Here is a 62,024-nt window from a genome sequence, read left to right as displayed (position 1 = left end):
GAGGAGGGTGAAGAATTGCAGTAGAAATGGGTTAGGTTGGGACACGGCACAGCTGATGTGGGTCTGGGAGCTGAGTTGACCAAGAGGCCAGAACTCATGGGGGAGTTGGGAGAACAAGTCAACAGGACGGGGTAGAGGCACTTCAGTGTATTTTCCCCATTAACCATTCTGCCATGTATTTAATTTAGAAACTTTTCATTCACATCTAAACACCTTGGAGCTAAGCTGGGTTGATGCATTTCCACTTACAGTGCTACAGTAATTAGGTGCTTAATCAGATGCTCATGCAGCACAAAGCAGTCAATAATGGGCGTGCTTTCATTCATTAACTTGACTGTGTGCTGTGCATCACTTTGAAAAAAAGATGCTGTGAGGGAGTGTCAAAATTTTAGGCATTAAGAAATGGTAAGTAGGTGTCAGTTCATTTCTCATGCATTCCTCTCCTAATTTTAATGTCAGTTTTGAATCAATATTAATACCATGTTGTTTTAACAGCAGTAGGATCCATTTGTATAATTGCTTGCAAGATTTCATTGAATATTGTGAACCAGCCGTCTTCACCTTTTATTTTCAGATACCTAAATACACCCCAACGCACCTCTCCTGACAGACTGCAGGCCCTGGCCGGTGACATGCTCCTTAGAGAGCAAACACCTGACGAGCCCTTTCACCCTCAAACGCACATTTGGCTCTTTGACGTTGCTTTATCCGCCCCACCAGAAAACACTGTAGGAAACCCGGTCATTACAGCCGACCGCACTAGGTACCATTCTACCAGCTCTGGGCCGACATTCAAACGGTTCTGTTTGTTTATCTTTCATTCAGCTTTGCAATTCTTAGATCCCATTTAAAAACTGGAAGCGAAATAACCGAAGCAAGTTACGAAGAGAGCGGCCTCGGGCATAGGCGGGGGTAAAACAATAAATGGAAAGAACTGACTATGCAAAAAGGAACATCGCAAACTATCAGAGCCCCAGACCTGTGTCCAACTGAACCCACCCCAGCCAGGCATATCAAGCTGGGTCCCTGAAAAATCGCCCAGCCCGTCTGGCAGTGAACTCTGCGTGTTCCAGGCAGAGCTACGGTATGTGCGTCTGCTCTGCTGACATGCTGCTTTGGTACGGAACGAGCCACGGCCACAGGGAGCAGAGACATGGACTCCTACAAAACACAATCCCACATACACCTCCAATGCCGCATCCTCCTGCCTCCCCACTGTCTGCCATCCCCTCCCCCATCTCCACATGGCCTTTCTCAGCCTACTGCTAACACTTCCTCTCAGCCTTCAGCACTATAAATAAATAAAACATGGTGTTACAAAAGGTAGATCGTGCCACAGAAACCTGATCTGGACGTCAGTAAGGCTTTTGATACAGTTCCACATGGGAAACTATTTGTTAAATTGGAGACAATGGGGATTAATATGAGAACCGAAAGGTCAAGAAAGAATTGGTTAAAGGGGAGTCTACAAGGGGGTCATATTGATCGGTGAGTTGTCAGGCTGGAGGGAGTTACTAGGGCAGTTCCTCGGATCAGTCTTGGGACCAGTCTTACTCAACACTTTTATTAGTGATCTTGGCACAAGAAGTGGGAGTGGGACACAGAGCCGGGAGGGATTGCCAATATGGAGGAGGACAGGAAAATCATACAAGAAAAGCTGCATGTCCTTGAAAGCTGGAGTAATTGAAATGGGATGAAAATCAATAGTGCACAAATTCGACTTGTTAGTCCCCAAGTGCAAAATTTTGCAATAAGGTGGGGATTTGTCAATTGGAAGTGACAGAGGAGGAGACTGGCTGATCACAGGATAATTATGAGCTGCCAATGTGATGCAGCCGTGAAATAGGTTAATGCAGTCCTAGGATACATCAGGTGAGGGATTTCCAGCAGACACATAGAATCATAGATTATTAGGGTTGGAAGGGACCTCAGTAGATCATCTAGTCCAACCCCCTGCTCAAAGCAGGACCAATCCCCTGACAGATTTTTGCCCCAGATCCCTAAATGGCCCCCTCAAAGATTGAACTCACAACCCTGGGTTTAGCAGGCCAGTGCTAAAACCACTGAGCTATACATGAAAGGGTCAGTACTGTTATACAAGGCACCGATGAGACCTCATCTGACATACACCTCTACCTTCTGCCCTTAAAGTCTGTGAGTCTATAAGCTGTGCTTTGTGTTGGAGCAGTGGGGAGGAGGCAGCAGCAGGGCCCCACTGATGGAGATCAGGGCCCCATTGTGCAGCACATGGTAGAGAACCTGACTGAGATCAGCAGCCCCATTGTGCTGGGCACTGCACAGACAGAGAGGGACAGTCCTTGCCCCAAAGAGATCACAATCCAAGTAAACAATGGGGAGGAGGAAAACAGAGAGGGGCTGTGACTTCCCCAAGGTCACCAAGCAGGTCAGGGACAGAGCCAGGAACAGATCCCGTTAACGCCAGAGCCACATCACCCGCAGCTTGGGAAGGTCCCCAGACCCCATTGTATTAGGCTGCAGAAAGAGGTGGTTTGCCCATGGATGCACAGGCTGTCTTGGCAGGCAGCTCAGCCGTGGTCCCTGCACACAGCTGGGTGTATGGGTCATGGGTCAGGAGAAGTCAGTGTCCAGCCCTGTGGGGCTGTGCTCCTGGCTCATACCTCCAGCACTCACTGCTGCCCCTCCCTTACCAGCTGCACTGTTCAGCCAGCCCCAGGCCTCTGCGAGGTCACTGCCCCCCTCCCCTATCCCCTGCAAGCCTTCAAATAGGGACATAGTGCACCAGAGCCAATCAGAGTGCACTAGTGTAAATTCTGTCTGTACTAAGGGTTTGCACCAGTGCCAAAAACACCAGGGTGGCAGAGATCTTCAGTGCCCAAAACAGCAGTACGGTGGCACTAGAACTGGGATCTAGTTCTAGCTCCATCACGGACAGCCTGGGTGACCTTGGACACGTCAATGTTTCTCCTCCCAACTTCAGTCTCTTTACCCAGCTGTCACTCACTGGGGTCTCCTCTCTCTCCAGAGCTGCTCACCACTACAGTCTGTGTGGGTGTCCCCAGGGCTGAGGCAGTTCAGCTCGGGAATAGTCTTACAAGGGGGCTGGGGAGTCTCTGTCCCTGGAAGATTTTAAGAACAGGTAGGACAAAGCTCTGTCAGAGACAATCTACATACACTTGTCCTGCCTCGGCAGAAGGAGCTGGACATGACAACATCTTGAGGTCCTGTCCAGCTCTACATTGCTATGATGTTATGCAATATAGATACGTATAAAACAACATGATGAAACCAAATGAAAACATGGTGTCAGGCAATTCAAAAAACAAAACAAAAAACTACACTGCACAGCATAAAATGACACAATACTAAGGAGAAGAAAGCAACACAATGCAAACTAACACACCTTAGAACAAAAGTACACAATGCAAAAGAGCTCAACTCAAACCAACATAACACAGACACCAAACCAACTGAGGCAAAATAACGCATATAAAACTATGCAACACAGCATGGTGCATCATAGTTCCAAAAGGCAACAGACAAAACAGCTCAGCGTAGAACAGGACACAGCACAAAAGAGAATTCTTTCAATTAGGCCTGGAAGGGATCTTGAGAGGGCGTCTACTCCAGCCCCCTGTGCTGAGGCAGGACCAAGTATCCCTAGACATTCCCAGACTGGTGCATCTCTAACCTGGTCTTAAAAACCTCCAGTGAAGGAAATTCCACAGTCTCCCTTGGAAGCCAATGCAAGGCAAACACAGACCAAAACAACGCTGCACACACACACGCTGGGCCTGGGGTTAAGGGGAGAGGCAAGAATTCAAACAATCTAGGTTCTGCCCCAAATTCTCCATGCAAACTTGAGCAAATTACTTCAGCTCTCTGAGCTTCAGTTTCCCCATCTGTAAAATGGAGAGTCGCCTCCCACCATTGGCCTATTTAGCCTTTCAGCTTTTTGTGGCAAGGCCTGTCCCTGTGGGCATGTCGACACTGCAGTCAGACACCGGCGGCTGGCCCGTGCCCGCTGACTTGGGCTCACACGGCTCAGGCTGTGGGGCTGTTTAATTGTGGTGTCCATGTTCCGGCTGGGGCTGCAGCTCAAGGTCTGGCACCCTCCCACCTCGCAGGATCCTACAGCCTGGCCCCAGCCCGAGGCCAGACATCTACATTGCAATTAAACAGCCCCTTCGCCTGAGCCCGTGAGCCTGAGTCACCTGGCATGGGCCAGCTGGGGGTTTTAATGGCAGGGTAAAGATATCCTTGGTGTCTGTTCAGCACCTGTCATAATGGGGACCCTGATCTCGGTGTCTGTGCAGAGCCCTGCATAACAGGGGCCTGACCTCAGTCGGGGACTCTGCAACTCCCAGCATTACAGGATCCCTAATTTTGTTTAGGGCCCCTGCAGCAACTGGTAAAATGTGGGGGCAGGATCTCTGTCAGGGTCTGTGCGGTGCTCAGTACAGTGGTGGGACGTGATCTGGGTTGGGGTCAGTGCAGTGCCAGACTCAACGGGGACACAGATCTCAGTCAAGGTCTCTAAAGTGCCCAGCACAATGGATGCAGCAGTTTAGGTCACAGTCGTGCACCGCCTGGCATAAAGGGGGCCGTGATCTCAGTCTAGGCCTCAGTTTTACCTGGCACAACAGTGGAGTCTGATCTCACCTGGGGTCTCTGCAGCGCCTGGCAGAACAGGGCCATGCTCAGTACGATAAGAGTCCTGATCTCAGTCACACACCTGGAGAAAAAAGTGGGAAGATTTTTGAGAATTTGATATCAGTATTTCAGAACTAAGGAGAAAATGGGGCACAAACAATATATTTGCTAATGTGAGACAGAAGCACCAACATCTGGAAGATTTTACATCAGCATTTAACAGTTCAAGAGAACGGAGGGGAAATTGGAGGGGATTACACAGGGATATTCAATCAACAACAGAATGAGATGGAATCTTCTTGCCTCACACTCACAGGGCCAGCAGGTGCTGGGGAGTAGCTGGACTGGGAAACCTGGGGCTGGGCCGTCTCCATGGGGGACACTGGCTCCTCCCTCCCCTTCCTGGCCCTTCCCAGGCCCCGTTGCCAGCAGAGAGTGGCCCCCCCAGCCCAGCCCAGAGGTGTCCCTGTCTCAGGCCCCCCCAGCCTCTGCCCATTCACCCTCTGCCCAGCTCAGGAATCACTCGGGGGAACCATTTCCCACCCGCACAAGGACAAATCCCTGCAGGTGGAAATGGGGGAAACCCCCCAAACCTGAGACCTGAACTGGCCACTGGCGAAGGGGAGAGAAAATGGGGCACAATCGGGGGGGGGGAGAACAGGGAACTTCTCAGGGGTTGGGGGAGGGGGGGTCACCCTGGGGGCTGCTCGTGGCTCTCTAGGGAGAAAGGGGGCAGGACGGGAGAGGAGGGGGGTCCCCACGGGAGGTCCCCACGGGAGGGGGCAGCGGTAAATCCGAGGGGAGCTCAGCCCCCCCCTTTCTCTCCCCGCTCCTCGGGGGTCACCTGCCCCCCCCCCCATGTCCGGGCTGCACCGACATTTCCCGCCCGCCCCTCCCTCCCCCCCCAGCCCGGTCTCACCCCCCAGCCCCGCCCGGCCCCATGCAGGGACCCCAGTGGGGCCAGGTCCCTCCCACCGGCACCCCCCGCGGGGCCCCAGGGAGCAGATCCTGGCGCTGCGAGATGCCGGATCCCCGGCCTGGACACTGGGGCAGAGTCACCGCCCGCCCCCGCCCCCGGGGCTCGCTCCGGGACCTGCAGGCTGCAGCTCCGCAGCGGGGTGGGCGGAGCCCGGGGCGGCCCCAGCGGGGCAGGGCCGGGGCCGGGCACGGGGGGGGTTAATGAAGGGCTCTCCCGCCGCGCTCTGCGCATGCCCAGAGCTCCAACGGCACCAACCCTTCTCCAGCCCGGGAGAGCGCGAGCCAGGCAGAGCCGCAGCGGCCCGCGCACTTTTGCAACTCGGCTTGGTCTCTCCCCCCAACGTCACTTCCGGTCCAGGGAGAGTCAGGAACTACATTTCCCAGCCTGCTCCGGGGCGCTTCCGCTCTCTCCAGCCCAGGTAAGGGAGGTCCCCGGGTCCAGCCAGACCCTCCCCCCACCGCTCATATTTTCCCCCAGGGAAAGGAGGGTTTCAGCAGGTAAAATCGCGCATGCTCCGTGGGAGCCCACGTGGGGGCGGGAGAACAAAGCTGCTGCTGCCGCCTCCGCGTGAGCCGGGCCTGGGCTGAGCCGCTGCTGCTCACCGGGGGGGCCCGGCCGGGGGGTTTCTCCAGCTGGGCCCCGCCCCCCGGGCAGCCCCGCCCGGAGCCCCCGGGGAGTGAGAGACCCCGGGGGGGGGGCGCTGGGGGGGCGGGCACGTGACTCTGCCCCGGGGAACCCGGGAGAAGCCTCGGAGCCGTCTCGGCCCCAGTGGAGCTGCAGCAGGATCCGCCCCCCGCTCGGTTGGGAGGGTGGGGAAGGGTCAGTGGGACACGGGAGGCGGGGGGACGTTAATTGGATCCTGTCCTCGTTTGTGCCACTTGCCTCTCACCCCCGATACAAATTCTCTCCAGTTCTGCCCCTTTTCTCGCTCAGTGTCTCACCCGGGCTGTAAAATCCGGGGAGATTCACCCCTTTCCGCTCCAATGAGCTGCTCTCCCGTCCCCCCCATTTCCCCCTGGTCTCTCCAGGATTCTGATTTTCCACCTTCAGTTGCATAGTTTGTGACACCTTTTTTCTGCAAATCTCAAAGGTTGATATAAAATACCCTAAACATTTGCTCCACTTCTCTCTAGTTGTCTATTTCTAATTGAATATGCCCTGAGATTTTCCCCTGTCTCTCTAATTATAAAATACCAAGAAAATCTCAGATTTACACCTTTTCTCAGCTTCTTGAACATAGATATAAAATGTTTGCAAATGTTGCCCATTTCCTCTCTATTCATTTAACAAATACTGATGTGAAACACTGACATTTTACTGCACATCAGATATAAACTGATATAAAATCCCTTTGATTTTCCACTTTCCTCTCTATTATTTGCAAAAATAGAGCCAAAATCTCTCAGATTTCCCCCCTTTCTTTCATTTCTATTTAATTATCAAATGTCAATTAAAAATCCTTTCATGTTTGGGGCTGTTCCCCCTGTCTCTCAATCCCAGCAACTTCTTTCTTGGGGGAAACCTGTTGCCCTGAATCACTGTCCATCCTGGAGGTTGCAGGGGGTTAAATTTCCCAGTGTTGATCTTTCCCCTCTCCTTTGAGAACCATTTCTTCCCCCCTTTATCTGTGTTAAAATGTTTGCTGAAGAAAGAGACCAGCCACATCTTTAATACACATCAAAGCTCGAGGCCTCCCCGTTTCGGGATCAGTGGTCCCCAGCTGGTAACGGGAGAGTTGGCTGGACCTTTTTATTTTCTCCAGCTGGCATGGGATGAGGAGGTCACTCTGAGTGCAGTGTGGGTCCAGAAGTATCCCAAACCCCATGGCAAATGGCCTCTGTGAGGGGTTGCTTCCCGCAGTGCTAAGATGCAGCCACCTCTGGGGTGGATCCATGGTGGCCATTATTTGCTAGTGACAGGCCATGGACTTTTCTTACCTTTCTTGCCCTCCAGATCTTCCATACTCCAGTTCAGGAGACATCCCCCAGGGCTCCCTCTGCCTGTGTGACTGGCCAGCAGGGGGCGGTGGTCACTTTCTATCCACTTCTCAGGCACTGTGAGGTAACAGTGTTGCTGGGTGGGGATGGGGCTGTGTGGGGAGATAGCAGCTGAAGGGGGATTGTGGTGGAGGGAGGCCTCTGGGTGGCTGGGCAGGGGGTACCCTAGTGAGGTTGGTGGGTTCTGGAGGTTTGGGGTTTCAGGGGGTGGTTGTGATGTGCCCAGTCCTGAGGCTGTGGGTCCTGGAGGTGGGTATCACTGGGGGCCTGATGGCTGCAGAACAGCGGGGGTGGGCGTCTCTTGGGGAGGTGGGGCAGGGGGTTAGAGGGAGCCTGGTGCTGTGCCAGGGGCTCCGTCTGGGCTTCCCCGGCTGGCTCCTGGGATCGCTGCCGTGCCCAGTGCGCAGAGCTGGGGGAGGGGATCCCTGGCACTAGGTCAGGGGATGCCAGGGAAGCAGAGTGAGGGGTCCCACTGAAAAGCATCAGGGGGTCCCGCTGGGTGGAGGAGGGGGTCCCAGACAAATGGCAGGGCAGATCCTGCTGGTGGTGGTGGTGTGCGGGGCGGGTCCTAGGCAGGCAGTGAGGAACTGAGTTCCCAGTAGGCGAGTCTCTGGCTGCTGGGGGCTCTTGGTGGGGGGAACCCTTTGGGATTCCCAACCTGACAGTCATGGTCTGGTGGGGCTTCCCTGGCCGGTGGGGCTTTGAGGGGTATCTGGGGTCCCTGGCTGGGGACTCTGGGGGCTGCGTCCCAGGGAATAGCTGCTGGGCCCCTGGCTCTGGGAACTTCTGCTAACCATGATCCTTCTCTCTGATCAACTCGTGTCAGAGTCCTGGCTCCAAGGACTGCCGGGCATTCCCCACTCACCGGCCCTGTCACTGTGATAACTTTCTGTCCACTTCTCAGTCACTGTTCATGTGAAATCACAGATTTTGCTTTTCTCCTCTTTTGACAACTGCAGGAACTTTTGGTTCAGTTTAGAAAATTTGTGCCCCCCAGTCCTGAGAGCAGCTAGGGGGCATCACGGTGAGAGAACAGAGAGAGACCCCTTGTCTCTCCCAGCAGATCCATCATATCAGCCTCTGGCTAGTAGGTGTGTAACCCCATGGTAGGGAACCCAACACCCTCCCCACTGCCAGCAGCTGGATGTGAGGGGCCGGGACATCTTCCCTACACCTCCCTGCTGGGTGCCCCCTTTCCATGTCACACCAGCCCCTGGGTTCAGCACTGGGAGTCTGGTCAGTTTTCCCAGCCCTGCCCAGGGGGTTGGTTTCTCTATTTCCTGTTTCACAAATTAGGGAATTTTCTCCCCCAACACCCAAGTGTTTGTTCCAAGGATCTAGGCCCATGTTAACAAGTCCCAGCAGGTTTGTCACACTCTCTCCCCCTCCCTATCCTCACCCAGGGTATTCCCTGCCCCCCTCCAGCCCTAACTCCCCAGAAGTTGCCACCTCTTCAGTATTTCCTGCCCCTCCCCCTCCAGCAGGAACCCACCAGCAACCCCCCAATTACCCCTACCTGAGCTGGCTCCACTGCAGCCGGAGAAACTGGTCTCTGCGGAGCTGCCCGGGGCTGATGGTCCCGGTTCTTTGTTCTCCCTCCCGGCTCCTGCCGCCTTCCTCCCGGCCCCTCCCCCGCTCCCAGCTGCCCCAGCCCCTCCCTGTGCCCCGCAACCCCCCCCCCGCTCCCCCAGCTCTTCCCTGCGCTCCGCAACCCCCACCCCCGCTCCCAGCTGCCCCAGCCCCCCCGTGCCCCGCAACCCCCCCCCCCGCTCCCCCAGCCCCTTCCCGCGCCCTGCAACCCCCCCCCGCTCCCCCAGCCCCTCCCTGCTCCCAGCTGCCCCAGCCCCTCCCCGTGCCCCACCCCCCCACCCGCTCCCAGCTGCCCCAGCCCCTCCCCGTGCCCCACCCCCCCACCCGCTCCCAGCTGCTCCAGCCCCTCCCCGTGACCCACAACCCCCCCCCCGCTCCCAGCTGCCCCAGCCCCTCCCCGTGCCCCGCAACCCCCCCCACTCCCAGCTGCCCCAGCCCCTCCCTGTGCCCCGCAACCCCCCCCCGCTCCCAGCTGCCCGAGCCCCTCCCCGTGCCCCGCAAACCCCCCCGCCGCTCCCAGCTGCCCCCTCCCCTCCCCGTGCCCCGCAACCCCCCCCGCTCCCAGCTGCCCCAGCCCCTCCCTGTGCCCGCAACCGCCCCCCCGCTCCCTGCTGCCCCCTCCCCTCCCTGCGCCCCGCAACCCCCCCCCCGCTCCCAGCTGCCCCAGCCCCTCCCTGCGCCCCACAACCCCCCCCCCGCTCCCAGCTGCCCGAGCCCCTCCCCGGGCCCCGCAACCCCCCCCCCCGCTCCCAGCTGCCCGAGCCCCTCCCTGCGCCCCGCAACCCCCCCCCCGCTCCCAGCTGCCCGAGCCCCTCCCTGCGCCCAGCAACCCCCCCCCCGCTCCCAGCTGCCCGAGCCCCTCCCTGCGCCCAGCAACCCCCCCCCCGCTCCCAGCTCCTAGCTCCTTCCCGTGCCCTGCAACCCCCCCCGGGCTGCAGCGGCTGGGACCCAGCTGACACCCTCTGCTGAGCCGGGCACTGCACGGGGTTGGGGGAGCTGCTGCTCCACCGGCTTCCCAGCGTGTCCCACCCCCCTGCGTGGGGCCCGGGGACCATCAGCCCCGGGCAGCTCCGCAGAGACCAGTTTCTCCGGCTGCAGTGGAGCCAGCTCAGGTAGGGGTAATTGGGGGGTTGCTGGTGGGTTCCATGGCCGGGGCCGGGAGCGCGGCGCGGGGGCTGCTCCAGCCCTGCAGCGCGTGGGGCGGACACGCTCCTGCCGGGGGCGGGGTCAGGGCTGGGGGTTGGGCTGCGGGGGCCGGTTATGACGTGGGGGTCACAAGCCCCCCCCCAGCTCTGCCGCTCCCCGAGGCAGGTGCGAGACACGGACACACTCAGCCCCCCCACGGGGGTTTCCCGCCCCCCACCGCTACGGAGGCCGCCCCGGGACCCCCCGCCCCGCCCCGCCCCGCCCCAGCTCCCGCCCCGCCCCAGCTCCCGCTCCCGGCCCAGGGCGGGGGGGGGGAGGGGTCTCGGGCCCAGGTGTCTGTTCCCCGCCCCCTGCTCGGCTCTTACCGGTTCTGCCGCGCGCCCGGAGCCTCCCCCCGCAGCGGCCTGAAGTGACGCACCCCGCGGAGGGGGCGGGGGGAGGAGTCACGTGACGGGTCCGGTGTAACGACAGAAACAGCTCCCGCTCCGGATTCGCTCCTTGGGCTGCACTGAGCATGCGCAGCCGAGTGGAGCATGCGCAGTAACCGCCGCTGTGGCCGCTGCCCGCTCTCTGCCCTCACCGCTCCCGGCGCTTCGCTGCCCCCTCCTCGGGGGGGTGAAAAGCCCCGGGAGGCAAATCGCAGCGGGGGGGGAGGGGCTGCCGGGGGCTGAGCGGGGCAGAAATTCACTGGGTCGAGCTGCTGCAGGGGGCGGCGGGGGAGGGGCGGGGGAGGGGAAATGGGGGGGGAGCCAGACCCTGTGCGGGGACAAAACCCCCGTTTGGGGGGGGGAACAGGGGCCCCTCGGGCCGAGCCCCCCGCTGCGCGCGCAGGCCTGGGGGGCCGGGCCGGGCGGGGGGGGCACCGGCTGTCTCGGTTCTGCCGCGTGTCAGCCCGGGGGGGGGGGGGGGCGGGTTCCCGGGGCTCCAGGCACCGCCCCCCCCCCCCCGCCTGTCCGAGCCCCGACCCCGCAGCGCCGCTCGGTCTGTGCCAGCGCTGCGGGGCGGCCCCTGCTCCGGCCGGGAGCCCGAGTGCGGGACACACCGGCCAGACCCCCCCGCCCCCCCCGGCTCTGCCTCCCGCCCTGGGACTGTGGGAAAGTGTCTGTGTGACACCCCCGCAGCCCCTTCCCCTGCTACAGCGCCGAGCTGCCAACTCCCCCCCCAGCCCGCGTGTCCGCCCCCCCCTGCACCCCATCCCCTGCCCCAGCTCAGAGCCTGCCCCCCTCCCTCAACCTCCCCATAGCCTGCACCCCTCCTGCCCCCCAACTCCCTCCCAGAGCCCGCGTGTCCACACCCCCCTCTGCACCCCCATCCCCTGCCCCAGCTCAGAGCCTGCCCCCCTCACTCACCCTCCCCATAGCCTGCAACCCCCCCGCCCCCCAACTCCCCCCCCGCGCCCGCGTGTCCGCACCCCCCCTGCACCCCATCCCCTGCCCCAGCTCAGAGCCTGCCCCCCTCACTCACCCTCCCCATAGCCTGCAACCCTCCTGCCCCCCAACTCCCTCCCAGAGCCCGCGTGTCCGCACCCCCCCTGCACCCCCATCCCCTGCCCCAGCTCAGAGCCTGCCCCCCTCACTCAACCTCCCCATAGCCTGCACCCCTCCCGCCCCCCAACTCCCCCCCCGAGCCCGCGTGTCCGCACCCCCCCTGCACCCCCATCCCCTGCCCCAGCTCAGAGCCTGCCCCCCTCACTCAACCTCCCCATAGCCTGCAACCCTCCTGCCCCCCAACTCCCCCCCCGAGCCCACGTGTCCGCACCCCCCTTGCACCCCCATCCCCTGCCCCAGCTCAGAGCCTGCCCCCCTCACTCAACCTCCCCATAGCCTGCAACCCTCCCGCCCCCCAACTCCCTCCCAGAGCCCGCGTGTCCGCATCCCCCCTGCACCCCCATCCCCTGCCCCAGCTCAGAGCCTGCCCCCCTCACTCAACCTCCCCATAGCCTGCAACCCTCCCGCCCCCCAACTCCCTCCCCGAGCCCGCGTGTCCACACCCCCCCTGCACCCCCATCCCCTGCCCCAGCTCAGAGCCTGCCCCCCTCACTCAACCTCCCCATAGCCTGCAACCCTCCCGCCCCCCACCTCCCCCCCCGAGCCCGCGTGTCCGCACCCCCCCTGCACCCCCATCCCCTGCCCCAGCTCAGAGCCTGCCCCCCTCACTCAACCTCCCCATAGCCTGCACCCCTCCCGCCCCCCAACTCCCCCCGAGCCCGCGTGTCCGCACCCCCCTGCACCCCCTTCCCCTGCCCCAGCTCAGAGCCTGCCCCCTCCCTCAACCTCCCCATAGCCTGCAACCCTCCCGCCCCCCAACTCCCCCCGAGCCCGCGTGTCCGCACCCCCCTGCACCCCCATCCCCTGCCCCAGCTCAGAGCCTACACCCCTCACTCTACCTCCCCATAGCCTGCACCCCTCCCGCCCCCCAACTCCCTCCCCGAGCCCATGTGTCCGCACCCCCCTGCACCCCCATCCCCTGCCCCAGCTCAGAGCCTACACCCCTCACTCAACCTCCCCATAGCCTGCACCCCTCCTGCCCCCCAACTCCCCCCCCGAGCCCGCGTGTCCGCACCCCCCCTGCACCCCCATCCCCTGCCCCAGCTCAGAGCCTGCCCCCCTCCCTCAACCTCCCCATAGCCTGCAACCCTCCCGCCCCCCAACTCCCCCCCCGAGCCCGCGTGTCCGCACCCCCCCTGCACCCCCATCCCCTGCCCCAGCTCAGAGCCTGCCCCCCTCACTCACCCTCCCCATAGCCTGCAACCCTCCCGCCCCCCAACTCCCCCCCCGAGCCCGCGTGTCCGCACCCCCCCTGCACCCCCATCCCCTGCCCCAGCTCAGAGCCTGCCCCCCTCTCTCAACCTCCCCATAGCCTGCAACCCTCCTGCCCCCCAACTCCCCCCCGAGCCCGCGTGTCCGCCCCCCCTGCACCCCATCCCCTGCCCCAGCTCAGAGCCTGCACCCCTCACTCACCCTCCCCATAGCCTGCAACCCTCCTGCCCCCCAACTCCCCCCCGAGCCCGCGTGTCCGCACCCCCCTGCACCCCATCCCCTGCCCCAGCTCAGAGCCTGCCCCCCTCACTCACCCTCCCCATAGCCTGCACCCCTCCTGCCCCCCAACTCCCTCCCAGAGCCCGTGTGCGCACCCCCCTGCACCCCCATCCCCTGCCCCAGCTCAGAGCCTGCCCCCCTCACTCAACCTCCCCATAGCCTGCACCCCTCCCGCCCCCCAACTCCCCCCCCGAGCCCGCGTGTCCGCACCCCCCCTGCACCCCCATCCCCTGCCCCAGCTCAGAGCCTGCCCCCCTCACTCAACCTCCCCATAGCCTGCACCCCTCCCGCCCCCCAACTCCCCCCCGAGCCCGCGTGTCCGCACCCCCCCTGCACCCCCATCCCCTGCCCCAGCTCAGAGCCTGCCCCCCTCACTCAACCTCCCCACAGCCTGCAACCCTCCCGCCCCCCAACTCCCCCCCGAGCCCGCGTGTCCGCACCCCCCTGCACCCCCATCCCCTGCCCCAGCTCAGAGCCTGCCCCCCTCACTCAACCTCCCCATAGCCTGCAACCCTCCCGCCCCCCAACTCCCTCCCCGAGCCCGCGTGTCCGCACCCCCCCTGCACCCCCATCCCCTGCCCCAGCTCAGAGCCTGCCCCCCTCACTCAACCTCCCCATAGTCTGCACCCCTCCCGCCCCCCAACTCCCCCCCGAGCCCGCGTGTCCGCACCCCCCCTGCACCCCCATCCCCTGCCCCAGCTCAGAGCCTGCCCCCCTCACTCAACCTCCCCATAGCCTGCACCCCTCCCGCCCCCCAACTCCCCCCCCGAGCCCGCGTGTCCGCACCCCCCCTGCACCCCCATCCCCTGCCCCAGCTCAGAGCCTGCCCCCCTCCCTCAACCTCCCCATAGCCTGCACCCCTCCCGCCCCCCAACTCCCCCCCCCGAGCCCGCGTGTCCGCCCCCCCTGCCCCCCATCCCCTGCCCCAGCTCAGAGCCTGCACCCCTCACTCAACCTCCCCATAGCCTGCAACCCTCCTGCCCCCCAACTCCCTCCCCGAGCCCGCGTGTCCTGCGCCCCCCCCACCCCCATCCCCTGCCCCAGCTCAGAGCCTGCCCCCCTCTCTCAACCTCCCCATAGCCTGCAACCCTCCTGCCCCCCAACTCCCCCCCGAGCCCGCGTGTCTGCACCCCCCTGCACCCCCATCCCCTGCCACAGCTTAGAGCCTGCCCCCCTCACTCACCCTCCCCATAGCCTGCACCCCTCCCGCCCCCCAACTCCCCCCGAGCCCGCGTGTCCGCACCCCCCTGCACCCCCTTCCCCTGCCCCAGCTCAGAACCTGCCCCCCTCCCTCAACCTCCCCATAGCCTGCAACCCTCCCGCCCCCCAACTCCCCCCGAGCCCGGATGTCCGCACCCCCCTGCTCCCCCATCCCCTGCCCCAGCTCAGAGCCTACACCCCTCACTCAACCTCCCCATAGCCTGCAACCCTCCTGCCCCCCAACTCCCTCCCCGAGCCCGCGTGTCCGCACCCCCCTGCACCCCCATCCCCTGCCCCAGCTCAGAGCCTGCCCCCCTCCCTCAACCTCCCCATAGCCTGCACCCCTCCCGCCCCCCAACTCCCCCCCCGAGCCCTGGTGTCCGCACCCCCCTGCACCCCCATCCCCTGCCCCAGCTCAGAGCCTGCCCCCCTCACTCAACCTCCCCATAGCCTGCAACCCTCCCGCCCCCCAACTCCCCCCCGAGCCCGGGTGTCCGCACCCCCCCTGCACCCCATCCCCTGCCCCAGCTCAGAGCCTGCCCCCCTCACTCAACCCCCCATAGCCTGCAACCCTCCCCCCCAACTCCCCCCCCGAGCCTGCGTGTCTGCACCCCAATCCCCTGCCCCAGCTCAGAGCCTGCCCCCCTCACTCAACCTCCCCATAGCCTGCAACCCACCCGCCCCCCAACTCCCCCCCCGAGCCCGCGTGTCCGCACCCCCCCTGCACCCCATCCCCTGCCCCAGCTCAGAGCCTGCCCCCCTCACTCAGCCTCCCCATAGCCTGCAACCCTCCCGCCCCACAACTCCCTCCCAGAGCCTGCACCCCAAACAGGGCCGGATTAACCTTTTGTGGGCCTGGTGCTAAACATATTTATGGGTCCCCATGGGGGAAATGGGGACATGGGGCAGGGGGGCAAGGTCCTCAGAGCGAGGGGCTGGCCGGGGGCAATGGGAGCTGGATCATGGCACGGCAGGGACAGCCCCACTCCCCCCAGCCCAGTATAAGGGCCCTGTTTACCAACCGGGAGCTGCCAGACCCGCACTGTCCAGCCCAGCCCTGCACTGCCATCGTGCTTCTTCCCCTTGGGGGCAGGCCCATGCTGCACCATGCTACCCCCTGCCCAGCACCCCTCTGGCTCCCTACGCCCAGTGCCGCACCACCCAGAGACCCCCACAAACCCCCTGCCCAGCACCCCTCCGACTCCCTACGCCCAGCACCGCACCCCCCAGAGACCCCCACAAACCCCTGCCCGGCACCCCTCCGACTCCCTACGCCCAGCGCCGCACCACCCAGAGACCCCCACAAACCCCCTGCCCAGCACCCCTCCGACTCCCTACACCCAGTGCTGCACCACCCAGAGACCCCCACAAACCCCATGCCCGGCACCCCTCTGACTCCCTACGCCCAGCACCGCACCCCCCAGAGACCCCCACAAACCCCTGCCCGGCACCCCTCCGACTCCCTACACCCAGTGCTGCACCCCCCAGAGACCCCCACAAACCCCTGCCCGGCACCCCTCCGACTCCCTACACCCAGTGCTGCACCACCCAGAGACCCCCACCAACCCCCTGCCCAGCACCCCTCCGACTCCCTACGCCCAGCGCCGCACCGCCCAGAGACCCCCACCAACCCCCTGCCCAGCACCCCTCCGACTCCCTACGCCCAGCGCCGCACCACCCAGAGACCCCCACCAACCCCCTGCCCAGCACCCCTCCGACTCCCTACGCCCAGCGCCGCACCACCCAGAGACCCCCACCAACCCCCTGCCCAGCACCCCACCATCCAGAGACCCCCACCAACCCCCTGCCCAGCACCCCTCCGACTCCCTACGCCCAGCGCCGCACCACCCAGAGACCCCCACCAACCCCCTGCCCGGCACCCCTCCGGCTCCCTACGCCCAGCGCCGCACCACCCAGAGACCCCCACCAACCCCCTGCCCGGCACCCCTCCGGCTCCCTACCCCCTGCGCCGCACCACCCACAGACCCCCGCAAACCCCCTGCCCAGCACCCCTCCGACTCCCTACGCCCAGCGCCGCACCACCCAGAGACCCCCCCCAACCCCCTGCCCAGCACCCCTCCCACTCCCTACGCCCAGTGCCGCACCACCCAGAGACCCCCACCGACTCCCTGCCCAGCACCCCTCCAGCTCCCTACGCCCAGCGCCGCACCACCCAGAGACCCCCACAGACCCCCCTGCCCTGCACCCCTCCCTCTCCCTACGCCCAGCGCCGCACCACCCAGAGACCCCCACCAACCCCCTGCCCTGCACCCCTCCGGCTCCCTACGCCCAGCGCCGCACCGCCCAGAGACCCCCACCAACCCCCTGCCCTGCACCCCTCCAGCTCCCTACGCCCAGCGCCGCACCGCCCAGAGACCCCCACCAAACCCCTGCCCGCCACCCCTCCGGCTCCCTACGCCCAGCGCCGCACTGCCCAGAGACCCCCCCCAACCCCCTGCCCGGCACCCCTCCGGCTCCCTACGCCCAGCGCCGCACCGCCCAGAGACCCCCGCAAACCCCCTGCCCGGCACCCCTCCGGCTCCCTACGCCCAGCGCCGCACCGCCCAGAGACCCCCGCCAACCCCCTGCCCGGCACCCCTCCGACTCCCTACGCCCAGCGCCGCACCGCCCAGAGACCCCCGCAAACCCCCTGCACGGCACCCCTCCAACTCCTTACGCCCAGCGCCGCACCACCCAGCGACCCCCACCAACCCCCTGCCTGGCACCCCTCTGGCTCCCTACGCCCGGCGCCGCACCACCCAGAGACCCCCCGCAAACCCCCTGCCCAGTGCCCTCCCAGACCACTCCCCCACCCACTCAGACCCCCCCCCCAGATCCTCTCACTGACCAGTGCCCCCCATCTGAAGACCCCCCACAGCCCTCCCACAACTGCACGGTGCCCCGCACAGACCCCCTACACTTCCCAGCACCCACATACACACAGATCTCCCCCACTGACAGCCCCCCAACACACAGAGATCTCCCCACCCCCCAGTGCCCAGCACCCCCCAGACCCACTAGAGACCTGCTCTCCCACATCCTAACCCCCAGCCACAGTAGCCGGCCCTGATGTGAGGTGACTGTGTCTGCCAGGCTGAGCTGGCAGCGCAGCCAGAGCTGGTTCTGGGGCAGGAGAACTCCAGCCCCTTGGGAGTGGTGGAAGCAGCCAGGCTGGAGCAGGAGCAGAGCCTACCCGGGCCAGGCTCCCTCAGGACCCAGATGAGCCTCCCCCCTCCCCCACTGTCCCCTGTGAGTGGCTGAGACTGGCCCAGCCTCTGCACCAGTCCCAGGTGGCTCTTCCCCGGGGAGGCAGGTGGGGCCCCACAGATCCCAGGCAGTGGAGACAGCTCAGAGCTGGAGCAGTGCTGGGGATTGGGGCAGATCCCTGAGACGTGACTCCAGAGATCCCACCCAGCCCACCCACACCCATTGGCCCCGTGGCCAGCAGCCCTGCAGAGCACACACCTCTCTCTCTCCCTGCTTTCCTATCACCAGTTATGTTACTACAGGAATGAAATCGAGACATCCCGTAAAACAGCTAGTTCCACATTGTTCTTCAAACCTCAGATCATTGAAATGCAGCTTTGCATTTGAGATACTATATGACTTTAGTACACTTTGCACTGCCTGCATCTACACTGACATCAGGAGAGGAGAAGAGGACAAGACTGTCCCTAGCATATGTGATTTTAAAGAAAGGTGAGACACACCCACCCACTATCAATACAACAAGAAGGGAGAACAGTAGCTGGTGCCAAGAGAGAAGATGCAATGAAACCCTTCTGTACCCACAACTGATGTCTGAAAAGCATCAGTCACTCTGCAGATCAAAGAAAGAAAGAGCAGCCAGTTTCAGACAGATAGGATCCTTATGACCTATATAGGAGAAGTGCACTTCCCTATAGCAGTTTCCCAACATAGTTTTCTTATGGATTTATTTATTAAGCAAAAATTAAGATTAGGAGTCTGATTTAAATTATGTACATTTTCAGTGTTAGTTAAGTATGAAACTATTGCAGCTACTTTTATTTTACTCCTGCCTTCATAAAAAGCTACCGAGTTATAACAGATGATTACAAAGACTAAAGTACATGCTTTAATATAATTAGGACCGGGCAACCCAAGATGAAAACTACACCGTGGAAGAGTCCTACAACCAGGTATTTGAGGCCAATCCCTTTATCAATGGAATCCTAACCAAAATATGAGGAAGGAGAAGAGTCACCCTCAAACTTTTGACAATAGCTCAAGGTCAGACACCAAGGAGATCAGCACCAGTTTTGGATAAAATACTTGATCTTGCCTACATCATAGAAACCTTCCTCTCTCCAAGTCTACACCCCACAACACCCTTCAGCAATAAAGTAACCATTAAACAAGTTCTGAATCAGTCGTCTTTCTTCCCAATTTAGTTTTAACAATAAAGCTGCAACGTAAGTAGCTATGGGAGATGACAGTGCAACTGCTAGGTATTGGTGGGGGAAAAGTGTGCTACTAATGTCCTGGATATACTGGCAGGGCCGGCTTTAGGCCAGCTCAACCAATTCCCCTGAATCGGGCCCTGCCCCTAAGAGGGTCCCGTGCCCAAGCCCCGGTTCGGTGTATGGGCAAGAGTCGGTGCACTGTACCGGGGTGGCCTGGCTTCTCCAGGGGACAATTTAAAGGGCCTGGGGGCCCTTTAAATTGCCACCACAGCCACACTGCTGGAGCCCTGGGGTAGGGCTGTGGGGATCTGTGGGCTACTTAAAAAGTCCGTGGCTCCCATTGCTTCTATCGCCCCAGTCCTTTAAATAGCCCCTGGAGCCCCGCCGCTCCCCCAGGGCTCCGGCAGCTATGTACATGGCCAGGTCTGTGGAAGCAGGGGAGCCCCAGGCGGCTGCTGCTACCCTGGTGGGGGAGGGAGGAGGAGAAGGGAGCACTTACCATACCGGGTGGTCTGTACCCCCTGTACCTGCACCCCCTGCCCTGTCTCCAGCCAACCACTCCCTGCCCTGTCTCCAGCCAACCCCTGCTGCACCCTCCTGCCTGAAGCCAGCCATTCCCGCACTCCTCTGTCTTCAGCACTGCCAATCTATGCCGCACCCCCCCCATGGCCCTGCTTGAAGCCAGCCAGCCCACCCCCCCCGTCTCCAGCCATTGCTGCACCCCTTGCCCTGCCTGCAGCCAGCCCCATGTCCACTGGTGCCCTGCAATTCCCTGGGCAGTAACCCTGCACACCTGCTTCAATGATGGGAGAAGAGAGCAGCTGGGACCCACACATGTGCACACCCTAGGGTGACCAGACATCAAGTGTGAAAAATCAGGATGGGGTGGAGGTTAATAGGATCCTATATAAGAAAAAGACCCCAAAATTGGGACTGTCTCTATAAAATCGGGACATGTGGTCACCCTAGCACACTCCCAGGGAGTGGCGGGCACCCACACATGTGAAGCGGAGTCATTTCTAGTTCAGGCCCATCTTTGTAAAAAAGAACTGTAGGTAGGGTTATCATACTGCCGTATTTTCCCAGACATGTCAGACTTTTTGGTTCTTAAATTGCTGTCCGGGAGGAATTTTTAAACATGGACACATGGTCACCCTATTGGTACCAGAAATGCATACTCTGGCACATCCCTTAAATCAGAACTTTTTATAGGGAACCGGTTGCTAAGAAAGGAAAGGGGCTTTTTTTTTTTTTTTTTAACTTTTTTTTCTTTTTTTTAAGTCATCCCTGCTGGGGCCCCGCCGAAAATGTTTTAATTGGGTGGGCCCCAAACTTCCTAAAGCCGGCCCTAACTCGTCTGTTCAGTGCTATAGCTTTTAATATGCTAATGCAAACACTGTAATAGAGCATTAATGTCCCAATGTACTGGTGCTTGTTTTAACTTACCGTAATACTAGAAGTGGTGCATATGAACATTGCCGTAACGAGGGCAAGGCGAGTGAGGCATTTGCCTCGGGCACGGAGAGTGAGGGGCTCAGAAAGTCTCTCCTTCAGCGACAATTCGGCAGCAAGTCCTTCCCTCTGAGAGGGACTGGGGTACTCATTGCCGAATTGCCGCTGGTCGTCAGCAATGGAGAGGGGCGGCACATATGGCTCTTTTGCAGAAATTCGTTGGTGGAGCCTTCCCTCCAATAGGGAAGAGCCGGACATGCTGCCTCTGTTCCTTGCCTTGTGTGCAAAAATCCCTAGTTACGGCTCTGCATGTGAAGCTCTCTTAAAAGCTGACACTACAGTAGTGATATTCCCAAGCCAGCATGCATAGGGCTGGGAGTGGGGAATGCTAACACACTTTCATACATAGCATGAGAAAAGCACAATTTAATTCAGTGAGTTAAACACAGTGTGAAACAGCAAATGTAGTGGTATGTTTGATGTGGAGGAGTAGTCTAATAGTAATACATGTAATGAATTTGGGAAATACAGTATAATGTATATTTCAAGGTTTGCTTCACTGGAAACTATAATTGAATTTCTAATTTTTTAAATAAACAGAGTGAATTACTTCAAAATGATATATTATTGCTTCCTTACCACACACCAGGTCATTGGGTTATTGCGGTAAGATGTTTTATATTGTACTATAATTTTCCTTGTTGCGGGTTTTCAGTGAGTTCAGTGCATGCAAAGGAAAGAGGAATGTGAATGTTATAAAAAATTGCTACTGTCACTTTACATTGTTCATGTATCCTGGAAGAATACATTCTGTAAAGAATTGATTGATTTCACAATATGCTTATATCTTGTGTGTTACTGAGACATTACAAACGACAATATGTTAATTGCATAATGATTGTTGATAAATCAGTATAAAGTTTTTGAAAAAATCTCATTACCAATAAAATTTGTGAATATATTGAAACTTACAGATAGCCTTGATGAAAAAAAGGAATTGTTAATAATTGACCCCTTGTGTGATGAGATCAGATATGAAAGAACATGCCTGAGGAATTGGAGGTGATTTATTAGATACTTACTTTTACATTGGACATTAACTGTTCCACTGAAATTTTTTTAAAGGGAATGTAACAATAGTGAGACTAATATCTTCCTGTTAGCTACAAGTAAACATTGAAACAGCATGTACTTCTACTGAATATGCTTAATAATGGACTTTGAGTGAACTTGTGTGACTTGACTCTGGGGAAAGACTTCACAGAATGTGGACACAAAACAGTAGCATGTTGCATGTTTGAGAATGTATTATCATCAACATGGGGCACAGCAAATCAGGTGATACTTTGTGTAAGTGTGAGACAATAATATGAAAACAAGTGTGTATATATGTGAGCAATAAGTCATTTCAATTACTAATTAAAAAGAGAGAGAATGGATTTTTATCTATGTCCAGAAACCAGAGGGGGGAAAAAAGGAAAGCAAAGCTCATTTATGCAGTCTGCTAATGTACTCTCTAAAAATTTCAAAAACTTTATCAAACGATTAACTAGTAAATCCTCATCTGATTGGAACAGTAAAATTGTTCTGCAACCCAGACAAAGTGATGGCCACAACTGCGGACCACTCATCTTAAAGTTATTGAATACTGTCGGAGAAAAACTCAGTTCTCGCTTTTTCTTTGGGTGCAGCAAAATCAAATACTTTATTATTTCTCCAGTAATTACAATAGAGGGAGAGAGTGCCCTAGGACACAGGGTCGCCCCAGTCCCGGACAGGTCTCTCAACAGGTAAACAATTACAGCAAGCATTTATACCTTTGTTACAGACAATAACAAGCAATAATACAGACAATAATGAGCAACAACTGCATTTTGTTTATACATAAGCCATCCTGCTATCTTATTTTTCTCACTTCTAGGAAACACCAGTCTACATATTTGGTTATCAGTTGCAAGGTCGTAATAACTCCTTACACAGTTCTTTCCCTCTCGCCTCACACCATCCTCGCTTCTACAAGTCTCACGTCATTAGGGTTACAGTGTGGCCTAACGCTTGCTAACTACTAGCCTGACTCTTGCTAACTGACTGACATGCATTAAGATCCCTTCAAATCCTTGTTAATTCTTTCCCTACTTCCACAATACCAAATTGCCATTAATATTGGTTATGTATGTTTACTTATCCATGTTGAAAGTAAATGCCAGAGATTACCAGTGGGCACTGCACCGGTGTCCTTGCCAGGGTGTACGGGGTGCGCTTCTGGCCCCAAGAAGGGATGGGGTCTCCAGTGGAAGGTGCGGTGCTTGGGGACCAGATTCTACCAGCCAGCCCTTCCTGACAGCTGCTGCTGCTGCAGTGGCCAGGAGCACCAGGTGCTTGTAAATCACTGTAACCCAGAGCCCCTTTCGCTCCCCCACTGTAGGCAGCCCTGCCAGGAGCATTCAACAGCATTGTCGGACCCTATGGCTGGGCCGCTGATGCGGGGGAGATGGGATAAAGGGGGCAGCGCCGTTAAAGCATAAAGCACTGCCACAGCGGAAGTGTCATGTCAGCCATGTACGGGAAGGAACCAGTGGACAGTTCTTACCGGTACACTGGACCGGCCCACTTTCACCTCTGGTACTTATGTGTATTCTAAATATCTGTGTTGTTAGGTTGCAGAAACGTATTTGCAGCACAAAGACATCAGTGCGGTAGAAACAACACAAGAGGCTAATACTGCGTTTAGAAGACATATAGCAATTCTTCTAATGAAGGAGTCAGGTAATTACTTTCTTCCATGTCTTGTGGACTCATTGGGCACATGTGAAGATAACATGAAGAGTGGAACTTTGTCACATAGTAGACAGTTATTTTAATACCCCTAAAATGGGATATCTCATAGGTTTGGTTCTATAATGGTGACTGTGAATCAATAATATCTCTAAGTACTCAAAAATTTGAATGGGGTGAATGATTGCTATTGATCGACCAGTTGAATGAAATTTGCATTTTTAGATACAGGTGCAGTAAAGTAAAAATTTGAGAAAATATGATTCCAAAAAAAGAAAAAAAAAGTTCAAACCATTGACTGCATTAAAATATTGACAAGTAATAAATTAAGGTTTGCATTTTCAGAGTTGGTTGTATTATATTCATCATTTCATAACACTATAATTATTTTTAAGAAAGCGTGGAGGACTACTGCATATACTGCAACTTTATCAACTGTGAAAAAGAAATTGAGGATTGCACAATGGTAAGAAATGTAGGATTGAATGAGAAATATATGCCATAAACTGGCTAAGGATCATAATTCCTGTAAAAATTCCACAACAGTAATCATTTTCTTCATGCTGATAGTCATATATTAGGTAACGCTCCCATGTGGAAGGAACAGCATGAGTGAATGCAAAGTATGTGTAACATTATAACTTCTGTGATTTCATTTCTTAATTGTTACTTATCAAAGGTCCAGTGTGATTCTTGCAAGAGGTGGGCACGTATACCCTGCATTACAGAAGGAACCAATCAAGAAAACCTGACAGATGAGAAGAAAGAGTACAACTGCAAGAAATGTGCATAGTTCACTTCATTACCCCCCCAAAACAATAAAAAACCCATAGTTTAAATGCCTGTTTCAAAACATAATGCAATCCTGTGACAGAGCCAGGAACAGACCCTGTTAACTCCACAGCCCCGTCACCCGCAGCTTGGAAAGGCCCCCGAGCACACTGTATTAGGCTGCAGGAAGAGGTGTGCAGGGACTGCAGCTGAGCTGTCCTGCCAAGACAGCCTGTGCATCCCTGGACAAACCACCTCGCTAGGAGGTGTCCCCTGGGTCAGGAGAAGTCAGTGTCCAGCCCTGTGGGGCTGTGCTCCTGGCTCATACCTCCAGCACTCACTGCTGCCCCTCCCTTCCCAGCTGCACTGGTCAGCCAGCCCCAGGCCTCTGTGAGGTCACTTCCCCCCGCCTCCACCACCTCAAACCTTCAAACTGGGACATGGTGCACCAGTACCAATCAGAGTGCACTAGTGTAACTTCTGTCTACACTAAGGGTTTGCACCAGTGCCTAAAACACCAGGGTGGCAGAGACCTTCAGTGCCAAAACAGCAGTGCGGTGGCACTAGAACCTATTTCTAGCTCGGTCACAGACAGCCTGGGTGATCTTGGCCACATCAATGTTTCTCCTCCCAACTTTAGTCTCTTTCCCCAGCTGCCCACTCACCGGGGTCTCCTCTCTCCAGAGCTGCTCACCACTACAGTCTGTGTGGGTGTCCCCAGAGCTAAGGCAGGTCAGCTCTGGAATAGTCTTACAAGGGAGGCTGGGGAGTCTCTTTCCCTGGAAGTTTTTAAGAACAAATAGGACAAAGCTCTGTCAGAGACAATCTACAGATACTTGGTCCTGCCTCGGCAGAGACAGCTGGACTTGATGACATCTTGAGGTTCTGTCCAGCACTACATTTCTAGGATGCCATGCGATATATACGTACAAAACACAACATCCAGAGTAAAACCTACCACAACATAATGTCAGGAAACTCAGGAAAAAAAAAAGAAAAAACAAACAACAAAAGCCACAGCATAAAATGACAATACAGAGGAAAAGAAAACACGATGCAAACTAACACACCCTAGGACAATATTACACAATGAAAAAAAAAAAAAAAAAAGAGCTCATCTCAAACCAGCACAACACAGGCACCAAACATGCTGAGGCAAAACAATTCACCGTAAAACTGCTCCACAACATGGTGCGATCACTGTTCCAAATGGCACCATGCAAAACAGCTCAGTGTAGAACAGGACACAGCACAAAAGAGAATTCTTTCAGTGTAGGCCTGGAAGGGATCTTGAGAGGGCGTCTACTCCAGCCGCCTGTGCTGAGGCAGGACCAAGTATCCCTAGACATTCCCAGACTGGTGTATCTCTAACCTGGTCTTAAAAACCTCCAATGAAGGAAATTCCACAGTCTCCCTTGGAAGCCAATGCAAGGCAAACACAGACCAAAACAACGCTGCACACACACACGCTGGGCCTGGGGTTAAGGGGAGAGGCAAGAATTCAAACAATCTGGGTTCAGTTCCCAGTTTTGCCCCAAATTCTCCATGCAAACTTGAGCAAATTACTTCAGCTCTCTGAGCTTCAGTTTCCCCATCTGTAAAATGGAGAGTCGCCTCCCACCATTGGCCTATTTAGCCTTTGAGCTTTTTGTGGCAAGGCCTGTCCCTGTGGGCATGTCGACACTGCAGTCAGACACCGGCGGCTGGCCCGTGCCCACTGACTTGAGCTCATACGGCTCAGGCTGTGGGGCAGTTTAATTGTGGTGTCCATTTTCCGGCTGGGGCTGCAGCCCAAGGTCTGGCACCCTCCCACCTCGCAGGGTCCTACAGCCTGGCCCCAGCCCGCGCCCAGACATCTACACTGCAATTAAACAGCCCCTTCGCCTGAGCCCTATGAGCCTGAGTCACCTGGCATGGGCCAGCTGGGGGGTTTTAATAGCAGGGTAAAGATACCCTTGGTGTCTGTTCAACACCTGTTACAATGGGGACCCTGATCTTGGTCAGTGTGCAGAGTCCTGACCAACAGGGGAGCCTGGGCTCAGCTGGGGGCTCTGCAACTCCCAGCATTACAGGATCCCTGATTTTGTTTAGGGCCCCTGCAGTATCTGGCAAAATGTGGGGCCAGGATCTCTGTCAGGTTCTGTGCAGTGCCCAGTACAGTGGTGGGGTGTGATCTTCATTAGGGTCTACAGCAACGTGCAGATCCCTTTCTTTAGTTGTGTAGCCGATATGTTCTGCTGACGCTGCCAGGTGTAATGCATGTTCAGTAGGGGGTTCTCCCCTACTAATGCTGCAGTGTCCTTCTCCTCTAGGTTAGTATATTAATGATCTCATTTTGGTGTCATGTGTGTCAGTTCGTTGCCATGGCGCTCGTGTGCTCAGACATCTGAGGATGCTCTGCAGAAAAGCTCCCTGAGTGGGGTGATCCACAGGGAGTTGCTCAAACCTCCAAAGGGCCTGGCCAGGGCAGGACATTAGCCCAGCAAGGGAGGGGGTGCGGCAGTGACCTCACAAAGGCCTTTGGCAGGACCTCAGACTATTGGTCCAAGGTGGTGGGGAGGTGGTGACCTCACAGAGAGATGCTGACATCAGCCAGGCAGGACAAGGGCGAGGGGCCAGGGAAACCTCAGAGACCCCTGTGGCTTTGCTCCAGCAAGTCTCCTTCTCCAGGTCTCTCTTTGAGGACTGAGGGAGTATTTGGGTTCACGGACGTGAGTGCCAGGAGGAACCTCTTTCGAGTTTTCTCCTTCCCTTCTAGGGAGCCCTGTGAGGAGCTGATTTAAGGGGCGGGGGGAGCTGGAAGGCACCCTGGATAAAGGAAGGGGGTGGAAGTGGGGGACGGGGAGGTGACTGGCAACTGAGGGCTGGGGGAAACTGTGTTGGTAGTTTGGGGGCAGTGGTGGGATTGGGAAATGGGGTCTGGACAGTCTCCATGGGGGACACGTGCTCTTCTCATCCCCACCTTGGCAGAGAACGGGCACCTCCTCCCACCCCCACTCCAGGGGCAGCCATGTGCTGGGGAATGACTCAGGGCAACAATTTCCCACCTAAATGAGGACAAATCGCTGCAGATAAAACGGGTGGGAAAAGCTGCCCCATTGGAGAGATTTTGAATGGACACTTGAGAAATACAGAGAGACCAGGGGGAAAAGGGGAAAAGCTGGAGAGACTTTGTATGTGGGAGGACGGGGCACAAACAGGGCAGGATTCAGTGAACTCACCTCCCCCCCCCCCCCCGCGGGAATTTCCTGGCTACACAAACCAATTCATATTTCCCACCCCAATGACCTTCCCCCCCTGTGCCCCCAGCTCAACTCCAGTGGCCCCCCCCGCCCGGATCTTCCCTTTAGCCCCCCCAGCCCCGCCCCCACCTGCCCGACTCCCCCCCATCAATTCCCTGCTCAGCCCCCGCCCCCCCCCTCCCCTCCCCTCCCCTCCCAGCGGAACGTTCCGGCTGATGCGGGCGGGGGGAAGGGCAACGGCTTCAGCAGCTGCTACTTAGCATGCGCAGTGCCCGGGACCAGCACAGCGCTATTGAGAGCAATTTAATGCACCGCCCCGCCCCCCCCATCCCAGCGGGGGGGGGGTCGGATCCTGCTGCGGCTCCGCTGGGGCCGAGGCGGCTCCGAGGCTTCTCCCGGGTTCCCCGGGGCAGAGTCACGTGCCCGCCCCCCCCAGCGCCCCCCCCCGGGGTCTCTCACTCACCGGGGGCTCCGGGCGGGGCTGGGGCGGGCAGAGCCTGGGGCTGCCCGGGGGGCGGGGCCCAGCTAGAGAAACCCCCCCCCGGCCGGGCCCCCCCGCACAGACCCCCCCGGGGAGCAGCAGCGGCTCAGCCCGGGCCCGGCTCACGCGGAGGCGGCAGCAGCAACTTTGTTCTTCCGGCCCTAGCGGGGCTCGCACGGAGCATGCGCAGTAACAGCTGCTGAACCCATCCCTTACCTGGGCAAGAGAGAGCGGAAGCGGCCCCGGGGCAGGCTGGGAGATGTAGTTCCTGACTCTCCCGGAGCGGAAGTGACGTCATCGGGGAGCCGGAACCGGGCTGTGAAGGAGCGTTGGGCGCTGCGGCTCTGCCTGTCTCGCGCGGGGCCGTTGGAGCCTCTCCCGGCCGGAGCAGGGTCGGTGCCGTTGGAGCTCTGGGCATGCGCAGATTGCGGCGAGCCCTTCATTAACCCTGGGGTCCCTGCGTGGGGCCGGGGGGGCTGGGGGGTGAGATCGGGCGGGCGGGAAATGTCGGTGCAGCCCGGACATGGCCGGGCGGGGGGCAGGTGACCCCCGAGGAGCGGGGAGAGAAAGGGGGGGGCTGAGATCCCCTCGGATTTACCGCTGCCCCCTCCCGTGGGGACCCCCCTCCTCCCCCGTCCTGCCCCCTTTCTCCCTAGAGAGCCACGAGCAGCGCCCAGGGTGACCCCCCCTCCCCCAACCCCTGAGAAGTTCCCTGTCCCCCCCCCCGATTGTGCCCCATTTTCTCTCCCCTTCGCCAGTGGCCAGTTCAGGTCTCAGGTTTGGGGGTTTCCCCCATTTCCACCTGCAGGGATTTGTCCTTGTGCGGGTGGGAAATGGTTCCCCCCAGTGATTCCTGAGCTGGGCAGAGGGTGAATGGGCAGAGGCTGGGGGGGCCCTGAGACAGGGACACCTCTGGGCTGGGCTGGGGGGGCCACTCTCTGCTCGCAACGGGGCCTGGGAAGGGCCAGGAAGGGGAGGGAGGAGCCAGTGTCCCCCGTGGAGACGGCCCAGCCCCAGGTTTCCCAGTCCCAGCTACTTCCCCTCCCCCACCCTGCCCAACCCAGCAGCCCCCCCTCACCCCAACTGCTAGTCCAGGGGCGGCCAACCTATGGGGCACGAGCTGATTTTCAGTGGCACTCACACTGCCTGGGTCCTGGCCACCGGTCCGAGGGGGGCTCTGCATTTTAATTTAATTTTAAATGAAGTTTCTTAAACATTTAAAAAACCTTATTTACTTTACATGCAACTGTAATTTAGTTCTATATTATAGACTTACAGAAAGAGACTGTCTTAAAAACATTAAAATGTATTTCTGGTACGCAAAACCTTAAATTAGAGTGAATAAATGAAGACTTGGCACAGCACTTCTGAAAGGTTGCTGACCCCTGTACTAGTCACATTCCCAGACCCCACTGCCAGCCCCTCCCCATAGCCAGTGACCTCACTCCAGCCCCACTCCTCTTCCTTGTGAAAGCCACATCACCCAGGGATCCCTGCCGGCCATGTGAATGTGAGGCAAGAAGAATCCATCCCCTTCTGTTGTTGATTTAATATCGCTGTATAATCCCCTCAAATTTCCCCTCTTTCCTCTTGAGTGGTTGAATGCTGACATAAAATCTCCCCACATGATGCTTGTCCCTTATATTGGCAAATATTTAGTTTGTGCCCTATTTTCTCCTCAGTTCTGAAATACTGATATCGAATGCTCAAAAATCTTCCCACTTTTCTCTCCAGGCGTGTGACTGAGATCAGGGCTCTTATCGTACTGAGCGTGGGCCTGTGCTGCAGAGACCCCAAGTGAGATCTGGGCCCTGTTCTGCCAGGCACTGAAGAGACCCCAGGTGAGATCAGACCTCACTGTTGTGCCAGGTAAAACTGAGACCTGGACCGAGATCATGGCCCCCCTTGTGCCAGGCAGCGCATGACTGTGACCCAAACTGCTGCGTCCATTGTGCTGGGCATTTCAGAGACCTCGACTGAGATCTGTGTCCCTGTTGGGTCTGGCACTGCACTGACCCCGACCCAGATCACGCCCCACCACTGTACTGGGCACTGCACAGACCCTGACAGAGATCCTGCCCCCACAATTTGCCAGATGCTGCAGGGAACCCGAACAAAATCCGGGATCCTGCAATGCTGGGAGTTGCAGAGTCCCCGACTGAGGTCAGGCCCCTGTTCTGCAGGGCTTTGCATAGACACTGACCAAGATCAGGGTCCCCATTGTGACAGGTGCTGAACACACACCAAGGGTATCTCTACTGTGCCATTAAAACCCCCCAGCTGGCCCATGCCAGGTGACTCAGGTTCACGGGCTCAGGCGAAGGGGCTGTTTAATTGCAGTGTAGATGTCTGGGCTCGGGCTGGAGCCAGGCTGTAGGACCCCGCGAGGTGGGAGGGGGCCAGACCTTGGGCTGCAGCCCCAGCTGGACCATAGACACCACAATTAAACAGCCCCACAGCCTGAGCCGTATGAGCCCAAGTCAGCGGGCACGGGCCAGCCGCCGGTGTCTGACTGCAGTGTGGACATGCCCACAGGGACAGAGAGGCCTTGCCACAAAAAGCTCAAAGGCTAAATAGGCCAATGGTGGGAGGCGACTCTCCATTTTACAGATGGGGAAACTGAAGCTCAGAGAGCTGAAGTAATTTGCTCAAGTTTGCATGGAGAATTTGGGGCAAAACTGGGAACTGAACCCAGATTGTTTGAATTCTTGCCTCTCCCCTTAACCCCAGGCCCAGCGTGTGTGTGTGCAGCGTTGTTTTGGTCTGTGTTTGCCTTGCATTGGCTTCCAAGGGAGGCTGTGGAATTTCCTTCACTGGAGGTTTTTAAGACCAGGTTAGAGATACACCAGTCTGGGAATGTCTAGGGATACTTGGTCCTGCCTCAGCACAGGGGGCTGGAGTAGACGCCCTCTCAAGATCCCTTCCAGGCCTACAATGAAATAATTCTCTTTTGTGCTGTGTCCTGTTCTACGCTGAGCTGTTTTGCATGGTGCCATTTGGAACTGTGATCGCACCATGTTGTGTAGCAGTTTTATGGTGCATTGTTTTGCCTCAGCATGTTTGGTGCCTGTGTTGTGCTGGTTTGAGATGAGCTTTTTTTTTTCTTTTTTCATTGTGTAATATTGTCCTAGGTGTGTTAGTTTGCATCGTGTTTTCTTTTCCTCTGTATTGTCATTTTATGCTGTTGCTTTTGTTGTTTCTTTTTTCTTTTCTTTTTTCTGAGTTTCCTGACATCATGTTGTGGTGGATTTTACTCTGTATGTTGTGTTTTATACGTATATATTTCATGGCATCCTAGAAATGTAGTGCTGGACAGGACCTCAAGATGTCATCAAGTCCAGCTCTCTCTTCTGAGGCAGGACCAAGTATCTGTAGATTATCTCTGGCAGAGCTTTGTCCTATTTGTTCTTAAAAACTTCCAGGGAAAGAGACTCCCCAGCCCCCTTGTAAGACTATTCCAGAGCTGAACTGCCTTAGCTCTGGGGACACCCACACAGATTGTAGTGGTGAGCAGCTCTGCAGAGAGAGGAGACCCCAGTGAGTGGCAGCTGGGTAAAGAGACTGAAGTTGGGAGGAGAAACATTGACGTGTCCAAGATCACCCAGGCTGTCTGTGACCGAGCTAGAAATAGAGCCCAGTTCTAGTGCCACCGTACTGCTGTTTCTGAAGGTCTCTGCCACCCTGGTGTTTTAGGCATTAGTGCAAACCCTTAGTGTAGACAGAAGTTACACTAGTGCACTCTGATTGGTACTGGTGCACCATGTCCCAGTTTGAAGGTTTGAGGTGGTGGGGGTGGGAGGAAGTGACCTCACAGAGGCCTGGGGCTGGCTGAACAGTGCAGCTGGTAAGGGGGGGGCAGCAGTGAGTGCTGGAGGTATGAGCCAGGAGCACAGCCCCACAGGGCTGGACACTGACTTCTCCTGACCCAGGGGACACACCCAGAGGCGTTGCCAGAAAAATGCAGCTGATTTTCGGTTCACCGGCCAGTATGCAGGCGCACTTAGATGCCCTGGTGGGTGCTGTGGCATCCGCAGGCACCACGTTGGGGACCCCTGTTCTAAGCTGTCAACCCTCTCTGCCTGAGGCCGCGGGGCCCTTTCTTCCTCTCTCCGGGCACCAGGTGAAATAGCACAAGAGTCGACTGTCAGCAAACAAGGGTAAATAAAGGAATGAAAGAAAAGAAGTGGGGGGGACTTTGGACAGATCCCAACAGGATATGGGGCCCTGGGAGACTCTCAGTCCCCTTCAGAGTTTACTGGGTCTCCAGCATTGCCTTTGAGGGTGCTGCTCCCATGCCCTCCCCTCCCCGTTTACTGCCACCACAGGGCCTGTCACCGTCACTTCCTGAGGGGTGACCCCAGAGGGTGTGTTTTGTTATCCCTCTCCCTCCCCGAACCGGACCCCTTGTGCACCCTCCGTCACTCACCTCTGTCTGAGGAGACAAGGCGGATCGTGGGGCGCGGGCGCTGCTGTGCTGGAGATGGGTGGCAGCCTGGACCCTCCTAGAAGGTTGCCGGGATGCTGACGTGCCCTGGAGAACGGGGGCTTGGTGGAGACCACAGACCCTTTGGCCCACACTGTGTCCCTGTGAAGCCTGCTCTTAAAAACTTCCAGGGACAGAGACTCCCCAGCCCCCCTTGTAAGACTATTCCAGAGCTGACCTGCCTTAGCTCTGGGGACACCCACACAGACTGTAGTGATGAGCAGCTCTGGAGAGAGAGGAGACCCCAGTGAGTGGGCAGCTGGGTAAAGAGACTGAAGTTGGGAGGAGAAACATTGACGTGTCCAAGGTCTCCCAGGCTGTCCGTGACCGAGCTAGAAATAGAGCCCAGTTCTAGAGCTGTTTTGGGTACGGAAGGTCTCTGCCACCCTGGTGTTTTAGGCGCTGGTGTAAATACTTAGGATAGACAGAATTTACACTAGTGCACTCTGATTGGCACTGGTGCACCATGTCCCTGTTTGAAGGCTTGCGGGGGACAGGGACACTGACTTCTCCTGACCCAGGACACCCACCCCCAGCTGTGTGCAGGGACTGCAGCTGAGCTGCCTGCCGAAACAGCCTGTGCATCCATGGACAAACCACCTCTTCCTGCAGCCTAATACAGTGGGGTCTGGGGACCTTTCCAAGCTGCGGGTGACAGGGCTCTGGCATTACCGGGGTCTGTTCCTGGCTCTGTCCCTGACCTGCTTGGTGACCTGGGGGAAGTCACAGCACCTCTGTTTTCCTCCTACCCATTGTCTACTTGGATTGTGATCTCTTTGGGGCAAGGACTGCACTGATTGGTAGAGGTGTTAGTTAAAGCAATTTGGTGGAGGTGCGATTGTGATATGAGAAGATCTGGGTCTGAGTCCCCCATTGTGCGATGAAAGGAGAGAGGTGCATGTGTACCTGGAGCTTCCAGTCTGTCTCGTTTCTGCACTGAGTGGTGCATGTTGTCAGGAGGAAACGGGACTGTTTGCCATGGGAATGGTCAGCAGTGAGATGGGATCTGAGAGCAGTCTGTGTGCTTCACGATAGGTGGGTGAATGTACAACGTTAGCTGGAACTTCTGTGAGTAAGGATGAAAGAGTTGTAAAAAGGGGTGAAGGGCTGTTCAATTGACCAAGTGTGCGGCTGTTTCTGGGGAGCAGGCCCAGTATCTGAGAGTAGAACAGGTGTCGGTAGCTCGTGTACAGCGCAGCTCACCTAAAACCACATTCTGCCTTGGCAAAGGTAAGCTCTGTCCCCTTCTGTTTGCTTCTGAAAGTTGCCTTTCCAGGGCTTTGCTGCCTTTGTGAATTGCAGAATTAGGATTGCATTGGTGTGTACTTTCTCTGCATTTCCTGATTATTACAAGTTTGAGTTTTGCTGATCTCTCTTCTGGAGGGGCACCAGTCAGCTTCGGGCAACCTTAAATCCTGCTTTCATAAAGTTTTAATACGTGAATTTCCTAGCTTTTTGCACAGAGCAGTGTTGGCAGGAGGAGTTAGCAGTGCTATAGGCAGTTCTGGGTCTCACACAAGTTTGCAATCAGAGGCACAGGGAAGTGCAATGACTTACCCAATGTCACCCAGCAGGCCCGTGGCAGAGCCAGGAATAGTAAGGGTCCAGTGCTCTTTCCACCTAGGTGCTGCGTGATTCTGAAGTTTGGCTCCCCTCTCCTGTACTTTTTGTTACGGTGGAATGGGAATAATGGTCATGCTTTCAAGTGTCTCTCTCCTCCTCCTGACACCATTTGCAGCTCGGCCTCCCCTTCTTTCAAGTGTTTGCCGTGGGCAGTGGTAACAGAGCCAGCGAGAGAAATCTCTGACATGGTCTGTGCCCCAGCTGGGCCTTCTGCTCCTGGTCCAGCCGTGCCCTAGCTCTGCCCCTCCTCCAAACAAGCCCCTGCCCTATACACTCTGGCCTGCCCCTGCACCCCATACACGTGTAACATGTGCCTTGAAACTATTCCTAGTTTGGATTTGGGATGATTAAATTTGTTACCTTCAGCTCCCCCACACTCCAGTTTCAGTTGTTTGGTGGTGTCTCGATGGTTTTCCATGGATAGTTTGGGAGGGAGCAGGGCTGGACAGTTGAGTTTATAAAGTAGATGTTCAGTGTCAGCGCTTTGTTCCGTACATATGACCCATACGCTGATCTCTCAGTCACTGAGTCTTGACCAGTGATGAGCTTTCTGTAGACACCTCGCAGGACCATCCTCCAAGCGATGTGTTTGGTGTGATGGGTTTGTCAGGTCTCAGGTGAGAGCTGCTGGCAAAGACCAAGTGACCCTTTGCCAAGGGATCTCTGTGTCACTGTCTGACCCCCCTAGGCCAGGGAGAGGACGACTTTCTGCCAATGGCCTTCAGGACGGGTGCTGAGTTCACTGCAGTGCCCCATGTCCCCTCTCCGTTTGCCTTCTCGCTGTGCTGTCTGGGACGCTGCCCCGCTTCCTGTTCCCCAGGCCACCCCGTGTCTACTCCATGTGCCAGGCTGCTGGCAGCCCCCAGGGAGAGGCCATCCAGCCCCTCAAACTGGTGCCCAACTGCTGGGCCTCAGGCCTTCTGGGGTGCAGCTCTGAGAGTCCCATTGGCCCCCTGCCCCAGGGTGCTACGGGGGCACGTCCTTCTCGGGGCACCAGGTGAAACAGCAGAAGAGCCGACTGTCGGCAAACAAGGGTAAATAAAGGAATGAAAGAAAGAAACGGGGAAAGCCCTGTGGACAGCTCCCATCAGGATCTGGGCCCCTCTTACTTCCGAGAGCCCTGGGAGCGACTCAGTCCCCTTCAGAGTTTAGTGGGTCCCCAGCGCAAGTTTTAACCTGCTCCCCCTTTGAGCTCCAGGATCCCCACCTGCCCTCAGTGAAGGCCAGAGCCCCGAATGCTGCCAGCCCTCTCCCTGGGGCTGGAGATGCTCCACAGACTGTTCCCTCCCCAGGGTGCCCCCCCCCCCAGAGTAGAGTAGGTCTCTCCTGTTAGCTCCTGCTCCAGTCCTGACAGGCCAGTCCAGACTAAAGCAGCAGTTTAACCCCTTCTGTGCCAGCGTGGGGTTTATATAGCCCTTCACAGGCGCCCAGGCCCAGGGAATGGCCCCCTATCAGCCCCATGCCTGAGGTGGTGGGGAGACCCACTGGCAGCATTGCCCTTGAGGGTGCTGCTCCCACTCCCTCCCCTCCCCCTTCACTGCCACCACAGTGCCTGTCACCGTCACTGCCTGAGGGGTGACCCCAGGAGGTGTGTTTTGTTATCCCTCTCCCTGCCCCCTGGATCCGTTCTGCCCCCTCCGTCACTCACCTCTGTCTGAGGAGACAAGATGGGTCATGGGGTGCGGGTGATGCTGTGCTGCAGATCCATCATCACTGGAGGGGTGGCAGCCTGGACCCCCCCCCTGAAGGTTGCCGGGATGCTGACGTGCCCTGGAGGAGAACGGGGGTTTGGTGGAGACCACAGACCATTTGTCCCACACTGTGTCCCTGTGAAGCCTGCTCTGCATTGCTGCCAATTGCTGCTGGTGGCGTTGTGCCCGTTAGTCTCTGTAACGCTGTCCCCAGTGACTGGAGAGCACGAGCACCGGCCTCAGGCAGACTGGTGAGCAGCAGGGAACAAACCCCAAATTGGGTGTGAGGTCTGTATGGAGATTTCACCAACCAAGTATCCAGTGTAAACGCTTCAGGCTCTGTAACAGCATCAACGTGGAATCACAGACAGTCCCCTTGGGTGATCCCATATATCTCACCACGCAGGTGAGCTCACCTTTGTGACAGATGGTCCCTTACTCCAGGGGTTCTCAACCTTTTTCTTTCGCCCCCCAACATGCTATAAAAACTCCACGACCCACGTGGGCCTCAGTTCCAGGTTTTCTGCATATAAAAGCCAGGGCTGGCGTTAGGGGTAGCAAGCAGGGCAACTGCCTGCGGCCCCAGGCCACTGGGGCCCCCACAAAGCTACATTGCTCAGGCTTTGGCTTCAGTCTCAGGTGGTGGGGCTCAGGGCCCTGGACTTCAGCCACATGCCCTGGGCCTTCAGCTTTCTGCCCTGGGCCTCAGCGAGTCTAATGCCGGCCTTGCTTGGTAGCCCCCTGAAAGCTGCTCCCGGCCCCCCAGGGGGCCCCAGACCCCTGGTTGAGAACCACTGCCTTACCCCACGAGTCACAGCAATGTTCAGGGTACTGCCAGTTCCGAAGGACCAGTCACTTCCTTAGGTCAATTGAATCTTAGATCGTCCAACAAAGACAACACTTGTAGCCAGTCCTGTCATAACCTGTATTAAGATTTATTTAAAACCAGAGTTGTTTACAAAGTTAAGACAGGTTAAAGCAGATGCAGATGAGTTACAGTTTTAAATTTCAAAAGGTAACAGAAGCTTCTATAATAAGCAAGTTCTACATAGCCTGGGTTATTCCTAAAGAATAAGGAGCTGGGGATCTCTTGCTTATGCCTAGAAACTTTGCCCCCCAGAGTCCAAGCACCATACAGATAATCAGTTCCTTCTGTATGGGGGTTTTTACCCCCTTCCTGCCATGTGCTCTGAGCTGCAAACTCAGCCAGAGGGAAGTGAAGAGCACAACAACAGTCTTATGTGGTCTTTAACATCCCACAATAGTCTATCTGGTGTTGATGGACCTTTCCTGCCAGGCAGGGTGTAATGCATTCGGTTGTCAGTCAGCACTTCACCTAGGTAAAGTCTCTCTCCTGTCTGGTGATTTACAGAGGCTCACAATGCAGCTAGTCAGATATTAACCCTGGCAGCAAATCACACGCATTCAGTAAAGTCTAAACCCATTGTTATAATTCTAATACCTCTTTTAACAATACTAACACAGGTGAGTCAGACTGATTCCAGCGATGCATTTGTCCCTGTTCAGTTAAGACTTGGGAGCTTTTGCAAGAGCTAACACCTCATCTGCCAGTGTCACAGGCAGGCTGGGCAGGGATGGTGTCTCTAGCCTCTGTTTGCCAGAAGCTGGGAATGGGCAACGGGATGGATCACTTGATGGTTACCTGTTCTGGTCATTCCCTCTGGGGCACCTGGCATTGGCCGCTGAGCTAGATGGACCATTGCTCTGATGCAGTGGGCAGCTCTTATGTTCACAGTCTGTATGAGGAGTATCTACTCATTTGGACTCACTGGGGAGCCACAGAAAGGAACAAGATGTGCTGACGCAAGAAGGCCCAGTCTCAGAGCCCCCGGGGTCACACTTCCCAAAGGCTAAAACTAGGCCCAGCCCATGAAAGGGGGCACTCCCAGGAGAGACTGTATAAAGGCTGGAGCATCCAACAGCTTTGTAAACCTGAGAGAGCTGCCTTGGGGACAGTGACAGGGAGAATCCCCAGAGTGACTCCTTTGATTCTGCTCTTCACTGGCCTTTGGTTCTTAGAATTATAGAACTGGAAGGGACCTCGAGAGGTCGTCTAGTAAGAACCTTTTGTTTACTTGCAAACTGTGATCATGTCCCCTCTGTCTTCTTTTCTCCAGACTAAACAAACACAATTTTTTCAATCTTCCCTCATAGGCCATGTTCTCTAGACCTTTAATCATTTTTGTTGCTCTTCTCTGGACTTTCTCCAATTTGTCCACATCTTTCCTGAAATGTGGCCCCCAGAACTGGACACACTACTCCAGTTGAGGCCTAATCAGCGCGGAGTGGAGCGGAAGAATTACTCCTCGTCTCTTGCTTTTTTCGGAACAGTGTAACACTGTTGACGCATATTTAGCTTATGATGCACTGTGACCCCCAGATCCCTTTCCGCAGTTCTCCTTCCTAGGGAGTCATTTCCCATTTTGTATGTGTGCAACTGCTTGTTCCTTCCTAAGTGAATTACTTGGGATTTGTCCTTATTGAATTTCATCCTATTCAGACCATTTCTCCAGTTTGTCCAGATCATTTTGCATTTTAATCCTATCCTCCAAAGCACTTGCAACCCCTCCCAGCTTGGTATTGTCCACAAACATAAGTGTAACAGAGAGACTCTGCTGCTGGGAGGGTTTCACCCTGGTGGGATGGGGCTAGGCCTGTACTGGAATATGATCACTCTGTGCTTCACAGTGTAGCAGAACCTAGAATGCCCATTAGCAGGGGAAAATCCTGGGGGAATCGGCTTGTGGAATGGACAAAAACCCCACCTGAATTTTCTCACATTGCCCTTCTCGCCCTGGCAGGTTACAGAATAACATCCACTTTCGCTCCAGATCATCCCCTCCTCCCAGGGGGAAGGAAATGGCTGCACTGGAGCTGGCTCAGGTAAGGGATTATCAGGGAGCTGGTGGTGGGTTCTGCTTGGAGGGAGAGGAGCAGTAAATGCATAGGAGGGTGGGAATTGCTCGAGGTGGTGGGAGGCAGGAACTATCTAGGGTGGAGAAAGGGAGGGGACAGGATGTGACAAAGCTTCTGAGACTTGTGTAATGTAGGGTGTGATGGGTTGTCACCCCCGGGGTGCACTGTGGGGGGCTTCTGGGAACCACTGTGCCCTCTAACCGTGAAGCTGGGCTGGCCCTTCTCACAGTGGTTGGCCGGAGATTCAGCCAGCCTCTCCAGGGCCTGTTATCACCCAACGTGACAGCAGGTGGCGCCATGCACCCAGCTAAGCTACCTGAGTGCTTTACCTAAGGCACTCAAGGACAGAGAAGACAACAGCCAATTTCCCAGCAGTAAGTGATAGCAAAGCGATCAAAGCAGATTACTTAGGCCTAGTTTGAGTTTTTGGTTATTTGCTAACATACTAGATGGATAGAATTTGAACTAGCAATTTCTCACCCTTACTGATGATAGAAGCAGTCCACCAAGTTTCCATATACAAGCTTGAAATCCCTTTACCCTGGGACCAACACTTCCCCCAGTTCAGTCTTTGTTCCTCAGGTGCTTCCTCAGGTGGAGAAAGTGAATAAGGAAAAGTTATTTACTTGTTCACGTAATATAAGAACTAGGGGCCACCAAATGAAATTAATGGGCGACAGGTTTAAAACAAATAAAAGGAAGTTCTTCTTCACACAGCGCACAGTCAACTTGTGGAACTCCTTGCCTGTGGAGATTCTGAAGGCTAGGACTATAACAGGGTTTAAAAGAAAACTGGATACATTCATGGAGGTTAAGTCCATTAATGGCTATTAGCCAGGATGGGTAAGGAATGGTGTCCCTAGCCTCTGTTTGTCAGAGGGTGGCGATGGATGGCAGGAGAGAGATCACTTGATCATTGCCTGTTAGGTTCACTCCCTCTGGGGCACCTGGCATCGGTCACTGTCAGTAGACAGATACTGGGTTGGATGGACCTTTGGTCTGACCCAGTATGGCCATTCTTATTCATAGATCCATAGATTCTAGGACTGGCAGGGGCCTCGAGAGGTCATCGAGTCCAGTCCCCTGCCCTCGTGGCAGGACCAAATACTGTCTAGACCATCCCTGATAGACATTTATGTAACCTGCTCTTAAATATCTCTAGAGATGGAGATTCCACAACCTCCCTTAGCAATTTATTCCAGTGTTTAATCACCCTGACAGTTAGGAACTTTTTCCTAATGTCCAACCTAAACCTCCCTTTGCTGCAGTTTAAGCCCATTGCTGCTGCTTCTATCCTTAGAGGCTAAGATGAACATGTTTTCTCCCTCCTCCTCATGACACCCTTTTAGCTACCTGAAAAATTCTATCATGTCCCCTCTCAGTCTTCTCTTTCCAAACTAAACAAACCCAATTCTTTCAGCCTTCATTCATAGGTCATGTTCTCTAGACCTTTAATCATTCTTGTTGCTCTTCTCTGGACCCTCTCCAATTTCTCCACATCTTTCTTGAAATGTGGTGCCCAGAACTGGACACAATACTCCAGTTGAGGCCTAACCAGCGCAGAGTAGAGCGGAAGAATGACTTCTCGTGTCTTGCTCACAACACACCTGTTAATGCATCCCAGAATCATGTTTGCTTTTTTTGCAACAGCATCACACTGTTGACTCATACTTAGCTTGTGGTCCACTATAACCCCTAGATCCCTTTCTGCCGTACTCCTTCCTAGACAGTCTCTTCCCATTCTGTATGTGTGAAACTGATTGTTCCTTCCTAAGTGGAGCACTTTGTATTTGTCTTTATGAAACTTCATCCTGTTTACCTCAGACCATTTCTCCAATTTGTCCAGATCATTTTGAATTATGACCCTGTCCTGCAAACCAGTTGCAATCCCTCCCAGTTTGGTATCATCTGCAGACTTAATAAGTGTACTTTCTATGCCAATATCTAAATGGTTGATGAAGATATTGAACAGAGCCGGTCCCAAAACAGACCCCTGCGGAACCCCACTTGTTCTACCTTTCCAGCAGGATTGGGAACCATTAATAACGACTCTCTGAGTACGGTTATCCAGCCAGTTCTGCACCCACCTTATAGTAGCCCCATCTAAGTTGTATTTGCCTAGTTTATTGATAAGAATATCATGCGAGACCATATCAAATGCTTTACTAAAGTCTAGGTATACCACATCCACCACTTCTCCCTTATCCACAAGGCTTGTTATCCTATCAAAGAAAGCTCTCAGATTGGTTTGACATGTTTTGTTCTTCAGATACAGAGTCCATATCCATAACTTCAGATAACAAACATGATCCATGCACACAAATAGGATAATCATATTCGGCCAATGACAACTTTTCCAATGACACTGCACATGACGCATCTTGCACAAAATGCCTAATAATTATGGCCTAATCATTTTATACTCCTACCACTATGCTGAATGTGGGGTGTAGTGTCAGATAGGGCCTAATTTCAAGGCACAGGAGTTGGGAATGGAACTTCCCCTCTTTGTGGAACAGGAAATAACCCCCCAGCCAGGGCTGGGAAAACTTCCCAGACTCCCAATACTGGAGCCGGAATCTACTGACACTTCATTAGTTACCACCACCCCCAATCTTTGTGGCAACTGCAAACTTATCACTGATGATTTTATGTTCTCTTCCAGGTCATTAATAAGTATGTTAAATAGCAAAGAGCCAAGAACCAGTCCTTGTGGGAAGCCCCTAGAAAGAAATCCACTCGACCATAGTTCCCCATTTACAATCCCAGTTTTTAATCTATTTAATATATGCCCTGTGTATTTTGTATCTTTCTAGTTTTCTAGTCAAAATATTGTGCTGGACCAAGTCATATGCCTTACAGAAGTCTAGGTATATTACATCAATACTATTAGTTGCAACCAAACTTTTGATCTCATCCAGTAAGGATATCCAGTTAGTTTGACAATCTATTGTGTCTAAATCTTTTTAATGGATACTAATTATATTACCCTCCTTTAATTCGTTATTAATGAACTCCAGTATCGGCTGCTCCATTCTCTTGCCCAGTATCGATTTTAGACTAACACTCTTGTAATTAGCTGGGTCATCTCTTTTACACTTTTTAAATATTGGCACAGCATTAGCTTTATTCCAGTCTTATGGAATTTCCTCAGTGTTCCAAGTCCTAATGAAAATCAACACTAACAGTCCCCCACGCTTCTCCACCAGGTCTCTCAAAACTCTTGTTATCTGGACCTGCTGATTTAAACACTTCTAACTGTAATACCTGCTGTTTAACATACTCATGAGTTGTTGTTGGAATGGAAAGTGTCGTCGTCAACATCTTATGATATGAGTTACATCATTTGTTTTTCTCCAAATCCAGGAGAGAAATATTTATTGAACACTTTTACCTCTTCTGCATTATTTTTGATAATTCTGCCATTTCTATCTAGTAATTTACCACTACCGTTGTTAGGATTAATTTTGTACTTAATATACTTTTAAAAACTTCCTTCTTATTTTTCATTGATTGATCATTGATTTCTGATAGCTTCCCTTACCAATTTTCTACAATTCTGACCTCCTAACTTATAGTCTTTACTATTGACTTCCCCTTTCTTCCATATATTTTATTTGGAGAGTGTTGGGATTCCTACCAGGGAGCCACCAGCAGGGTCCAGAGACAGCCCCATCTCCTGTATCAAGCTCTGGCTAGTGGGTATGTGATAAATGTGACGACCCTGCCTCCGTCTGTCAGGTGGGAGACACAAAGATTCTCTCTTTCTACCCTCTGATGCCTCCTGGCTGTTCTAGGCAAGGTGGGGTGGGACTCTGTTAACATGTGCCTCCATTTACCTGGTGCTGCTGTTCTGTGAATAGTGGGGCAGCAGGTACTGAGTGTTGGATTCTTGCTCTTTCAGGGGCCGGTGACCTTCGAGGAGGTGGCTGTGTATTTCACCAGGGGAGAGGGGGCTCTGCTGGACCCCACTCAGAGAGCCCTCTACAGGCATGTCTTGCAGGAGAACTATGAGACGGTGACCTCGCTGGGTAAGGAGTCCTGTCCCCTGGGTTATTAGAAGCTGTGGGGTCTCTAAAGAACCTGAGTAGTAGTAATTTTATACCTTTATTTGTCATACAAGTTTCCTTACCCCCACTGTTTTTGCCTCATCTCCCACCTACTAGTATAATTTTTGGACATGTGCTTTTTTTGGTGCTGTCAGTGATTGTAAAACTGCATTGAATGTATCCTTATTGGCTACATTAATAACTACATTAATCACTGTAGCTTTCATGCCTTTTCCTCATTGTAAGAGGAAAATATACGGCCTGTAGAATTCTAAATTGAGTAAATAGGTGTGAGTGTCATGCATGGCTTGTGTGACAGTGAGATGATAGCTCAGTGGTTTGAGCATTGGCCTGCTAAACCCAGGGTTGTGAGTTCAATCCTTGAGGGGGCCACTTAGGGATCTTGGGCAAAAATTGGTCCTGCTAGTGAAGGCAGGGGGCTGGACTCGATGACCTTTCAAGGTCCCTTCCAGTTCTAGGAGATTGGTATATCTCCAATTATTATTATAGATGAGCTCCTCTTTTGTTAGGAGAGCGTATAATGTTGCTATTCAGGACCCCACGGGTGAAGGGAGAACAGAGCTGTGGGAGGGGAGGAGAAGGGGGGAGTAGCTAATTCTGGGGTGCCAGGACATGGGGCGGGTGGGTGCAGGGTTAGAGCTAAGAAGCAGCAGGGAGAGATGAGGTTGTGAGAGATGAGGAGGGAACACAAGAATCTCCCAAGGCACCAGGAGGTGGTGCCGGCTGAGAGTAATGGGAAGAAGGGGAGGGGAGTGTGGAGGAAGGGCACCCGGGAAGTGGGCTGGGTGGGTCAGTGGGAGGGAGGAGAGGTTTGGGGATCCAGAGCTGTGGGGGATCCCAGACCTTTAACCCCAAATCCCTACCCAAGCCTTGTTGGTTTAGAGCCTCCACTCCAGTTTTATTTCTGTTCAGTTTCACTTCTTTATACCTTTCCCCCCCTCAAATATTATTATTTTAACTCTTGACCTCCCTCTCTCACTCACTAGCCCCCTCCCCATATAACCTCCCCATCTCTGTGCACAGCGACCCCGGCCACCGACCCTGAGTCCTTGCTGCATCCTCCCTCCCAGAGCAGGGCCCCTTCCCAGGCACACATGGGCACTGTGTTGATGATGTCACAGGGTGGTGGTGTAGCCTGTGCAGTTTTTACACCGATAAGATGACGTATTGGGGGTACAGGTCGCCCTTGTACATGGCTACTCACAGTTAATGGAGGAGATGAAATTGGGTGAAACACACAGAAACTTGATTTATAGTTGAAATCATAGGCAAGGATCAATACACGTAACGATTAGAGTAAGAGAAGTATAGTAAAGAGGGTCTTGCACAGTGCGGACTTACAAGCTATGGACACCATTGGAAACAAAGATCGAGGCGCAAGGGAGCCCATCAGAAGGGAGGCCCTGCTTCAGTTTACACTGTCTCGGGGACCTGACAAAATGGAAAAACTGGTAACTAGGAGAGGTGTTTTCTCTGGTTTCTTATTGTAAGAGGATGGCGATTATACCATATCTGCTCCTTTACTCTGATTACGGGTAATGTCAATAGCTGCCCCAAACCATACCTGGCCTTTGGGAAGTCCATAATTAAGCATCAAGCCTCAATACTCATGATTTACATCACTTATTTATTAATAATTCTAATATATGAATGCTTCCAACTGCTGAGATACTGCATAGCAAACTAATTGCTAGAGCCCGCCCCAGACTTCCTTCTTTCAGAATCCTGTGGCGTATTCCACCCACTTGTGGTTCCTCATTAGTCTCTCAAAATGAGGATGCGAAATATCTGACCTGGGATTGTCTCCTTAGGCCTATTCAGGTAAATCCCACACCTCCCACAAAGGCTCCACCTAATACAACACCACTGGCCATCACATACAGCCCCTCTCCAGTGCATTATCAACGATCTACAAGCTATCCTGGAAAACGATCCCTCACTCTCACAGAGCTTGGGAGGCAGGCCAGTCCTCGCTTACAGACAACCCCTGAACCTGAAGCAAATACTCACCAGCAACTACACACCACACCACAGAAACACCAACCCAGGAACCAATCCCTGTAGCAAACCTCGTTGCCTACTCTGTCCCCAGATCTACTCTAGCGACACCTTCAGAGGACCCAACCACATCAGCCACACCATCAAGGGCTCATTCACCTGCACGTCTACTAATGTGATATATGCCATCATGTGCCAACAGTGCCCCTCTGCCATGTACATTGGCCAAACCGGACAGTCTCTAGGTAAAAGAATAAATGGACACAAATTGGACATCAGGAATGGTAACATACAAAAGCCAGTAGGTGAACACTTCAATCTCCCTGGTCATTCTCTAACAGATTTCAAAGTCACTATTCTTGAACAAAAAAACTTCAGAAACAGCCTTCGAAGAGAAACAGCAGAACTAAAATTCATTTTCAAATTTAACACCATTAATCTGGGTTTGAATAGGGACTGGGAGTGGCTGGCTCATTACAGATGCAGCTTCGCCTCTCTTGGAATTGACACCTCCTCATCTATTATTGGGAGTGGGCTACATCCACCCTGATCGAATTGGCCCTGTCAACACTGGTTCTCCACTTGTGAGGTAACTCCCTTCTCTTCATGTGTCAGTATATAATGCCTTCATCTGTAACTTTCACTCCATTGTAGCCCTGAGGATTAATCTGTTGGTCTGTATAAAATGGTGGAAAATGGGGATTTTTGCCCACAAATCTAACAAGTACACCACAAATGCATACATATCTGTCACTCATTCGCACACATATGTTAGCCTATGAGGCATGTGTACCCTAACATTTCCGTGGGGGAAAGACGAAATTTGGGCATAGGAGGGAGGATTTCCAAATAAATGCTCTATAAAAAGGTGTGACAATTCACCATTAGGTAGGCGATACACCCATCTTTCTGTCTCCTATCGTCTCACCCTAGCTATCCCCTACGAAGGCTGTTAACTACTGACAGGTCATGGTATTATTTCTTTTCAAAGCTGTATATAAAGGAATCTAATTTTGGGAAGGTAAGGATCAGGAGTATTCTGTTATTACACCTAATCCTAAATGTCCTATAGCTGCAACTAAATTGGTACAACCCAATATACCAGATCTAAAAGATATGCAAAAATTGGATAAGAACATAATGAGAGTAATCCTAGAGCTTTCCAAAATAGGCAAAGAGGGATCACTGACAATAGACCCTTTGTACAAACGACATGAACAGCAGTTACAAGTCGTAGATGGAGTTCTCATGTATACAGGAGGTCCTTTCCCTGTGTGGGTAGTTCCGGCTCACCAACGGAGGGAAATTATGTACATGGTCCATGACACTCCTACAGGAGGACATCAGGGGGTGGACAAAACTGTCCAACGTCTGGCATCTGTAGGGTGGTGGCCACTTCTTAGGATGGATGTGCAACAATATTGTGAAAATTGTCTGGCATGTGCCCAAGCTAATCCTACTCCATCCAAAAGAAATGCGCCACTAAGATCCCAGGTGTATGAAGGTCCTTGGATGGCTTTGCAGATTGACTTTGTAGGTCCTTTACCAAGGACTCAAAGAGGTAACCAATATCTATTGGTGATTATCAATCCTTTCTCAAAGTGAATAGAGGCATTTCCTCTTAAAGCCAATACTGCAAGAGCCACTGCCAGGGTCTTAGTAGAACAAGTCTTCTCTCGCTGGGGGATCCCTGCAAAGGTAGAATCAGACCAGGGATCACATTTCACAGGACAGTTCTTTAGGGATTGTCTTAAATTGGTGGGAGTCCCGCAGAGACTACACATCCCATACAGACCACAGTCATCTGGGATGGTGGAACGAACCAATCGGACTATAAAAGTGATGTTGAGGAAACTGGTTGATGCCAGTGGACGTAACTGGGACACCCTCATGCCTTTAATTTTAATGGCATTGAGGGCGACACCGGCTGCATCTACTGATAAAACACCTTTTGAAGTGATGACAGGCTGAACAATGAAATTACCAGAACATTTAATTTGGCAAGCTAGTGGCACTCAATTAGAGGGAATAAAAATGAATACCTACCTGCAAAATCTGCAAAAACATTTAAATCACATTCACTTGCAGGTAGCTGCCAAATTGGGAAAATCCAGACGTAAGGCAAAGGCTTACTTTAACAAAAACCAGAGAGAGAATACTTGGGAGGTAGGAGATCAAGTGATGTTATTGTCATATAAGTCACCAGAACATGGGTTGTGTAATCGATGGATTGGACCTTTCCAAATCATTGATAAACTCAGTTCAGCAGTATATAAGATCAGAATAACAGGAGGAAAGCATAATAAAGACAAAATTTATCATGCTAACCAGTTAAAGCTGTATCGATCGTCCAGGTTGCAGGAGCAACTTCCTCCTCAGGACTTGAGTAAACAGACGAAATTGCAACAACTGGAGCCCAGCAATTTGCAACCGTGAAATTGACATTTCTGACTTATTACACCCTTATTGTTGCTCTAAGGGTAGGACTAAGCCAAAATCTTAAGTCTAAAACTAAACTATTGCAACCCCAGGAAACCAGATGACCAGATCGTACTCAGTTGTCTGAGCCCAAGCAACAAAACATACCAACAAAGAAGGAACGAACTATTATACTTAATCCAGAACTAATCAACAATCCGATTCAACAGGCTAAGGAAATTCGGGGGGAGGATGTTACTTTTAAATATCAATTGGTAAAAGTAACTGCACTACCCTCTAGTGGTTGAAAAAAAATGTGGCCCTTAAATAAAAATTCTAAGGGGGGAGGATGTAAAACATTTACAAATTCAACTTCCCTAAAACATGGTATAGCTTATGGAACTTGGAAAAACAAAGCTAGCTGTAATAATTTAATAACGGGGAAGTTTAACCTTGTATAAGCTTGAATATGAGGACCAAGGGCGATATGAGGTACTCATTATAGCTACCTTTCAAACCAAAACAGGAAACAAAAAATATGTCCAGAATATGACATTTGAACTTAAGGTTCAGGACCCAGTTATTAACTATGATTATAATCAGTCAAAAACAAATGATGTAAATTGTCCAGTGTTAAACCCAGGACCTGCTAGTGGTCTTACCACAACACCCATAATGGGGAAAATAATTAATCAAGTTCAATTTATGCATATTCCTGTAGTGCTAAATTTGTCCAATTGGTACTTGGGAGAATTTAGCTATTGTCAGCATACTAAAGAAGCTTCCTTTTTCTCAGGCTACAATCCTATCCACAAGTTGCACTATCAGCAACAAGTGCAAGATATTGTTCTGTTGAAGGATAATAAAGTCCCTAAGTCACAAACTCTTAGGAAAAAACGTAGTTTAAATCTCCTTGGAGGTTTAGGATCCCTAACAGAACTATTTGGTGCAGAAATGTCAATTTGGAACCAAGCGGATATTAAAAAAATCCGCAAGCATATAGATTATGTGTTAAAAGAGGAAGATAACCAAGTAGTCAATCCAATGTTACAGGGAATAAAGGGATTGGCACAGAAAGAACAATTTACTGTCTATAATATGCATGATATAACCCAATTGTTTAATGAAACTCAACAGAAAATTAACCAGTTAATTGCTTTAAACAATAATCAAAAAAAATCAGCATTTGGGGGAAAAAATTATATGCTCTGCATATAAAAAATATGTTGTAAGCACAATTACTGATGTATTACAATCTTTAAAGATGGGATACCAGCAGAGATATACAAAGCAGCAGGTCCAGCAGCACTAGCAGCATTCCACAGAGTGATCATCAGTATCTGGGAGGATGAAAACATACCACAGGACCTCCGCGATGCTACTATTGTCTCTCTTTTTTGAAGAAGAAAGGCAGCAAAGCAGAATGTGGAAATTATAGAGGCATATCCCTCCTCTCTGTTGGTGGGAAAATCATCGCCCGCATCATCTTGAACCGCCTAATAGCCAGTATTTCCGAGGCAAATCTACCTGAAAGTCAATGTGGTTTCCGACCTGGCCGGAGCACAGTCGACATGGTGTTTGCTGTCAGACAAATACAAGAGAAGTGCATTGAACAGAATATGCACCTGTATGCTGTCTTCATAGATTTGACAAAGGCGTTTGATACCATCAACAGGGAAGCCCTTTGGACCATTCTAACACGACTTGGCTGCCCAAGAAATTTTGTCCAGATTATACGCCTTTTTCATGACAGCATGACAGGCGAAGTATTGTCTGCTGGAGCCACATCAGCCCCCTTCAACATCACCAATGATGTGAAACAAGGATGTGTTCTCGCTCCTGTCCTATTTAACCTGTTCTTTGCATGCGTCCTTAACCATGCAATGAAAGATCTGGACCGAGGTATATACCTGAAATACCGGCACGATGGTTCACTTTTTGACCTCCGTCGCCTGAATGCAAAGACTAAGACAATGCAGAAACTCCTTCTTGAGGCACTCTTTGCCGACGACTGTGCCCTCATGGCTCACACTGAAAATGATCTTCAGCACATTGTCAACAAGTTTGCTGAGGCCTCGCAACTCTTCGGACTAACTATCAGCCTCGGAAAGACAGAAGTTCTTCATCAACCTGCACCTGGATCAAATGCTTCTGTCCCGAGTATCTCCATTGACGGCACTCAGCTGAAAGTAGTGGAGAACTTTAAATACCTGGGTAGTGTCATATCTAGTGATGGATCACTGGATAATGAGATCAAAGCACGAATATCCAAAGCAAGCCAGGCACTTGGCTGTCTGCGTGTCAAAGTTTTAAACCACCACAGCATCCAGATGTCAACAAAACTGCTTGTGTACAGAGCTGTTGTTCTCTCATCTCTTTTGTACGGGTGTGAAACATGGACACTATATAGGCGTCACATCAAGCAGCTCGAAGCATTCCACATGCGCTGCCTCCGCAACATCATGAAGATCCGCTGGCAAGACAAAGTGCCCAATCTCGAGGTCCTCAAGAGAGCCCAGATGACAAGCATCGAAATGATGATCATGAAGTCACAGCTACGTTGGACCGGTCATGTCAGCCGCATGGATGCCAACAGCATTTATAGCTAATGTAGTTCCTATATTCAAGAAGGGGGAAAAAAAGTGACCCGGGTAACTACAGGCCTGTTAGTTTAACATCTGTAGTATGCAAAGTCATGGAAAAAATTATAAAGGAGAGAGTGGTTACGGACCTTGAGGCCGATGGCAACTGGGACAAATTACAGCATGGGCTTACGAAGGGTAGATCGTGTCAAACCAACCTGATCTCCTTCTTTGAGAAAGTAACGGATTTTTTAGACAAGGGAAATGCGGTGGATCTAATATATCTCGACTTCAGTAAGGCGTTTGATACGGTGCCGCATGAGGAATTACTGGTTAAATTGGAAAAGATGGGGATCGAAATGAAAATCCAGAGGTGGATAAGGAGCTGGTTAAAGGGGAGACTGCAGAGGGTCGTATTGAAGGGTGATCTGTCGGGTTGGAGGGAGGTTACCAGTGGAGTTCCTCAAGGTTCGGTTTTGGGTCCGATTTTATTTAATCTATTTATCGCCAACCTCGGAACCAATAGTAGGAGTGGGCTGATAAAGTTTGCGGAAGACACCAAGTTGGGAGGTATTGCCAACTCGGAAAAGGATCGGGATATCCTCCAGGGAGATTTGGATGACCTTGTAAACTGGAGTATAAGTAACAGGATGAAATTCAATAATGAGAAGTGTAAAGTTATGCATTTAGGGATGAGTAACAAGAATTTTAGTTATAATCTGGGGACGCACCAGTTGGAAGCAACGGAGGAGGAGAAGGACCTAGGAGTCCTGGTTGATAGTAGGATGACTATGAGTAGGCAATGTGATGTGGCCGTTAAAAAAGCTAATGCGGTCTTGGGATGCATTAGGCGAGGTATTACTAGTAGAGATAAGGAGGTGCTAGTCCCGCTATATAAGGCGTTGGTGAGACCTCATCTGGAGTATTGTGTGCAGTTTTGGTCTCCCATGTTTAAGAAGGATGAATTCAAGCTGGAACGGGTACAAAGAAGGGCCACTAGAATGATCCGAGGAATGGAAGGCCTGTCGTATGAAAGGAGACTTGAGGAGCTCGGTTTGTTTTCCTTAACCAAAAGAAGGACAAGAGGAGATATGATTGCACTCTTCAAATATATCAGAGGGATAAATACCAAGGAAGGAGAGGAATTATTTCAGCTCAGTGCTAATGTGAACACGAGGACAAACGGATTTAAATTGTCAGTTAGGAAATTTAGGCTTGAAATTAGACGAAGGTTTCTAACCATCAGAGGAGTGCGATTCTGGAACAGCCTACCGAGGGAAACAGTGGGGGCGAAGGACCTCCATGATTTTAAGATTAAGCTGGATAAGTTTATGGAGGGGATGGTATGATAGGATAACGGGGTTAGTCATTAGGTCAAACGTGCCACACTGGTAATTAGTATAAAGGGTCAATGTTGGGATATTGTTAGCCTTTTTCAGAGGGTCTGGCAGTAGAGTCTTGCCCGCATGCTCGGGGTTCAGCTGATCGCCATATTTGGGGTCGGGAAGGAATTTTCCTCCAGGGTAGATTGGCAGTGGCCCTGGAGGTTTTTCGCCTTCCTCTGAAGCATGGGGCAGGGCTCGCTTGCTGGTAGATTATCTGCTACTTGAAGTCTCTAAATCACGATTTGGAGCATTCAACAGCAGAGTTAAGGGAGAGAATTAGTTCAGGAGGGGGTGGATCGGCTTATGTGGCCTGCAGCTTGCAGGAGGTCAGACTAGATGATCATAATGGTCCCTTCTGATCTTAAATTCTATGATTCTATGAACAGAATCCCCCGCCAGCTTCTGTATGGTGAGCTCTCCCAGGGCATCCGGCATATAGGTCGTCCACGGAAACGTTACAAGGACACCATCAAAGCCAATCTGCAGTATAGCAGTATCAAACCCAGGGACCTTGAGGACGCCGCCAGCGACAGAACACAGTGGCGTGCAACAGTTAGAAATACCTGCATCGCCTTCGAGGAAGACCGCTGCCGGCGTCTACAAGAGGCACGCGAACGACGTCACAGAGCATCAGCAGCGCACAATCCACTGACCGCGAACTTCCCATGCACCATCTGCAGCAAAATGTGCACCTCTAGAATTGGCTTGTACAGTCATCAGAGGGCACATCATGAGACCAACAATAGATGATCTGCACAGTTTTGTCATCATTGGATCGATGGACTACCAAGACAATCTTTAAAATTGGAAAAAGTTCCTGACTTAATTCAAAATGAGCAACTGTTAAGTTGGTATTGTCCTAAATGTTTTCAAAAGCTGGAAAAGGAAAGATCCACTTGTTTGGATGCATGTCAGCATTTGTCAGTGGGTGCTGTGAGAGAGATAGGATCTGTGACACCTCACCCCAACCGAGACAGTTGTTCTCTTACAAAAGATTGTATAATGGCACAATCTTTGTATGTTTCATTGACGGTCTCGTTACCAGTGTTTGACCCAGACAAGGATGTATACAGGCAATTGGCTGCTATCCATTCTATAGGTCACCTCGAAGATCTACAGGGAACGCGTTAATGCACCTCCCCTGGTAGTCTATCACACTCCAACTCAGACTTGGAAGGTACCACAGATGGCCTGTTGTTCTAAAAAAGGACCTCAGTATATCTGTAGATGTAATGTGTTTGAATCAGACACTGTTTTGTGTGGACTACAGGGAGAGAAAGCACAAAATTCATCATCGTCATCCCTGGTGAGGCTGACCACATGGAAGACTCCGATGGAGAGGGTGACCTATGCTGGAAGGAACCAATTTTGCGTGGTTACCAACCAAAAGAGGTACCAGTATGGTCCCTTGAAGTGTCCTGTCACAAAGACAAATTTCTGTTTTACCCCAAAACAACCCACTGTAATAGGAAATCAAGCTATTTCCCCTATCCCTACTTTTGAGAACATTACCATTATTCAGTCTAACCCCGATTACCAGAATTTAACTATTCAAAGCACACCCACTTTTTTGGCCTATATTCCACCACTAGGGTTACAGTTAAAATCATTAATAACTCGTAAGAAGACTCACCTCATTCAAATTACTAATAATATGGACAAAGCCCAGCAAGCTATTACCCAATTAATAAATGAAGGTAATGAACCTGCAACAACTTCCAGAGAAAATTTCGGATTTAAAAAATGGGTGATTATCCAAGAAATTGGGATTGGAATTAATTTCCTTATTTTAGGTTATATGCTGTATAAACGCAACAAACCCAAGCCAAAAACTAGGCAGAGACCTAGACAAACACCTAAACAAATGCACAAATGAGCACCACCTGGGAATAAACATAATTATATATACATGGTGCCCATTCCAAATACATACGAAAATTTGCCCAAGCAAGAAACTAAAAAGGGCCCCACAGATATTGAATCCTAGGTGACGGGGTTTCTTGATGCAAACCACCCTGTCAAAGGGGGGCGTGTAGCCCTGAGGATTAATCTGTTGGTCTGTATAAAATGTTTTTTTGATAAATTTAAGTGTGTAGGCTTTATAGATTTTGCAATAGCTGAAATGCAAGACAGACATTCAGGTCAGACACCCAGGTCAAACATCCTGTGTGACGCTAAAGGCAACCTTTGAGAACCCTTACTCAGAAAAGTAATAATAGGACAAATTACCTATGCAAACATCTGGAGACCTTTACCTAAGTCAATAGCAGTAAAGGGTGGAAAATGGGGATTTTTGCCCACAAATCTAACAAGTACACCATAAATGCGTACATATCTGTCACTCATACGCACACATATGTTAGCCTATGAGGCATGTGTACCCTAACATTTCCGTGGGGGAAAGACGAAATTTGGGCATAGGAGGGAGGATTTCCAAATAAATGCTCTATAAAAAGGTGTGACAATTCACCATTAGGTAGGCGATACACCCATCTTTCTGTTTCCTATCGTCTCACCCTAGCTATCCCCTACGAAGGCTGTTAACTACTGACAGGTCGTGGTATTATTTCTTTTCAAAGCTGTAAGTATAAAGGAATCTAATTTCTGCTTTACCTTTAAAAAGCATTTAGTTTATAGAGGGTTAAACTCATAACCATTTTTATCAATTCCTTTATCAAAAGTGCTACTGCACAGAGTGAATTAAGAACTGTGTATTATCATAAATATATCTCTTAAAAAACTGTGATATTTTGTAACTTTGTAATCTCAAACTGCTTTTAACATTTTTACATTTACTTATTGTTTCATTGATTTTAATAAAAGGTCTTAATGACTATTTCTGTCTCAGTGTAAGTTCCTGTCATATACCCCGAAGCTCTTTGTATAAACTCTGTGAAGCCTGATTCAAGACGAACTTTATCTTCTGATCACACATATTGGCGAGCCATACCCATATTATTAATATCTATTAATTATTAATAATATTACTAATTAATTAGAAAATTAATCATCAAATAAAATTAAATTAAGTTAATAAATTCCACCGACCCTACTAATCCACCCCAAATCAGGCTACACCATGCACCTGAAGAAGTGAGGTTTTTTTACCCACGAAAGCTTATACCCAAATAAATCTGTTAGTCTTTAAGGTGCCACCAGACTCCTTGTTGTTTTTGTGGATACAGACTAACACGGCTACCCCCTGATACTTGACGATTCTAACATATCGTAACATAATTCTCTAACCAATTATATCCCACTACGTAATTTACTCACACCTAGCAACATGAATTTTACAGCAGATAGAAACAATTAGAGAACCAGACTGATTAACAAGGTAAAAGTGGTGACCATAAAGATAAGACAATAAAGAAAGGACGGTTTCACAACCACAACCATTGATAAGGGATTTATTGCCAGAGAGGATGATTTATAATAATAATACTAACTCTTCTGCCACTTTGAGCCAAGGAAGATGACCGTGGTATTCTACTGCTTAAAAATGAGCAGGGATTACAACCATGGAATATTCTTTGTGACAAGTATCCCACAAATTCCACTGACCTCCCTTGTTTTCTTTGCCTGCAGTAGGGTTTCCAATTTCCAAACCTGATGTGATCTCGCAGCTGGAACGAGGGGAAGAGCCGTGGGTCCCGGACCTCCAGGGCTCTGAGAAAGAAGTGCTCCCGAGAGCTGCCTGCACAGGTGAGGACTTGGTTAAACCAACTCAAAAACTGTGTGGAAATGCAGGAAACATTTGTGATGCCCTAGAAAGACCCTGTGAGCTCTCCAAGTTCTGGATTGTTCCTTGCAGATGTGGAATCATTATGGCAGATGTCATTCATGGCTTCCCTTGCAGCAGGTTCCTCCCCGGTCTCGCTTTCCCTTGAGTGTTCTGGTGAGATGCAGACCAAAACTGATCCCTTTCTCTCTCCTCTGGGGAAGGGTTTGGGGAAAATCAGCTCCTGATAGGTTTGATCTCTCCCACACATATTTTGGATTGTTCATCCCTTTTTCCATTCCTCTCTCTGAGATTTCCTTTCTTTCCGGCACAGGGAGTGACCTATGTCTGGATTCTCTCTGTCTCCCATCAGGTGATGGGATGGTGAGTGAGAATGAGGAGGAGAAACCCCAGCAGGAAGATGCTGAGCAAGGAGAACCACATGGAACGTTATCAGGAAGATCCAAAGGGAATGTTTCCAGGAGTTGTGCACTCCCAGAAAACACAAAAGCCTGTGAGACTCAGCAGAGGCCAGAGGAAAACTTCAGTAGCCACTCAGACCTTATAACCCGCGACAGAATCCACTTGGAAGGGAGACGCTACACATGCCATGAGTGTGGGAAAAGCTTCAATTGGAGCTCAGACCTTCTTGTACATTGTAGAATCCACACAGGAGAGACGCCCTACACATGCTCTGAATGCGGGAAAAGCTTTAAGCACAGCTCTACCCTGAGCAGACATCGGAGAATCCACATGGGTGAGAAACCTTATGGATGCTCTCAGTGCGGGAAAAGCTTCAGTCGGCGTTCAAACTTTATCACACATTGTAGAACCCACACAGGAGAGACGCCCTACACATGTGCTGAGTGCGGGAAAAGCTTTAAGCACAGCTCTACCCTGAGCGCACACAGCAGAATCCACACGGGTGAGAAACCTTATGAATGCTCTGAGTGTGGGAAAAGCTTTAATCACACCTCTGCCCTGAGCGCACATAGGAGAATCCACACGGGTGAGAAACCTTATGGATGCTCTGAGTGCGGGAAAAGCTTCAATCGGAGCTCAACCCTTATCACACATTGTAGAATCCACACAGGAGAAAGGCCCTACACATGCTCTGAGTGCGGGAAAAGCTTTAAGCACAGCTCTGCCCTGAGCAGACATAGGAGAATCCACACGGGTGAGAAACCTTATGGATGCTCTGAGTGCGGGAAAAGCTTCAAAAATTGCTCAGACCTTATTAGACATCGCAAAATCCACATTGGAGAACTGTTACAAATGCCTTGATCAGGGCTGGGAAAAGATTAAAAAAAAAAATCATTTGCTAATTCTCACATAGTGATCTGTGCACCATTTTCACCGTGGTCTCTCAGCTCCACCAGATGAATTGCCTGCTTCTGCCTTTTGCATCTCACCTTCTTTGGGGTCAGTCCTGTGATCTTTTCTATCAACTCCTTTCCTTTAGAGTCACAGGAGCATGTGTCCCTCCTGCCAGGAATGTTCATCAGCTCCAGGTGGGGGAGAGAGGTTTGATCCCAACAAGCTACACTGAGGCAAAAGCTACCTGTGCCTGACATCCACTAGGGCTGCACATGGTGTTGGCTGCTCAAGTTAGTGATCTTGGGGTAAAAAGGCAATTATAGTTGTAGAGCAGATGCAGCCCAGGTGCAGGGGTTGGCATTAGCTTCCCCCGTGACCTGACCTAAGCAAACCCTGAGCATCACGGTTATACTGTTCCCCCATTTCAAAGCAATTCTTAGTCATGAAGTTCCCCCTTTGGAAACTAATTGTTTCATTCCCAGTTGCTCTGCTGTTGCTTCAGGTTGTGCTGCAGAGCAGATATTTTTGCTACCGTTTTCCTCACTTCAAATATATTGAACTATAACAAAGAGCAGGAACAGGGCAGGGATAGGGGAAAATGTCATCTCACCCTCTGTAAGGGCTGGGAAAAGGATTCTCTAATAAATGACTTGGAACTAAGCAAAATACCCATGCATTGCACGACCAAAGCAGTTGTGGCCCAGGCCCTGCAGGAAGTGGCTCCTGAAGAGATCTCCTTCCTAATTAGGTGCATGTTGCCTATTACTTGGGAAATGCAATCCCTATCTAGGTAAGGATGGGAAAATGGAAGTGACATTCCTCTTCAGCTCACCCCAGGGAGATGCTGCAAATGTGTAGAAATTGAAACCCATGTTGAATGTGATATAGCTGCAGAAAGATACCTATTTTTAATAGAGACCCGACATTTGGTGTCTTACAGGGATTCTAAGCCGCACCTGAATTTAGTCCCTAATTTAAATCTGTGCCACCAGATTAAAGAAATAAAAGGGCATAGTTGGGGGAGTTGTACCTCACTGTCGCTACTGATCTGTTGTGCGGTTGGTGAAGAATTCTACACCAGAGAAGTGTCAAATTACTCCAAGTAAGGTCAAAGATTTGACAAGAGCTCAGGTAGAAATTGCAGGTACTAGTGGTTGATTTTCACCCCTGAGATGGAAGCTATGGTGACCTGTGGCTCAGGCAAACTATCTTTAGAACCTGCTCCCTAGTTAAGTGGCATTGATCACACTCCTGAAGGACGCCATGATTAAATTGGGCACAACCGTCTTTTACCATTTGGCTCCAAAGTTAGATGAAGCACAGAGAGAAACAGCTGATTCCTTCAGAGCCATTCCATGCCTCTGGGTCCCAATCTGGCTGCCTTGTTGGACAAGAAGCACTTCCATGCTGGGCAAATGGTGGTAGCCAATGGGGGAATGTATCAGATTCCAAGTTCAGACTGCAGGATACATGAATGCGGAGTCCAGAGTCTGTGGTTTGGTGTCTTAGTTTTGCTCTAGCATCTGATGCATTTGTATCGCTTCTCCTCCTGCTGCTACTTTGAAGGATTAGAAAGTGTGAAAATGGAGCACAGGTGCTTTTTCTCATGATGCAGCCTTCCCACGTCGTGTGAGAGCCCTTCCACCCACACTTCTGGGAGAAGCCCCCAGGAGAAATGAACTCACAGAAATGGAAGGCTCCGAGGTTATTGTAGAATGTGACTTCACACAAAGCTGTCTGGGTGGAAATGGGAATTAAGAGAAAACTGCCCTATGGGTTTATATGTTGTAATTGTTGAATAAGTTGGTACCAGCGACAATGAAATTAAACATGAAGTTAATTAGTATCCTTTTCTTCCTTTCTGTTAAAAGCTTTGGTGTTTTGCACAGAAACATTATTTCCCCAGGAGAGACCCAGGAGTGGGGGCTGCATTCCTGTGCCAAACAGTCACTGGAAGGGGGCAGACAAAGGCCTTTAGGACGAGGCGTCCGTCACTGTCAAAAGATCATCTCCCTCCTGCAGGTCACTGGCAGCCTGAATTTGTTCCTTATCCTCCCAGAGTCTGGGGGCTGGAATCAGCACTACCCAGCCCCTCCGTATGTAGCAGGAACAAACACAAACCTGGTCTTTAAAACAAGCTGTCCCCTTCCTCATCAGGGAAGATTTTTCTGTGATTGAAGTTGAGCTTCAGTTCCCCTCTCCTAGGGGCGGGGCTGGTGTGGGGCCAGCTCCCAATGAGATCTGTTTTCACCATTGCCCCCTTTCAGTCACTCTGGGATCCTAACTCTGCTCCCAGCTGTCAGGCAGCTTCCAGCCCATCCACCCTGCTCACTAACTCTGTGGTCATGTGTCACTCCCTCTGCCAGCACACACAGCCTGCAGGAAAGCTACTCCTGCCAGCTGCATTGGTGGTATAGTGGTGTGCGTAGGTGCCTTCCAAGCAGTTGATCTGGGTTTGATTCCCAGCCAATGCAATAATGGCTTTTCTCTTCTGTTGTTTCCTCATCTGGAAGTGGTTTAATTTCAGTCCCATTGTGTTACAATCACATTATCTATAGAATGAGACAATAAATGTGTCGAAGTCCAGCAGGTCATACAGGATGGAGGCACACAAGGGGCTGGAATGTGTCATCTGAGAAAGACAGAACGCTTGGAAACCTGCATCTCCCCTCCCCTGGCCTTGCGTGTTATGATTCCAGCTGCGTGAGCTGTTTGTAGGATGTTCCGGCATGATGGGGAAATAAAGTTTTGAGTCAGTTTTTGCTCCTGCAGGTTCCTTTGCTGTTACAGTTATAATGACATGAACAACAGGGAGGCAAAATAAAAATAAACCCCATATTGCAATACAGGTGGGGAAAGAGACGATCACGGTTAAGCCAAACACGTCAAAATAAAAATTAATACTAAAAAAGGGAGGGGGAAAGAGATCAGGTATGTGAAGATCCCCTTGATATTTCAACGCACATTGTTAGAATCAAAGTTCAGACTTGACACTGGAAAACCTGCAACTACCTGTCTCTCTGAACACCTGTGATGAGCAAGATGGAGTTGGGACACCTGTTCTGCTTCAATCATTTATTGTCTCTCTGTTCTCTCCTTCTTCTCCCCCCAATTCCTTGTCTCCAGTGTCTCTGCCTTTCTCCTCTTGCTCCCTCTCCCCTGCCCTTTCCAGGAACTCACAGTCTACAGCATTTAGGACAAGCCAGAGCTCCCATGTTCTGCACATGAGCCTGTGTCAGAGGACGTGTGACCCCGGTCAGAGCCAGTCACCAGATCAATATGACCCTTTATGGGCGACTTCTCTGCCTGTTCTGCAATTTACATCTCCCCTCTCTCCCCCCCCCCCGCAAACAGGGAGGGGTACAGCTCTGACTGAGAGGCCTCACAGGAGAAATTTCAGCCCAAAGACAAATTTGTGTGAAATGTTGAGAAATGAAGAGCCCCCCAAATCTCCAGAACTCTAGTGTCACCCCCATGGCACCAGCACAGGGAACCCAGTGAGATGGGGTTACAGAATACAAGGGGGGAGGCAGCAGGGAGAGAGGTGACAGGGAATCTCTCTTTTTCTTTCTCTCGTCACTTTCTGTTCTTCTCTTTCCTTCCAGGAACTGCAGTCACAGCAGGGAGGGGTTTGTCTCCGTGTCTGTCACGGAGGTGGTGGAAGTGATGTATTCTGTGACTTCCTGCAACCTCCGTGACTTCTGCAGTGGGCACAGTGGCTGACTCCAGGGCCACTCAATCAACTGGCTCCAGGGACCGCCCAAGCAGCAGCCAATGCGGCTGACCTGGGGACCACTTGACCAGTGGTCCCGAGGGCAGCAGGAGCAGCCACAGCTTGGTGGCCTCTGGCAGCATTTCTGGGGTGGCCAGAGCAGCAGCTGGCCCCCTGGGGCTCCCCCTGCACCTAGCAGCAGCTGGAGTGGCAGCAACTCTCAGGGCTTCTCCCCTGGTAGCTGGTGCTCATTATCCATCAAATAAATCAAAACACTTCCCCCTGCAAGTGGATTTAGCCCGGGACCCTCAGAGTCAGCAGCTGTTACGCCCCCACTGAGCTCTCTGGTCAGGTGTCCTAGTGCCGGGAGCCTCCAATGTAGATCCTAAAATAGCGTTTTTGCACCAGGGGGGCTGAAATTTTGGACCAGACATTATAGCTCCACTGTTATTTTACTGAATTGCTTCAAAACAGCAAGTGTAGAAAGTCTCCTGAGTGCCAGGCTCTCTGCCATGGAAACAGCTGCCCCTGCTCTGCAGGAGTCTGTGCGTTCCACACAGCAACGTACACACCTGCTCCGCACTGAAGGGGGGTCAGACAATGATGGTAACGCAAATCTTCAGACTATTAACCCAGGTCCCTTTCTTTAACCCAGGACATGCCAGTCACCTGTTAGCCATGGCGTTATCTTCATCTTCAAATACCTCTCAGGACATTGAACAGAGGGAGTGAACCCCCCCGAATGGCTCCCTGTTGAGGCGTTGTACCATACCTGCCCCTGGAGACTGTCTGGTTTTATACTCTTAGAGCTTTTTCTCTTCAACCCCCTTATCCCAATCTCTGGGCCAACCTCCGCATTTCAGAGTTTAGAATTTACTCTCATCACCCTCCTATGGCACTTTCCATGTGAATTGGGCAAAGCAAGTAGGGGAAGCTCCGTGGCTAATGAAAACCAACGCTCTGGGTGAGGCCTGAACTCACACCCACAGCTGTATTTCCCCCTGCATGAGCCACTATAGGGGCTTCTTAGACAAACTTGGGCTGTAGGTGGTTACGTGTGTCTGTGCTTCACCACTTTGGCTGCTCTGTGAAAAGCTGATGGTTCAAACAGAAGCTGGTGGGTTTTTGTTTTGTTTTAAGCAATTAGAGTCTAGTACATTTTAACAGGCAGAAAATGTCCTATTCTGGTCTAGCCCCATTTGACTCCTTCTGTCCATCTTCTTCCTTCCCCCTCAGTGTCTTTCCTTCCCCATTGGGGACATGCAGAGATGAACCCCAGTCAGTCTGTGTCACAGAGAGTCTGTATCTCCTAAGGAATGTGGGTGAAGGATTCCAGCTGAATTAACACCGCTCACCTGGGTTAGAAACATTTGTTTCTTTCGAGCAGATAGTGGGAAATGGGACATTAATTCAGAGCCAGGAGGCAAGGCAGAGGCTTCATGATCTTGATCTCCATGAAGGGAGAGAGGATCCCCAGGAAGGAACAGAGCTTCCTTTAGACTCAAGCTGGGTCTCCTGGAAGTTGGAAAAGACCCTTGGTCACTGAGGATCTCATGGGATCGTGCTGCTCCAGAGGCTCCAGAGTCCTGGGTGTGGGGAGGGTGTCACTGCACAGTCTGAAATGGAAGGGAGGACCCTAGAAGGGACGGGGAGAAACAGAAAATGGAGAGGAATGAAACAGAGCAAACCCCTCTTCTCTCTCCCCTCCCCAACCCAGCAAGAAATGTTATCAGTGGGGAAACTCCCCACCACGAACGGCAGAGAACACAGAGACATTCGCCTCACACTGAGCAGTAGGGTGACCAGACACCAAGTGTGAAAAATCAGGAAATTTCACCAGCTGTATTGGTGCTATAGTGGTGAGCATAGCTGCCTTTCAAGCAGTTGACGTGGGTTTAATTCCCAGCCAATGCAATGATGTGATGTTTCCTCCCCTGGGAATTGGTTTAGTTTCAGTCACTTTGTACCTGTTTATCAATAGAATGAGAGAATCAGTGTCCCAAATCCCAACAGGTCATTAAACACCCAGTGGAGGAAGAAAGGGGTGGGACTATATAATGAGCAGTTGGAGTCATCCTGGTATTACAATGCTTGGTTTATTTATTTTTTTTAATTTCCTTTACTTCCCTCTCCCTTTTAGACTCAGAGCCTTTAAGGTCAGAAGGGACCAGTGTGATCATCTAGTCCGACCTGCTGCACCTTGCAGGCCAAAAGACCCCACCCACCCACTCCTGGAATAGACCCGGGAGGGGAGGCAGCTCCATGCTCTGCCCCTACCCCAGGCAGCACATGGAGGCCCTCTGCTCCCCTCCCCCCACAAGGGGTGTGCAGAGATGTGCCAGCAGCACTAAGGTGGCTCC

At 52.5% G+C, this 62,024-nt stretch overlaps 1 long non-coding RNA gene across 1 annotated transcript; it reads left to right on the top strand.

Moving 5' to 3' along the window:
* The first annotated feature begins 23,116 nt into the window (after window positions 1-23,116).
* LOC123357351 lies at window positions 23,117-24,042 on the top strand. Its single transcript, XR_006575543.1, has 3 exons — window positions 23,117-23,224; window positions 23,629-23,699; window positions 23,913-24,042. It is a non-coding gene; the product is annotated as an uncharacterized LOC123357351 (long non-coding RNA).
* The last annotated feature ends 37,982 nt before the right edge of the window (window positions 24,043-62,024 follow it).

This window comes from Mauremys mutica, unplaced genomic scaffold, assembly GCF_020497125.1.
Source record: "Mauremys mutica isolate MM-2020 ecotype Southern unplaced genomic scaffold, ASM2049712v1 000525F_np12_subseq_1:190777_obj, whole genome shotgun sequence".
NCBI lineage: Eukaryota > Metazoa > Chordata > Testudines > Geoemydidae > Mauremys > Mauremys mutica.
Note: the sequence above shows the minus strand (reverse complement) of the source record. Positions and strands in the feature narration are given on the sequence as shown.